This window comes from Helianthus annuus, chromosome 16, assembly GCF_002127325.2.
Source record: "Helianthus annuus cultivar XRQ/B chromosome 16, HanXRQr2.0-SUNRISE, whole genome shotgun sequence".
Taxonomy (NCBI): Eukaryota; Viridiplantae; Streptophyta; class Magnoliopsida; order Asterales; family Asteraceae; genus Helianthus; species Helianthus annuus.
Genome location: NC_035448.2, coordinates 183,253,661 through 183,325,749, shown reverse-complemented (window position 1 = coordinate 183,325,749; position 72,089 = coordinate 183,253,661). Strand labels below are relative to the sequence as shown.

At 36.2% G+C, this 72,089-nt stretch overlaps 5 protein-coding genes across 10 annotated transcripts; 2 read left to right on the top strand and 3 right to left on the bottom strand.

Moving 5' to 3' along the window:
- Positions 1 to 16,581: 16,581 nt before the first annotated feature.
- Positions 16,582 to 21,064, bottom strand: LOC110918523 (probable protein arginine N-methyltransferase 6). 2 transcript variants are annotated; one of them, XM_022162818.2, is made up of 13 exons: positions 20,780 to 21,058; positions 19,591 to 19,656; positions 19,454 to 19,522; positions 19,311 to 19,346; positions 19,159 to 19,224; positions 19,009 to 19,077; positions 18,855 to 18,932; positions 18,702 to 18,780; positions 18,501 to 18,595; positions 18,347 to 18,431; positions 17,452 to 17,606; positions 17,115 to 17,233; positions 16,616 to 16,859 (listed from the first exon to the last, which is right to left on the bottom strand). In XM_022162818.2, the coding sequence occupies exons 1-13, from the start codon at positions 21,011 to 21,013 to the stop codon at positions 16,817 to 16,819; spliced, it is 1,194 nt and encodes a 397-aa protein (XP_022018510.1). In that variant the 5' UTR covers positions 21,014 to 21,058; the 3' UTR covers positions 16,616 to 16,816. The 2 variants fall into 2 exon arrangements, 1 of the variants encoding a protein (XP_022018510.1); XR_004883164.1 differs by lacking the exon at positions 17,452 to 17,606 and having other exon boundaries at positions 16,582 to 16,859; positions 20,780 to 21,064.
- A 2,032-nt stretch (positions 21,065 to 23,096) lies between these two features.
- LOC110918522 lies at positions 23,097 to 25,726 on the bottom strand. Its single transcript, XM_022162816.2, has 3 exons — positions 25,471 to 25,726; positions 24,252 to 25,090; positions 23,097 to 24,158 (listed from the first exon to the last, which is right to left on the bottom strand). The coding sequence occupies exons 2-3, from the start codon at positions 25,062 to 25,064 to the stop codon at positions 23,277 to 23,279; spliced, it is 1,695 nt and encodes a 564-aa protein (XP_022018508.1). The 5' UTR covers positions 25,065 to 25,090; positions 25,471 to 25,726; the 3' UTR covers positions 23,097 to 23,276.
- Positions 25,727 to 27,167: 1,441 nt separating this feature from the next.
- On the bottom strand, positions 27,168 to 31,800 carry LOC110918524 (plant cysteine oxidase 4). Of its 5 annotated transcripts, none has more exons than XM_022162822.2 (8): positions 31,632 to 31,800; positions 30,652 to 30,784; positions 30,473 to 30,542; positions 30,208 to 30,357; positions 29,037 to 29,191; positions 28,809 to 28,956; positions 27,556 to 27,777; positions 27,168 to 27,462 (listed from the first exon to the last, which is right to left on the bottom strand). In XM_022162822.2, exons 4-8 carry the CDS (start codon positions 30,305 to 30,307, stop codon positions 27,353 to 27,355), a joined length of 735 nt encoding a protein of 244 aa, XP_022018514.1. In that variant the 5' UTR covers positions 30,308 to 30,357; positions 30,473 to 30,542; positions 30,652 to 30,784; positions 31,632 to 31,800; the 3' UTR covers positions 27,168 to 27,352. The 5 variants fall into 5 exon arrangements, with proteins under 5 accessions (XP_022018514.1, XP_022018515.1, XP_022018513.1 ...); XM_022162823.2 differs by having other exon boundaries at positions 30,208 to 30,340; XM_022162821.2 differs by lacking the exon at positions 30,652 to 30,784 and having other exon boundaries at positions 30,208 to 30,340; positions 31,632 to 31,795.
- Positions 31,801 to 59,037: 27,237 nt separating this feature from the next.
- LOC110918518 (eukaryotic translation initiation factor 4E-1) lies at positions 59,038 to 63,146 on the top strand. The gene is made up of 5 exons (XM_022162814.2): positions 59,038 to 59,477; positions 61,177 to 61,342; positions 61,435 to 61,560; positions 62,791 to 62,856; positions 62,951 to 63,146. The coding sequence occupies exons 1-5, from the start codon at positions 59,200 to 59,202 to the stop codon at positions 62,999 to 63,001; spliced, it is 687 nt and encodes a 228-aa protein (XP_022018506.1). The 5' UTR covers positions 59,038 to 59,199; the 3' UTR covers positions 63,002 to 63,146.
- A 1,007-nt stretch (positions 63,147 to 64,153) lies between these two features.
- Positions 64,154 to 65,922, top strand: LOC110916611. Its single transcript, XM_022161316.2, has 3 exons — positions 64,154 to 64,984; positions 65,083 to 65,171; positions 65,814 to 65,922. Exons 1-3 carry the CDS (start codon positions 64,184 to 64,186, stop codon positions 65,818 to 65,820), a joined length of 897 nt encoding a protein of 298 aa, XP_022017008.2. The 5' UTR covers positions 64,154 to 64,183; the 3' UTR covers positions 65,821 to 65,922.
- The last annotated feature ends 6,167 nt before the right edge of the window (positions 65,923 to 72,089 follow it).

The following is a 72,089-nucleotide window of genomic DNA, read 5'->3' as shown; positions in this document are numbered from 1 at the left end:
ACTTTTAACCCAAAGGTTTGTACCTTTTGTAATTTTAACCCCACATAATTTGTTTTTTTTATTTTAACCTAAAACTTTTCACTATTTGCAATTTAACCTCACAAACTTTTTACTTTCAACTTTTGTCCCCTATACTTTTAATCTTTCATAAATTTCTATTTTACGTTTCGTTCTAAATTGTTCGGGTTTATACGGCGCAACGAATGTGTGTGATTCAACGTTTTTATATTTCGTTCAAAATTTTGCGAGTTAACATGGTGCAACGTACATGTGTGGTTCAACGTTTTTACGTCTATTTTTTCCTGTTTGATAGGTTTGTCGCAACGCGCAGGTCCCAGGTCGAGTCAATGTTGGTGTTCGTTGGCAGTGGTGTGACATTGGTACTTTTTAGCATGGTTTTACGCCAGTGGCGAATCCAAGAAATTTTTCCAGGAGGTTCATTTTGGTAGAATCTCACTAATTTTCCCAAATCATACAAGGTTTCCACTATATTTTACTATTTTTTTCCAAACCGAGAGGGTTCCTGGAGGAACCCCCACTTGATCCGCCACTGTTTTACGCCCGCCACAAAGCGCGGATGCTTAATTCTAGTTTGTGATTATAATATAAGGAAGGCATATTTCACATGAAGTTGTTTCAAATGGTCAAATTAGTCGTGAAAGTATGTTTCCTCTATTTGGGCTAAAATGGCAAACTCTACATAATGTTCCAAAACACCTTTCATGGTCTTAACAAACACTACTTACAAACAAAGCCAAGACTTTTTTTTCTAGATGATTGGTTCAAAACAACGTCAATATTCCAAAATAATTATACTCGGTGCTTTGAACATATACATAAACTACAACTAATATTTTGAGTAAACATGACACCTACATATTTTGTTAGATAAAGATACTCCTTATAGAAGTATGGGTCGATTAATGCAATGAGTTGCATGTCAACCTTTAAAACTTTTTTTCACATTTATAAATGGCAACATTTCCAAATACTAGACTCTTGTAGAACCCTCCCAAAAGTTCAATTATTTTAGTTAGAAAGGAGAAAAAAGTGTGTGGGATCAACTTGCAACATTCATTCAAATTCATTGTATATTTTTGTAAGTGGTAATCCATATCTTTCTAGAAATAAGAACTTAGAGACACTAGCTAAAGTGAAATTATGTATTGGTGAAGTATAATATATTAATATTATGGAGAGAAACTCATAAATTATGTTTTATACCTATTTCGATACAATACGATGAAGAACAACTTGCGGTTGTCGACCGGTTAGTAGATGTAAAGTTGGATTTGTTAACAACCATAAACCATATTATATGTTTGATGGTGTATATCCAAATGGATGGGGGGTATGGTGCTTGGCTCCACACCATATAGCCTAACTGCTTAAGTTATGTCTTCAACTATGTCTTTGACTAATTTGAATAGTTGTCTAGGTTGATCAGCTAATTGGAGAGCCACCTTTTACTTAGAGTTTGCATTACATACTAAAATATATCTTATGCAAGTCAAAGGTGACGAAGCACAATCGGTAACGTTGACAAAGGTACTACGACTAACCTAGAATGTCATGAAGACACGATTAAAGTCTTTTACAAGTGATCCCTAAAAAACATGCAAGCCACATATCTTGTCCTAACGTATGTATTATGACTTGTTTGTCGTCATTGATTCTATTTCGCCAATCAATTGGCCTAACAATATTACATGAACACAAAAAGAGTAAATCTTGAACAAAATTATCAATGTTTATAAAGTTTTAGATAACAACTATGGGAATCTTACACTATCAACCACTAAAGTTATATGAGATATAAAGTTGCAGCCGGTTAATATGCATAATCATTTTGAAAAGGGGGGACAAATTCAAGATCTCGTAAATGACAATATTTGGTTGGAAGCCAAAAGAGTCAAGTAGGTGCAAGTGAACAATCAAAAGTCAAGTTGTTGATGTAGGTATATATATGGTGATATAAACATGATCTAACTCAAGGTGGATGAATCATATTGTTGTATGAAAATTTGGTCTATTTGTTGGTAGTTGGATTAAGTGTCAAACATTCAGGTGACTGAAACATTTATTTTGTATAATAGAGGTTAAGTTTTGCTTTAACATTTAGCTCTATTTAATGTTAATGTTACATGTGATGGAGCAATTGGATCGATCACCTCACAAACTTTATACACACGAAAAGAAAAACGACGAGTCTTGTTTAACTAAAATCAAAACCACACACTAAAAACTTAACAGTTAATCTTACGCAACATACGGTCATGTTTATGATGTTATGCTTATATTGTTTTTTGAACTTGAAATTATAGGGTAAAATTTATGTTGTCATGTTTATTTATACAACTGGTCAATGTTTTTTGGTGTTTTTGTTGGACAATCAACAACCAAGATGAACAAAGTTCCTGCCAAATAAAATAAATTGGAAAATGATCTCAGAATTGAAATATGTACGGTCTCCATTAATATTTAGATGATAAGTTTGTAGCATTTATACTTAATAATATATTTGAATTATGTGAAATGCTAACTAAAAAAGTAACATGTTCTATTTTAAAAGTCTAAAGAATGTTATGTACTTCTCCTAGACATGAACATGAGGTATTGACGTTACGAGTAGCTTGATATTTATCAATAGGGGTAACTTAATATTTTCTAACTTTAAAGTTTAAAATTTTTCAAACTCTAAAGCGTAGTTCTAGATATAGGTTTTTGTTGACGTTAGGCCGAACCACGACTATCCGAAAGGAAATGTGAACTAGATTACCAAACCGAAGGACTACTTCGGAGGACGAATGTGTCGGAAGGATAGAGAAAGATCATTGTTTGGCAGATAGACAAACATACCGAATGCCGAACCGCTTGGGCAAGAAGATGAAAGTACAAAATCTAACAACCTGACACCAATACGAGTTTGTTATGCATTTAATGCTACCTAACTGACAAATTGGCAGAGCAAACAGTAGATAGTGTCGGGAAGATACCATACATATTTAACGAACACCAGAAGATCTCACATTCTCCAAAGATAGTTATAAAACCTTTAGAAGGGAAGCGGCAAGCAGAAGACAGAAGTCACACATTAGGATCTGGATGGAGGTCCAGGTATTGATGATTGTCGTAAGGGTCAATAAAAAACCTAATTAAACTACGTAGATAGCGTAAGTAGGGTATCGTATCCACGGGGAATTTGTGGTTAGCGTTAAAGAAATTAATTAAAACTAAATTATCTAAATTGGGGGTTTGTTTGTAGATTTAAAAGAAAACAGAATTTGTCACGAAAAGTGTTATCAATATTAGAAGAAGTAACCTCCACCCGGAATCCCGAATACCCGTTTTAATATAAAAATCCGCCTGATTCAAAACACCACATAGACATGGCCTTGGGATTAATGGTTTTGAATAATTGTTAAGGATAGTTTTTAATATTCACCATTCAACTTAACAACCCGTTTAATTGTATCAACTACCCACCAAATTACCAACCCGCTAACAACGCAAGTATGTTGCCAATACGCTTGATAAAACGACAAATAATTCAAACACAATCAACGTTTATCAATAAACCAACACAAGTAGTCAAGATATACTAGTTACAAGAATCAGAAAAAAACGAATAATTAAGTCAAACCGCGTAAATGTTCATCCGGACAGAAGTCACCGAAAGATTTAGCCGCTCATAGTAGTCTTCACAGCATCGGTTGTCATCCCGCGTTGATCAAACATCCTTGAACAGCTTTGAGATGTGAAAAATGATGAAAAAAATTAATGTTCAATGTTGTCCTCTAGTCGATGTGATCGACGGCTGCAAATTGGATTTTGTGAGTTCCTCTTGAATCATAAATCACAATATATCCTCCCAGAAAAAATATCCCTTTAGTGGCTTGTTAGCTAAACCACTTGGGCCAACGTTGATGCCAAACCCAATGATGCCACTTTGAATTTATTTTAATCCAACCATAGCCTGTATCTCTATCAAATAATTCAAGGCTCCTGTACTTAGAAAAAAATGGAACCATTTAACAATTGAATTAGTAGTTTTATCAATATAGGGATGGATCATAAGAAAACTAGTTTAAATGAGAAAATAAAAAAACTAACTAAAAAAGCCCAAAAAACATACCAATTTTTTTTTTTAATTTCTATAAAAAAATCGCAGGTTTTTATACCTGGAAAAAAAATTTCAAAAAAAAAAAAAAAATAAATTTTTTTTTGTTGTATTGCACATGTGCACTATTACGGATATAGTGCACATGTGTAGTACACATATAATCACATATATTGCACATGTGCAATACAACAATTTTTTTTTTTTTTGAAATTTTTTTATCTATAAAAACTAGCGATTTTTTGTTAAAAAAATTGGTATGTTTTTTTTAGCTTTTTTCAGGTTTTTTTAGTTAATTTTTTCTAGTTTTCTCATTTATATGCAGTTTTCTCATGATCCCTCCCTATCAATATATTAATTACAATAACAATCTATATATATTAATAAATTAGATGATTTGGGCCATGTGTCTTTGAATGGTGGAACCATTTTGCTTATGTGGCATCCTATGGTTGAGGAGATGGTGATTTTGGGTGGGAAGACACAATATTAGATGGTTTGAGAATTGGACACGGGATCTGAATTATAATCGGGTCAAAGTTATTGGATCTTATATATCATCTTTTCCAAACAACAATTGTTCACAACCTCACTTTTTTCAAACCCTAGATCCATTTTTCTCTAATTTGGTTCTTCCTTCTTCACTGATCGAGCATAGGTATGTTAATTTTCTTTTCTGTCTTTGATTTTTCTTTGTTATTTTAAACACAATCTATCTCTTTCTTAAACCCTAGATATCATCTATCAATCATCGCCGCATTTTCTTCTTAAATCACCATATACCAGGTTCGTTCTTGCAAATGAGGTCTTATTTTTTCGCCATTAAATTTTCTTTTGATGTTATTTGTAATACAATCGATACAAACTTGGCTGAATCATTTGAATCGTCCATCAATTTGAGCAGATTCATGTTGTATCATTCATATTTTCCTTTAATTAGGGCTTTTTTCTATCATTAGAGTTTTTATTGATATTTAACTTACCTGATCCATACAATTTTTTTATGTTTGAATTGTCCAGCGATTTGTCGGAAAATTCGAAATTCTAACGATTCAGTAACCAGGTTTGCGATTTTGTGTAGTATTTTGGTTTTTTATAATATTCATTTTATGTATGTTCTTCAGATCTTCTACGTTACAAATAGACTGTTGACCAGCATGTAAAAATATTTTGAAAATTTTATAAAATTAGGGCACATCACTAGAATATGGCATGAAAAAGAAGTTATGTCAATGAATATTTCTAAACGAATGTAGCTTACTATTCTTGGGTTGGTTTTTCTAAAGAGATAGAAGTTGAGTTTTGTTTATTTATCTTGGTTTTTTTTTTCTGTTCATGCTCTTTCTATTTTTTGGGACTGATTTTGTTGTTCAACTTTTCAAGTTGCCATTGCTTAATGCTCATCTTACAAAGATCTGGCCTTTTGTTAACGAGGTTAGTTGATTGTATTCAATGGTTATTTGATGCTTTAGTTGAGTGGTGTATGTCTGTATTTTAGGTTTTTGATATTTATTATTGTAAATGTTAGTAGATATATTTATTTATTGTAAATGATATGTCCACATAATTTGCAGGTATGTAATCTATAGTAGATATTTATTTATTGTAAATGTTTAATGTCAATTTTTGATGAATTTTCTTTTTTTTTATATGTAGATCGAACATGTTATAGGTGTATTTAATCAATAATCTATAAAAAGATCTAAGGTAAAACTACATGATTAAGGTTAAATATTGTTTCTTAATGTTGTTCGATCTTCAATTTATTCAAGAAAAGTTATGTTTTTGATGTTGAAAACTGTTTTGGCAGTTGCTAATGTTTGTTGTTCTTCTTATTTTTTTGTAGATCATTAGACATATAGTCAAGGTATGTAAACAATATTAGATTGTTTGTTTTTCATCATGATTCATATGAAATGATGTTTTGTTAAAAATTTATTTACTGTTTTTGAAATTCGGACTCGGAACGTTCGTCTACCAAAACAGGTTAGTTAAATGTTGTTGGTATTGTTTGTTTTTTGATATGTATATTCTTTCTTATTTCTTATTAAATTTTGTGTCACTATTTTTTTTTAAATTAGTAATATATGTTCTAAATGATTTTTCGTTTGTATTTTCCCATGGTGAATCCTCAATCTTTTTTGAAATTCGGACTCGGAATGTTCGTCTACCAAAACAGGTTAGTTAAATGTTGTTGGTATTGTTTGTATTTTGATATGTATACTCTTTCTTATTTCTTATTGAATTTTCTGTTTAGGCATAATTTTGAAACTTTATGTCATTATCTTTTGAAGTTCATATTGTTAGTTTTGTCAATTATGAGTTTTTCTATTTAGGTTTAAAGATACCTTTAATTTCTTTCTAAAGATGTTTTTGTTTCCATAACTACATTACTGTTTTAAAGGTTGATTTTTCTATTCTCAATTATAACTCGGTTTCTGTAATTAGAAATTGTTTCTATAAATAAGTTACCGTTATATATATATATATATTTTAAATCCCTTTGTTCCTTTGTAGTTATGGATCCTAAAAACAACGCTCCAATCGTTTTTAAAGTTGATTGATGAGTATGATCCTATATTTTTGGTATGTTTCTTTGGTTTTCATTTTATCAATAGACAATAAGTTATTTAAGCTTATATGTTTTTTGTATCGATTCATAGGAAATACCGTATGATTTTGCAAGCTTATTGTGGGGAGGAAAAGTTTCATATGGTCAATGTCTTGAACTTATTGATGATGACTTATGCAATTGCAGGAGTCTGAATCTTCTTCGAACACAAGAGGTAAGTTATTTTGTTTATTTTTTTTTTGGCAAATCTAACTATGATATTTTTTGAAATTTGAAAATCTTTGTTTTTTTACTAATAAATTTTGTATTGTATTAAGATGTATTAATGATTCTTTTGTTTTAGTTTTTTATTTCTGTTTTTCTTTTTTCATGATTAACTAATAAATTTTATATTGTGTTAATTTTGAATCCATTAAAGATTATATAAAATTTTAGAGTGTGATATGTTTTTTACGGAATATTGATTGTGTTTCTAAAAATAAATAGGTTTTAAATTTTTTTGAAACCGTTCATTTTTAATTATTTGTTTTAGAAGTTTCTCCTGATATTATAAGTTTGTTTCTATAAATAGTTTACCGTTTTAATTTCTAAAAAAGCCTTCATATTTAATTTACAGATATGGATCAGAGTAGCAACTGTCTTTCATTTTTAAAGCTTATTGAGGAAAATGACCCATTATTTTTGGTATGTTTGTTAAATTTAATTACTATTCGTATTAGATTGTTAAACATTTTTTCCCTCATAAGTAGTTCAAAGATGATTGGGATAAAAAAACTGAAGCGAAAGGGAAAGCAAGTGTTCTTTTGTGATGAAAATCAAAGTTCAAAGGTTTGTGTTCATTTACTAAATTATAGGAGTTTGTAATTAACTGAATTGTTTTACCTTTATTTTTTCATTTTCAAAGGTTAATGTTTTATGTTTCTTAGGATGATCCGAAGGGGAAATCAAATGTTGTTGTTGATGAAAATCTAACTTTAAAGATTTTTGTTCACTTACTTAATTATAGTTTTATGAATTTAAGTGAATTACTTTACATTTTTTATTTATATTTTTACCTTTTTTCAGGTCAAAAGCAAGTTTGAGATGGATCTGGACAAATTTTTGATACCGAAGAATAAATCTCATGTATACCTAGTTACTTAAGTATTATATAATGCAATTCCATTAAATAAGTAGATCATTCCACTTATTCTGCAGGTATATAATCAAGATTTGATTGTTATGTATTTTAAATCTTTAATCACAGTATTTTTTGATCATTTATATGTATTTTTTTTGTGTTGTTGATGATTATTTAAGTTTGTCCGAATATAATGTTTATGAATGGATCTATTCTTTGATGTGGAGGAGGTAGGGGTTTGGGTACACTACAAGTTGTAAGGGGGTCTACGGTGAGGCCAAGTTTAGACACGGACAATCTTATAAAGTTGTTTCACGGTTTTGGATTCGTTGAAACTCGAGCTTAATCGATTGGAAATTGAAGTCACAGGTGATTAATGCAAAATGATTTGTTGGATTAATTGAATCTTTTTTTGTTTTTAATGTTGACATTGTTTGTTCTTCTGCAGATTATGATCGAGAACCGAGCGAATCACAATCTTAGATAGATTTTAAATTAAATGTCTACATAAGAAAAAAAAATGATTGAAAACTATAACTTTAATGTCATTGTGGGTTTTTACTGGTTAATGACCTTCGAAGTTGCTCAACTGCTCATTTAATTAGTTGATGGTTGCATAGGTGTTCACGTGTTGAATACATTATTTTATTTATATACTTCATAATTCATATTATATATGGAAGGGATTATATAGAATTTAGATCTTAACTTATATAGCCACCAATTATCTTACCTCCACCAACAGATTTTCATATATTTTCCATTGAGTAATGTATATTAATGTTTCATGGATTATTTTTTTTTTTAGCGAACTAAGCCATCTGGGTTGGATTTGTAGTTTACTTTTTTCTATGTTTATATATTAGTGTTAGTTGGTTTTGTTTTTTGTTGTAGCTGATGTAGGTGTCATTGTATCATAATATAAGAATCCAAACATGTATTTTTTTTGTTGTAGCTGATATGGGTGGGCCAAGGTTGGGAATAGGTATGAGTTGGGTCAAAATAGTTTGATTTAGAGTGTAGAGTGACAGTGAGGTATTGTCTATACGTGTATTCAAATTAAAAAAAAAATAATCCGTTATACTAAAAAAAATATACATGATTAATATACATTCTTGCTTTTGTATATTTTTATGGCTCTTTACAACAAGAAAAAGTTTAAGAAACCGAATTAAAAGTTTTTGGTGGAGAAAATGGAAAGATGATACTTTATATGTTAAAAGTGTTATTTTTATACTTTTATTTGTTGTAAATTAAATTTTCCAACCCAAAAAATTTTCGAGTTATAACCTAGTTCACTAATACAATTAATTGATTCAAAGTTGTTTTATTGTTTTCTTTACACGTGCCTTTTCAACATCACTTCACAACTTTTCTTAACTTGATTTTTCAATAATTATGTTTCATTCATTTTATTTTGTTTGTTACTAGTGGGGAACCCGCGCGTTGCAGCGGAGATGTGTTGAGCAGAGAGTCAACAAAAACAACAGTTTTCATTTGCACCAGCTTACACTCAAAATTTGAACAAAAACTAATTAATATACGATGCCAAATGGCTACCCTAGATACAAACATTTCTACTCTAAAGAAGCCAACTATAAAGAGAACCCCAATAACAGATCAAAGAAGAGGTGCCATAGCCAATTGTTAAGAGATCTAGAAGAAGGGCCGACTTTCCTGATGTTACAAAGCCGATGCACCCAAGGAGTTGTGGCTAACCACCATCAGAAGCCAGGAAAGAATCTAGACCCCTCAATTAATGCAAGTTGAGCTCCAGCCTTGAACATCCTTAATTAAGCTGAATAATTTCTTTTTTTAAAATTGAGCCAAACCAAGCCGAGCCAAGCCAGATCGGTTTAAAACCAAGTCGAGCCCGAGCTTTAGATTTTCAGCTCGGTTTCAAATCCGAGCCCAGCCAAGCCAGCTCGGTTTATAATCGAGCCAAACCCAAGCTTGGCCTGGCTCGGCTCGGCTCATGAACAACCCTACACCAGAGATGCAGACAACTCACCCGCTACGAAAGGAAACACAAAATGAAGCAGAGTTATACGGTCGATAAATCAATGATCATCAAGTGAGAACCAATTATGGTGAGCCTAAACTACCCCAATATGAAACACACACCAAACTCACACAAATGCCCCACTTGACTGAATAACTTCTCCCAAGACGAAGAAGTAAATTGTAATTTCTGTGAATACTTCCGCATACAGAGTTCTCTCTTGAGTTAAAATGTAAATTAAATTACTTTACATGCTTTATCCAGGAGCCATATTCAACCTCCTAAATTTGTCTAAAAATTATATTATGATTGGAAAACTATCTTTTGGTTAGCACTTATCATATTTGACACATCAACTATTTTAAAAAAATAAACTTTAAACAAAAGTTGTTTCGGATCAACCCTACCCATGTGGATCAGTACCAAAAAATCTCATTCTGACTCATTATCTAACCTACCCATCATATGCATCCATTATACATAATCCTACGATTGAATTAAATGACACGCTAGGATCTGATATATATTAACTACAACTGCAAATTACCTGTCTGATTGGCAGCCCCAAAAAATCAGTCTTCTCTCTACCATGACTGAACCCGCAGCTGACAAATAATATTGCAGCAAACACCTAACAAAATAGTGAACGTCTTAGTTATGATTATGAAAAACAATATAGTTACAATAACAACTAAAAAATTTAAATAACATGATTTAGAGGTTGTAAGCACTATAATAGAATTACATATTCAGTATTACCTCTCCATTCGTTTAGTAATCTGAATCTAACAATGCCTAGGAAGAACATATAAAGAACCTATGATACGCTAAGACATTGATAAGATAAACCTGAAAGATGCTATTCTACTGTTATTTTCCTCTTACTTTCTACCTACCAAGAAAGCTAGACAACCCGAGAAAATTGCTTATAAACCATGCAAAATGTCCCAGCTCACCTACACATGAAAAAAAAAATCCATGTTTTCACGTAGTAAAATAACACAATCCTAAATAAAAATGCAAATATTCTTTCATTAACCCTACTTCAGCTACAAAACCAATATCTGTACAAGCACGATATGACCCATTAACTAATTGTATAAATACGCGACCTCCATGGATTTGGCAGAGCTGGTTCAGGTTCGATAATTTTCTTCCTCTTTTTGTCACCATGGCCCTAAATATAGGAAGATAACAAAGAAACAATTGATTAGAAGGGAAATTAAGATGCAAAATGGGTGAAATCGGTATCTTGATGAATCTTGATTTAGTAGTTCGCTTACTGATTATATTAGGTGTTTTTGAAGGATTTTGTAGTCAAGTATGTCTTACAGCACATCCTATCAGCATGTTCAAAAACTAATGTGGCTCAAGAGCACACACATTTGAGAGGTCTGCATAAGTCTCTCCATCCTGCACAAAATTAATACATCTACTAAACCCCATTAACATTTGTTATTTCATCTTCTATTTATGAAATAAGTAATAAACCACACTAACAAACCCTAAAGTAAGCTAAGGCACCATACAATCCAGTGTCACACTCCACAATTCACCTAAAGAACCTTACAGACGGCATAACACTATCATATACCATCCAATACACATAGGATTGAAACAATACCTTGCATACATATACCACATCAGAAGTAGAAACCGATCATTTGCTTCTGGTAAACAACCGACTAATCTAATCAAGACTGTTCAAACAAGAATCACAATCGGAATTTGAACCTGCAAACAAATTAAACAAAATACACAAACAAAAACCGTAATCATATCAGATTTCAGATTTTGTTGAATGCAATAACAACATCGATTAAATGGGGGAATTTAGAGAGAATCATCAAAAGCGGAACCCTATAAAGCAGCATGAAATCACCTGAATATCGTCGCTGGCAACTTTAGCTGCTGGATCACACATTAGGAATCATAATGTCAGTTAAGAAGAAAATAGATAAGCAATTGAGAAGGCATCAATAAGTAAATTTTAAGAAGAATTATGCCTGAAAATCCGAAATTGTTAAATTTCTCATTTTAAATTATATTTCTGGTTGGTTTTCACTTACGCGATAAGCATCCTGTGCGCCTTTAAACGCGACACCAAACTGTTTCTAACCCTCACTGCCAACCAAAGTTGATACATTTTTTATTTCAATTTTAGTAATTTAACTTTTTTATAAAGAAAAAGGAAATGTGGTTAAGAAATAATACCATCATGGTTCAAAATGGCTTTGCCACTGCCTGATGTTAAAATGTGGCCATTCCATGAAGTTGCAACTACATGATGACCTTCTAGTCTGTTTATAAGTTTGTTAGTTTGCGCGTCGAAAAGCTGAATATGTGATTGTGAAAGACCAACCGCGAGTGTTTTGCCATCGTGAGACCATGAAAGACTGGACGGAGGGTCATTTAAATTCTCGGTTCTAAGTAGACGATGTGTGTCTTCATTCACCGGGTTCCAAAGGTACAATTCTTGTCCCAAAGCAACTGCGAGAATGTTGTTCTTCCCCCAATCCATTACGTTTATGTAGAAATCGTCCTGAATGAAAGGTGCATCCAGTATTTTGGTTTCCTTCTGAACAAAATAACATAAAATCAGTACTAAAAAAAAGAAATTGAGAAAATTTTTCAAGAAAATCTTAAAAGCTACCTTGGGTAATTTTCTTTGTTGGCTAATGTGATTCTTGTTTTTGAAATTGTCTTCATCGCTACGCCTAATTTCATCAACATATCGAATCGATTTTCTACTTGATTTCGGGCTTCCTCTAAAAACAAGCATTCTAAATGGTCTTCCTTCACTATCCAGAGTCAAATTTCCCCCATTATTCTTCTGTATTCTGCCTGTTACAGATAAGATTCATCAGCAACATTAAAACCCTTTTCAAGAATTTCAAGATTTGCAACACCCTAATCCCAATCTAAAATACCCTTTTATCCAAATTGCATAACCTTAAAAAAACCAAAAATAAACAAAAACAAGATAAGATCTTTTGAAGAGATACAAAACCCATAAAGAATCAAGATTTGCAGAATCCTAATACCAAAAACCAGTGTTGTAAAAATTTTATTTACAGAAAAACTGTAACAAAACTTTCTTCATGTATAATATAATACTTACAAAACGAAAAATATAAACGATGGTTTCTAAAAGCGGTTTTTGCTTCACTTTCTCTCCATTTTGATTCTCCAATTCAGGACTAAAGCCTTCAACTGGCAATGAACCATCAGCATGGCATTTGGATGCAACAAACAGAATTGTCAACAATAGTTATACCAGGGGAACAAATTAACAAATAACAAACCCTAGACATATAATCATATGAAAAAAGGGAAACACAAGAGACACAAAAGAACCAAAATTCACATACCATGAACGATTTTAGGGCCTTGTAATCAAATCTACAAAAGCCAATAAACACTCCAAGAAAAAAAAAAACAAATCGAAGCACCTAGGGTTAGGGGTTACCTGTTTCTGAATCTTCGTAGGTGGATCTCAAACTCTAATCTTCGTTTTCACCTTGCGGTTACAAACAGCTGTGAAAGGGATGAAACTGATCGAGAGCTCAAGGGTTTCGAATGAACCTCTTCTACACTTGAAGGTTTTGACGATTGGGTTTCTGGAAACTAAACGTGGGAGGAGGATTTCTCCATTTTAACCCTGAGGTGTCTTAAAATTTTGGAGAACTTGCAATTTAAATGGCTTTAAGTATCTTGTACATGTTGCTTTAAAATTGATACATATGGCAAAATTACCATCTTGTACATCACTTCTTCTTTTTATAATAGTATAGATAAATTATTCAACTTAAAATCATTTTCTCAATAACCTATTTAATAGCAAAACTGATCAAAGTGGTACCTTTTGTAACAATAGTGATACATTTTTATTATAATTAAAATAAGTAAAGTGTTCCTAAAATGTACCGATTAAGTATACCGAAGGAGCAAAGGAAAGCCTACGGGTTGACAAGACTGCCTGTAGAACAAGTACACCCAAACATCAATCACCAGTGATGCCTATCTCTAGTAACACACAGGCATTTATGCCCAACTAATCCTATTTTGGTATAAATAGCGCATCTATCACCAGTGGTAAGGGCAATTAACACATATAACTGCAATACAAACATTTCTCTCTTAATATGGTGAACTTACTCTCATGCCGGAGTCGGGTCACAGGGATCTCTCCCTCCCTATGACGAGACTAACAGTTTCTTTTAGTGTGCAGAACCTCGAGACCCATCTTTCCAACACAGGAAGCGTATTGTGAAGGTAGAAGTTGTCCACCTGGAGCTGCGACTTCTACCGTTTCTATACTATATGGGTATTCACGAGGTTTTATTATTAAAAACATCTCACCAATGTATTCAAAGTTTAAAACATCTCACCAATGTATTCAAAGTTTAAAAAAATATATATAATGTATGATAAGTTATAGATAAACAAATTGTACTTCAAATAAATACCATAATAAAAGCGAAAAAGTAAATTTATTCACATCAAGAGATGTGTTTCATATAATCAGGCCCATATGTATATATATGTGTGTATATATATATATAGAGAGAGAGAGATAAAGGGTAAATAAAATAAGAACCACCTTAAGTTGTAAGAACCATGAGAACTAGCCCTTCCAAAACTTTGACCAATACTTTGACTTCTTAATCAAGTCTCACGATAATTTAAGCGGTCCGATATTGGAGGTGGTTCTATAAGTCATGGTTGTAAAACAAGGTTTCCAAGGCCGAGTACTCCCCGAGTAGTCGCTACAAGGTACGCTGCCGAGGCGACTTTCTCTAACTCCGCCTAATTACTCGGAATCGATCAAACGCGGTCAAACTTGGCAAAAATCAGATCTAGTAGGTCAATTCGGGCCGAGTTTGACTTTAAAAATAATAAAACGTAATTTATATGACTATCATATTAAATAATGGATATCATTTTCACGTATTTTGTTATAAATATTAGTAAATTTATGTTATTAGACACATATTTAATTTTCGATAACTAATTTCCTTATAATTTAACATGTCCGAGTACTCCCCGAGTACTCTCCGCCTATGCCGAGTACTCTCAACTCCCCGATCGACCGACTAGGGAGCGCCTAACGACTTTTGCAACATGTCTATAACTTAAGCAATGTGGGAGGAATTCAAAAAAAAAAGATAACACCATAGTGAATGTTCAACCACTAATTTTATTAATGTTCATAATGATTTATAATTTATATGATAACTAGACCAATTCTAAAATGTAATGTGTTACACTTAAAATCCAACAACATATAATTATCAAAATTAGTCAAATAAAATAAGTCAATAATGAGTTGACTGTTAATAAATAAAACAAGGGCAATTTTGGTATATTACATGGAGAAGGTAAGACCGTTCTTTGGTTTTGTGATGACTCAGTATTAAGTGTGATTGGTATAATAGGGCTTGTACACCTTATTATAGACCATGTCATGTTGGGCTCGTGGTGAAGGCCTTAGGACCGGTTTATTAACTATTTGGTTTACTTTTTGGTTATTTTTTTACTTTTACATAACATATAAATTTGATGAAAATTGAGTCAAATCCCATATTTTATATAAAATTTGTATAGGAATGTAGGAAAAACTAAATACATCTCAGCGGTGCATTCAAATTTTTATAAAACACTATCTATTAATCCATTAAAAGCTATAAGAGAAAAACAAGCTATACTTCAAATACAAACCAAAAGAAAAAAAAAGAGGTGTGCTATGGTGCAAACAATTGTATATAGAGGCCATATCACATATGTAACCCTATCATACACATAAAAAACATACACTACTCTTTCTGGTTTAAGTTTAAAAATGATAACAATAGTGTAATTCAGTCCATAGTGATTCAATCAAACATGATAACCATCTTAAGATCCTAGCATCCTTTCTCTCAAGTTTTTTCAATCGTCTTGTATTAAAACTAGGCATTCCGATATTTTTCACCATCAAGATTGGTGTTTTCTAGGTCCTGTGACTGGCGAGGAGAAAAACGAGAACGAGGGGAAGCAGAGAAGTTCTTGGGATGAATTTTATTGAAAAGAGCCGGGAAGCAGCATATCTTTGAAGATGTAGCGTGATGGTCATCGACTAAGGTTGTATGACTTTCATTGAAAGTTGTATAGTTGGTGTCTTTTTGATGGAGCTTAGTCAATAGGTAAGCTTGAGCAAAGGCTGAACCAGAACCAGCCATTGACACCAATTAAGGGAAGAAAGGCTGGTATGGTTAAGTTGAGGTGGTGTTGGGTATGAGTGTGGGATGAGTATTTATAGGAAAATTTACAGCCCATTTTATTATATTATGTTTTGTTGTTGATGTTGAGAAATTGTTTTTAATTGTTCTTTGATTTATCAGTTTAAACTAAAGAAATGTGTGATAAACAAATAATATAAAGTTTAAACTAAGCTAATTTGTGCCATCTGGATTTTCTTTATCTTGGGCTACAAGAAAATTGACTTATGTCATCATTAAAGAAACCCAATAGTTTAGAAGGTGGCTCGCATTCGGTTGCCTCTTTTGAATTTCTTTTGATATATATCTATAATCTATCTATACACACACAGGGTATTACAATTACTATTACTATTACTAATAAATCACATTTTGACAGGAAGCATTGTCATGTTAATTACAAAATTTTAAACAGATCCATGATTATTTCAAGTTTCAACCTAACCCTGTAGATATAATAATACTATAAACTCAATTCTAGAATTACGAAAAAACGATTCAATGCAGTTACTTTTTTCAACTTTTATATGCAAAAAAATTGTTATCCTAAAAAACAGAATGAATAGTAGAACATGACATTCAACATCCCAACAAGACAGGTGTTTTAAAAACACCAAAATCTTTAATCCACTGACTAAGCCTTACAAAATCTTACACTCTCTATATATCTAATATCTCTACTACAAACACAAACTATTCTTGCACAGTGAAAAGTCAAACAAACATATCAATTCACACATGGTCAACGCAACACGGATTTCTTTACGTAGATATGACCACCTGAGCTGCAAGAGAAAAGGTCAAACAACTATTAGTTATACATGTAAAGTAATGGGTCAAAGCTCAAGATTCAAAACGGGTCATTGTAGAACGGGTTGGAATTGGCTATAGATTGGAACCACTTCTTTGTCCAGTTATTATTATCTAATGCATTAATCACTTAACTATGAATATGAAAACAATATTGTTACAATAACAAATCACTATGTTATATAAGCAGAGAATGAGGTTCTAAAAAGTAGTTAGAATGAGTAACTTACGCATATTCAAGATGAATGTCCATAAACCGATTGTTCTCTTTACATTGAGTTAATGTAGCAGAACCATCAATAACCTGATCCTTCTCGACCTCTACTGGATCATCGAAGTACACCAACGTCTGTCAAAAATAAAATAGAAAAAATTAACAACCAAGTACCACAATTACAAGTGCCCATTTTGACCTATATACTAATGAACTGGCTGATTTATCTACTAGTTCTAACAGGTTCAGTGATTACTTTTTTTATAAATAGATAGTGTTTGGGTCAATGAGACCCGGCCCATTTAACCCATCACCAAGCCGCCAATTTTGACCCGTCACCCACAACAGTGTACCTGTTGCCAGTGTGTATAAGGATCCCCGGGTGCAGTGGAAAGAACAAGTGCATCATCTGGACGGGCTCGTTTCCTCGGATGACCACTAGAAGGGTTTGTTTTATCAGGTCCGTTAAACTCAACATCAAACCAAAATGCAAACCCATGCAAGGGAGCTGAACAAAAAAAAAAGAATTAATCGGATTACTGTAAACTAGTAAATTTCTCCTGCGCGTAAGTAATGCGAATTTATACCGTCTAACGAAAATGTATTATATTGGACCCGACTTGTTTCCAAACATCATTTACGTCAAAAAGTAGACCAACTAAAAATGTACATAAAATAATAACGAAAACATTTTATATTTGATTCGACTTATTTCCTAAAAAAATTAAATCGAAACCTAAAGAAATAGTGTTTTTTAAGTTAAAGGATGGTACCGCATTGCGGCGGCGTCGAAACGTAAAGTAACTCGAATTTATACCGTCTAATGAAAATGTATCAAATTTGACCTGACTTGCTTCCGAACAGCATTTACGTCAAAACGTAGACCAACTAAAAACATACATAAAAATATGCACGAAAACGTATTATATTTGACCCGACAAAATTTACGTGGAAAAATAAATCAACTTGAATTTATACCGACACGTACTTATATAAGAATAAACACTTAAAACTCAAGGGGGTCAAATGATGTTTCATAAAGTTATTAGAAAGTTAAGGGAGTGTAAGCGTAAAAACTGAAAATTAAAGGGTTAAAGTAAAAAAAAAGACAAAAACCAAAAAAATAATAAAAAAAGTTACTGTAGCGCCGATGTGACGGATGCTACAGTAATCCTAACTTGTGTTTTAGTAATATTTATAATTACCGAGATAAAAAAATACCTTAAAAGTGTTTGTAAGGGACTTTACCTTTCATCATAGATTGTAGTTTAAATCTTGTTGTGACTGATTCTAGTTCTTTGATTGTGATTGTATAGCAATCCACATTCTTTACCTGTTTCCAGCAAAAACAAAATTTCAAATATATACATTAAACATTAATAGTGATCTTTTAGAAACTAACCTCATGTGGCCACGTAAGAACATTCTCTCCGTTGATTGTCTCCACACATGGCTCTTCAAAGGCACACTGTTTTGCTAATGGCAATAATGGAGACACTGCAATAAACCAAAGTTTGATTCACACATACAGAATGCACTTAAAATTATTAAATTTACACATATACAAGGTGGATAAGTTTATTTCGGATTATTTTTTACTCACTGTCAACCCCGTAGACATTCCGCCAGAAATCAATACTTTCTGCATATCTGTCAGGATGTGTAACAGGGGCCATGTATAACTGCATGAAATATTATTACAATTATATTGTTTAAAAGTTAGAAATGCTGACAATAATGAATAAATTAGGTATACCACTGCATGTGAAGGAAGAATAAGACCGCCTGGTTTTAACCAGCGATCCCTGGCAAAAATAACACTCCCAAGCATGCTCTATAATACAACAGAAATACTAGACATTATTTATTGATATAAAACATAAGAAATAAATATAGAATAAAACTGGTACCTCATATAGAAGCATATAACCCATCCACTCAGAAACTATAACATCAACCATTCCATTAATCTGAACATCCTGCAAGAAGACAATATGATGTCATAATTATAATCACAACTGATGTACAAGATTTATATCGTGTTGTTTATGGGACTGTACCTCAACACGTCCGTTTAAAACAACAATTCTGTCCGAGAGGTTATTTGCCTTGACAACTCTTTCCGCCTGTTTCAAAAATTAAATATAAAACTAGATTTAGAACCATCATATGTTTTAATGGATTAATTATGATTAGAATATCATTAACATACCTGCATAGCTATCTCACTGGCATCCACTGCATAAACCTGGTAAAAATAAAACCAGTGCGATTATTAAAGAAATTACAAATAATTTAATCATTTTAAATATAATCATTCATCAAAACCATTGTTTATTTCTTAAATAAACTTACTCGTTTTGCTCCGGCTTGAGCACAAAATATTGAGAGGATTCCTGTGCCACAGCCAACATCTAGAACAACCTATGATACAAGTGAATAAAATAAATATTATGAAATTAAACATAAAAAACGCTCGAGTATTTTCTTACTTTGCCTTTAATATGACTCTGATGTTGTAAAATAGCATTTCTGTAAGTTTCTGTCCTCACTTGATCCTGCAGAACTAAACTAGTTAGAAATTTGGAATACAACATAAAGAATCATGAAGATGCATAGTTAAGAGTGAGACAAGAGTGGGATCACTCCGGCGGTTGGGAGGACCGTGCACTATCCCCCCCCCCCCCCCCCACATTGAAAAATTTGTTTATTGCTTGAAAAGTCATAACTGAATGTCATAACATGCTGAACTCTTCATACCTACATAGTTAATTCAAGCTGTGTCTATCAACTATATAAGCAAAATTACAATGTCATATAGATGATAGTAAACAAAGTCAGCGTTTATGTGGCAAGAAACAATATGTATGAACACAATTAGGCATACAGAACAGCAAAGAACATACAATAAACCACAAAAACAACATAAAGACATAAAGAATATCAACTGAATACCAAACATTTCTATGAACCCTAAACTACGAACTTTGGCTCCTAGCAATGTGAAGCAACCGGAAAGAAATGTATAACCAAATTCACAATATCACACAGATTAGGGGTACTGAACGGTAAAGAACATACAATAAACCATAATAATAACACAAAGACATACAGAAAATCAACCGAATACTAGAACACAATATGATCTAGATTAGAGTAAGCAAAATCAGCGTGTATATGAACACAATTAAAGAACATACAACAATGCAAAACAATAATCGAAAATATACGCGATAATTGTAACAGTACCTTGAGCATAAAGAAAATCAACAATGCAGGCTGATATATCAGAAACAAAACAATATGGAATGATTGTAGTAAACAAAATCAGCATTTATATGAACAAAATTATGGATACGGAACAGTAAAGAACGTACATTAAACCATAAGAATACCAGAACATTCTATGAATTGAAGCAACCGGAACAATATATGTACAATAAACTTTGCAATATATATCATATAGATATAGATTACAGTAAACAATCAGTAAATAACATATAATAAACCTAACAATAACACAAAGACATATATAGAAACAATATATGAACAAAATTAGGTATACAAAACAGTAAACAACATACAAATTACAATAAACCGTAATAATAACACAAATACATACAGAAAATCAACAATGCATAGCAATAATCGAAAGAATACGTGATAATTGTAGCAGTATACCTTTAGCATCTCTTCATGAACACCGACATGAGAATAATACTTGAAGTAAGCCCTATCGTAGTCCGTACAAGGAGGCGATTGAACTTCAGGCTGGCCGGCGGGAAGCCTACGTGGTGGCCGGATTGACCGAGGACGGCCCCGCCGTGGTTTGCCGCTGCCGAGGTAGTTGCGTTGCTTTTTAGTGGTAGTGTTACTGCTGCTACCTTCACCAGGTGTAGACGATTGTTCTTCCATTTTTCTTTCTTCTTCTGATCAAACGGTTTTCAATTCTGTGGTGACTGGTTATGGGCCCCACTGGATTATTTATATACCGTTTATTGTAAGTTGTAACTGAAATAAGTTGTTAGTTTGTTTGTTACACTCAACGGGATTGATATGATAACAAGCAACGGTATATATGTGGTTTATTTTCACTCTTATGTAATAAAAATTTGTTTGAAAAATATAAATAAATAAAAAATATTTATTATTTTCAGTCTTATGTAATTGAAAACTAGTTTGAAAAATACAAATAAATAAAATTAATTAAATAAATAATAAGATATGTTTTGACAAGTAATGATCCATGACTTCAGTTATTTTCTCATTAAGAGATATCTTGTTTGGGGATATATTAGAGTTGGATATTTACAATTTTCTCGATTTAAAAAATATTGTTAGAAATAATGTGTGTTTCTTCAAATTAGCTAATTACTATACTTACTAATTTTATGTAATATAAGCAGTGTTGCAGAAGTTGCTAGACGCTCACTAGTCGGCCGAGTGGGGAGTTGGGAGTACTCGAAGAGTACTCGGACATGTTAAATATAAAGAAATTAATTATTGGATATTTTGTATGTGTCAAAATAAGCGTAATTCATGTCAAAATTATCATTATGCATGTCAAAATTAGCATAATCCCAAGTAGTCGCCGAGTAGGCCGAGTAGTTGTTGAGTATTCCAAGGTTCCCATCAAGTATCTGACCGAGTATTCCGAGTCGTCGCCGTGTATGCCGAGTTTGACTGCCTCCGACTTATAAAGACTGACTTTTAGTAACTCTCCAAGGTAAGGTTCCGAGTACCGAGTAGTCGCCAAGTACTCGGCCTTGGAATCCGACTTTTACAACACTGAATATAAGTAGTTACTTTATCATAAGATACGTTTTCTCGAGTTGCAATTTCACTTCGTAAACAATAAAGAATATAAGTCTTTAACGTTTAATTTGATTATTTTATTAACAGTTTGTATTTCTTAACTCTTTTAAGAAAACTCAATACATATGTGTCTATAATTTTATTTTCTCAACATTTCGGTATAAATTTAATTGAAGACGGAGTTGTATTGAAATTTGATATCGTAAAGTATACCGGGTACCAATATCGTACCTGTGTCGTAATGACCCGAACTGATACCGGTCAAATCGAATTCCCATCGCATCGCATAAGGAATCCCACTAGTATAAGTTATAAAAGCAATAGAATTGATAAAACTGTTCACAACTACACATGTAGCATCGTATAAGGTATCCCACCTTAATAAGTTATAAAAGCAATGGAATTGGTAGAACTATTCACAACTTCACATGTAACAAATGTGCTAGCAAATTCACAATTTGTTTGGGTGATTGGGTTTTATTTTCATTTTAAGTGTATTTTTTACTAAATATAATAATCTGTTTAATTACTTTCCATCTTAATGATAATTGATTTCCACATTTTTGTTACTATTTTTGTTTTATTTAACTGTCTAAAATGAGTATAAAAAGTTATGCTGTTGATTTATGCAATTTGAGAAATATTATAACGTGGGTATTGCATAGAGGAGGTGACATGTTTGGTATTGTACAAGAAAAGATTGTTACATTTTATAATCAAGTAAAAAATGTAATATACAGGGGCGGACCCAGGGGTGTTTTAGGGGTTCCGAGGAACCCTCTCAGTTTGGAAAAAATAGAAAAAAAAATAGTGGAAATTTTGTATGATTTGGAAAAAAATCAAAAATTACTGAGAATTAGTGAAAATCTGCTAAAAGGAACCTTGTGCATCAAATTCCTGGATCCGCCACTGGTAATATAGATCTTAATTTAAGCATTTTATCATAGCTAATTATCATAGTTTTTTACCATTAGAATACACACTTTGAAAACCAATTTGATCAATTTAGCTCCACTAGAACCATTTAGGTCCCATAAATTTAAACCAAGTTTGGTTAGTTCAGTTATGACTAGGTTTGTTAACCATGGTCTTGATTTTAACAAATGCATGGTCGCTTCGAGTCACTTAGGTTCAGAAGGTCGAGGCGGGAGGTGAATCCACTAGCCTCGCGTACCTGGTTACATTTTTACAGTAATCACAACGGTTACAACTGCACTTAATAGACGAGCTAAACGAGTTAAGTGACAAGTCAAAACATATCAGCATGATTACAAAAGCCATTTGTTATAATCTTTTCTATTTTATTAACAAAAGGTTAACAAAATGGTATGACAAACCAATTCACATGCAGAACCACCCCACTTTAACTTTCTGGCATAGGATTCATTTGTTCCTGCGGACTATGTAACTGGTCGTTTTCATCCGTTTTTGGGTCATCAGCTACCGCACTGGGAGGCATGTATATAGGGATCCATAAAGTATGTGCCTTTTTTGCCGAAGGCAGCGTACGACACAGCCACGAGTCTGACGGTGATTTTGGCAGTGGCAGTGGAGCAAGGTGCTGAAAACCTTTCAGTTTCTGGTTACCTTTAGCATCACCAAACAATTCCAAATCAGCATCAGAAACTTTACACTTTTTTCCTTTCATATCATGTTTTGATTCATCAGCATGCATAGACTCCAACGGTTCATTGAAGCTGGATTGCGTTTTTGAACATGATGGAGCCGAATCTTCTTTTGGAGATTCAGCTATATGAACCGTATCAATATAAACCGTCTTCTCAATTATGGAATCTTGGTCGTCGAGTTCTGTAACTTCATTCGTCTTCTTCATATCAGCTAGTAATTCCCTAAAGCTTATACTCTTTTTCTTTGAGCTTGTATCGCTTTGTTCAGAAACGGTAGACTGAATCGACCCGCTAAGATCAAATGGAATTGCAGGTCCCCTAATGCTTATACCCTTTTTCCTTGCACTTGAATTGCTTTGTTCAGAAACGGTAGATTGAATCGACCCGCTAAGTTCAGCTGAAAATGCAGGTCCCCTAACGCTTATACCCTTTTTCTTTGAACTTGTATTGCTTTGCTCAGAAACAGTAGATTGAATCGACCCGCTAAGTTCAGCTGAAAACGCAGGTCCCTGCAGACGATTGTACAGCTTTGATCCTTCTAAGTTTGTGGATTCGGTGGATTCGATCTTCAAAGCATTATTCCGTGATCTATGCTTGTGTACACCACTCCTTGCAGGCTAAGATCAAAAGGTTAAAAACGGTTAATCAGTAATTATTAGTTAAATAACTGTTTATGTAAGAATAGATCCAAATAGTGAAATAGATAGTACCTCACCGTCAGTTTCTCTGAAAGAACTACTACACGAAGAGCCTGCGTGAATTCTATTTGTAGGAGAAATCGGTAATTTGGCCTTCATACACATCCCATGAACTGGATTTACAGAACGAAAACGTGGAACTAGTCCACAAAATTTAAACGATTTAGTATCATGTTCATGGTACTCATAATCACTATCGTAATCATCCTGGACCTTTTTATGATTATCATCCATTTTCACCGACTTCTTCACTTGTGGCTTCTCTTTAACAGCGATTTTCTTTAAAGTACGCTGAGGTGCATCTGAAGCCACTGCTCTTGCAGCAGGAAGAAAACGACCCAAAATGACATCCCTCATTCTCGGTTCAGCCCGAAGAAGCCCAGATGGTTTCACATCCGACCCGAGTCCAATCACACCACTTGCACTACAACTATTGAACGACATTTCCCCTGATGAAATCGTCTCAACTGCATCCACATACACTTCACCACTATCATTCTGAGAACCAGAAGTTTCTTTCTTTCTTGATTTTGAACATTCGGCTTTAAATATCTTTCTGGGTTTAAAAAACCTACTTGGAGGGCTTTCCGTGACTTGAATCTGTTTATTCTTTTCATTCTTGGGTCTTCCGGGACTATGTTCCCACCCGAAAGGAACACTTCTTGATGTTGATCCAGTTTTACAAGATTCTGTTGAAGGTTTGTTAACTGGAAGATAACTTTCGTTTTTTCTGTTTTCGTTCTTCTGTGATGATGTTAACGACGATGAGAATCGCCTCACGGACAAAAGTGGCCGGTTAATGTTCAAACCCTTGTTATCCATCATAATCAAAAACAGTTTGATTGAATTTTCTGCAATTAAAGTCATAATCAGAAACACTTTGATTGAATTTTAGCAGCAAAACCCTAAAACCTAAAATTTATGTGATCTTTCATGTTTGTAATCAATTGATGCGTTTAACAAACTTCAAAGCAATCAAGAACAACATGATGAATCCTTACAATCCGTTATAAACATGAAACACATGATATATTTTAACTTAGGGATTTAACAGCTAAACCCTAAACCCTAAAATTATGTGATCAATCTTCATGTTTCTAATCAATTGATACGTTTAACAAACTTCAAAGTAATCAAGAACAACTTTATGAATCCTTACATTCAGTTTCTACAACACTCTACCCCAATTTTTTCTCGAAAGAAATGAAAATAAGTGTAACCGATGAAATACCTTAAATGTGTGAAGATCTTGAGGCAAGAACGGGTGAATATGGTTGAATGAAGGTTTGATTATGGAAAAAAGTGAGAATAAACTGAATCGAACGTCTGTGTTGGTTGTTGTTATCGATTGGAGGCCTTAATATAGACAATCTGTCAGTGGAATCTGACCGCAATTTCTTCAGGTTGAAGATGAACAGATGATATTATTATGAGCATGGATACGTTCCCGCCTTTTTTTAACAAAGTGAGGGTGACAGGGTGTGCAGTTGTGACAACCTCCTTTTTATATTACAAAGTTCATGTGAATTTGTAAAAAAAAAAAAAAGTGTAAAAAAGTTGTGACAATCACGTTGCGTCATGTCGCCTCCACCTATGCAGACACTACTAGTTGTCTGGCGAGAGGAGACTGAGTAGATATTCTTCGACAGTGATAATTGTGCTAAAAGGCCATCAGCCCATAATCCTTCTCTCCTTCCTTCGGCTATAAATACCAGACTCTCCCATAGGGTTAAGCATTCGTTCTCTCTCACTCTTACAATTAACACACACTTGTCTTAGTTCTTTAAGCGATATTTATTCTCATGCCGAAGGGTGGTTACGAGGAGAACCCCATCTCCTCTTCGTAACGAGCTTACAGTGTTTATTGTTTTGCAGATCGCTCTCAAGACATCATCAATCATCGTTTAGAAGAGATTATAGATTAACCCCTTCTCTCTACTCTCATGGTTCTAGTCTTGCAAACCCGTGTTTCTTCACCAATCATTGTAAGTATTTGTGCTTGGGTTATTAAATAATTTGGTAATTAGTTAGTCTAAATCAAAAGCAATCTTTGAAATTTCTAAAACCACAAATGATTTTTAGGTGTGTCCAACATTCTCTCGAATAATATTTTTCTCCCAATATGACACCACTATCTGCATAGAAGCCATTGAAGTTTGGATACTAGTTCAACTACAACATAATACCATTGGCTCACCACTAACCTTGAAGCCATTAGGCTAGTTATTGAGTATGTATTTAATGTTTGTTACTTTTTATTCACTACTAACCTTCTAACCAAAAAAATGATATTTTTCACCAACATACTTTATTCAAATCCAACACATCTACTAGTTTTTGTTGCATTTATAAACTATCTATATTATAAAATAAGGGTATAGCATCATTTTATATCATACTTTTGTTAACCCTTACGCCCCGCTTGCGGTATGCGCATATAATGTATATATGTGTGGATGCTCAGTGGGCAAAAGTGAAAGTGCACTAATTTTAACGTTATTTTACTAATTTCGTGAAAATAATATTAAAAGAGGGGATGGTTAATCATGCATCATGTGGTGGCGTTGATAGCCGAAAGACAATGGAGTACATGCACTAATTGGCCTTTGTCTTAATTGCCGAGTAAGTGTTATGTGTCTTATGTCCAAGTTTTGATGCAAAACTACCATTGAGCCGGTAGTCTCACTGGAAGCAACATCTCTATTTCTACGGAGTAGAGGTAAGACTGTCTACATATTACCCTCCTCAGACCCTACCTTAGCTTTGCTATTGGTGGGATTTACTGAGTATGATGATGATTTTGGTTAAACCTTATCTCTACCATAATTTTAACAAATAATAAGTAAATAAGATCAAAATTTAAAACTCTCTATCCCAAATGCACAAAATCCCTCAAGTAATTAGTCAAAAAAGAGCATCACACACACCTACAGAAATATAACTTAAAGCCATTAAATGAGTATAACCAAAGATAAATAACTAGACACTATATCATGTTGTATATGCATGCCAAGTCTTGCATAACCAATAGAATTACATTATTGTCCTTCAGCATCTTTATAAACAAAGCTAGTTTCCACCTTAGATGCTGACCAATTTCGAATAAAACATTTTCAAGTCTTGATAACGCGGCCTTTGTACTGGCCCCTTCGAATCACAAAATCATCAGGAGGTTGAAATTCTTCCAACCATGCAACTTCTGACTCATCTACATCAATTGTACCTTCAAAAAAAACAAAAAGATGACTTTGACTTTTGAGGTCAAACATACCACTTTGACTTGTATTGTTTGGAAAGAAAATGAAGTTGGATTTACCGGGTAGAGTATCGACTACTCCAGTTGACCGCCGGAAATAGGTGCAGTGCCGCCCATCCTCCGACGAGTAAGGCGGTGACAAGATGTCAAAGATGGCACATGGAGTTCGGGCGTGAAAACAATGGATGTTACCGCCGGTGTTTGGATACAGAATTGTGGTCGCACATGGGCCCGTCATCACAGTATCTTTAACAAGTTTTGCAGGTCTTGCTGATGAAAAATCTATAAAAATAAAAGGGTATTTATTGATTATTATATAATAATTTACATCGAGATAGTTGGTAAACGGGCTACAAGCTGCGCCGCTACCCCTTTTTGAATAGCAAAACTAAGCCTTTTAAAAAATACGTTCATAGATCTCGGGGTCATAACATTACTATGCATGACCCTTTGAACTCGACTAAGTAGGTCCACAGCCTCTGGCGCCAGAAAATAAAATAATACTTATAAAATAAAACAAGCTTTAACAATCATTAAAACTACACTTTGGGTGAATTTTGACCCGTTTGATCCAGTTCCTTTTTAGCTGTTAATATAGTTACGCGTGTTTGACCCATTAAAGATGAAACATAACATGAACCCATCTGTTACCCATTCAGAAATAGAGGGTTTGAATTTGTCACCTCAAATAATTATTATCGAGTATTATGTTACGTAGGCAGAATATATGGGGCAGCCACTATGCTATTACGCTATTTTCAAGTGCATTACCGATTCATCAAAAAAAAAAAAAAAAAAAAAACTTATACATACTTGCATAATTAATCTGTTATATCATTTTTGTATAGCTTTAGTTAGATATAGTAGATCAAATTCAAGCAAAAGATTATGGGGAAGAACAATTCAACAAAAAAAAACATTAATCACCTCAGCCACTAAGCATATTATGTCATCTAATTATACTAAAATTGGAGAACCATGATTTAGCTAGAATGAGTATGCATACGTATAACTATGTTATTCGTTTTAACTCGAATGATTATGACCATTTTTTAAAACGACCCATTTTGATCCATTACGCCGCCGACCCGCCTGTTTTGCCAGGTATACTCATACCTCATATTGTCAGATTTGGGTCTTTGATTACGTTTCTGGACAAAGTTCCCATTTTTAATCATATTTAAAACACGAAATTTTATAAACTTCGAAAAACTGGAAAAAAAAAAAAAAAAAAAAAGCGTTTAGGGTCGACCCACCATATTTGCAACCTCTATCCACCACTTGTCATAAGTCATAGTCAAGAAAGATGATACCTTGTGACGTATCAGACGGTGAGGGTTCATCAAGCCAATCATATGCTTTTACATCCATTGATCCATACAGAAGCTTGCTAAAAACAGTCATTCCGGGATGATTATGAAGGGGAATGATGGAAGACGGTGGCATGCAAAATATCCCCATCTAGAATAAAAAGTATACATATTAATAATTCAGTCTTTTCGTAAGAAAAAAATGTGAATCTTTTTAGTTTTTAAACTTACAGTGAAGCTGTCGGACTCATGAATATGGATATATTTAATCGGTGGCAATGATCGATTGGGCCCATTGGGCCCGTTGAGTTCGCTTACGGGACCTGTCCAGTTACGTACTGTTTGTGCTTCCGGCTCCAGCCCAACATCTGCAGCTTTTATTTTATCTGGTCCAAATTCAAGAAAGAAAAACTTCAAGGTTAAATACAATACTTAGTATTTACACTTGTGCCGTATGTACGCGATTCTTAAAGGGTCCAAGGGTAAAATGGTCATTATTATGAAGTCAGAGCTATGTTTACTAAAACAGCATGTTAAACTGGTAGGTCTTTATATGAATATATGAATATATACAGATTTATTTGTAAATATGTATATGTGTGAACATATGTGTGCATATGTATAGTGTATAGATACGGACATATATATACAAATTACATAGAGGGGTGTTTATTTTATGTTGAGAGCTACAAGAACTGCATAATACAGTTGTAGCTTTTGCTTTAAGCGTGATACAGAAGATGGTTACATATAGGGCTGCAAATGAACCAAACGTTCAGCGAATAGTTCGCGAACCGTTTGGCGGGAAGTTCGTTTGTGTTCGTTCGTTTATTAAACAAACGAACACGAACAATAAAATATAGAGGCCGTTCGTTCATTTATGTTCGTGAACGTTCGGTAATGTGTTCGTTTATGTTTGATAGTTCATTAGTGTTTTTAGTTTTTATATTTTATTTAAGTGCTTCAAAACTCCGACAGATAAAATATTTCATAAGTGTCGGTGTATTATATATTTTGTTCATGAACGCTTGTTTGTGTTCGATTGTTTCATTTGTGTTCATTTGAAATCATCAACGTTCGTTTTCGTTCCTTGCCTAATAAAAACACAAACATTAAATCCCGTTCGGTAAGTGTTCATGAACAGTTTGTGAACATGTATATATCTTAACAAACGAACACAAACAAGGTCTGTGTCTGTATATTTGAAGATATCCCGCATAAATATTCTTAGGAATCCAAAATGACTTGAATAAAGTCAACAACATGTCATGGAAAATCGTCACACATGTTAATTTAAAAAAAAAAAAATTGTTATACCACAAAAATAATATTGAACGGTTAACTAACAGGTCGTGGGGTCACAGAGAAGGTACGAAACAGATAAATAGGCTTAAAACCTTACCTAAGAGAGAACGGATTTTTTCAAGAGCGTCGTCTGACACGGGTCCAGTTGGAGATAAAGATGCTTTACAAGCATTATAAAGCTTTTGTATTTGAGGCATGATTCAACAAAAGCTGAAATAATAATCCCGCTTCTGCAAAGATCTTGTTTCTTGAAAAAGGTTGAAAATGGTGCCAATTGTATAAATAACTTTAATACACAAAAGCCCCTTTGTAAATGATTTTTTGGAGCGAATCAGGATCACAATTGGTTAATTGACTCTTACAATGTTGACCAACTTCACCACAATATATCCACATCTCCATCATATGGTAATGCACCCCATCTTCTCACCGCTGCATATGCGAAACCAAATAAAAAAAATCGCAGCTTAAAAATCAAATCTTTAAACATACCTATACAAACGATGTAATATAAATGACCCACAAAAGAAAAAACGGCTACCGTTTTCATCGTTGTCCGTTACACACCGTCACATTATGTAACACAAATCAACGACAAAAGAATAACGTTTAAAAAGACCTAAACGAACCGGACCAGCATTCATCGAAAAACGATCATGTGCAACCTTAGACACCTATGCAAAACATTCCAGCATCAGCTTCATTTATACCATTTTCATTGTTCTCGGTAACACACAATACACCCTCGCATCAAGTATAATATAAATGACCCACAAAAGAAAAATGTTGAAAAAAAAACTAAACGAATAGAACCAGCATTCATCGAAAAACAATCATGTGCAACCTTAAATAGGGCTGTAAACGAACCGAACGAACACGAACAAGGCCATGTTCGTGTTCGTTCGTTAAGGAAACTAACATGTTCGCGAACTGTTCACGAACGCATACCGAACATAAGTTTATGTTCGTGTTCGTTCGTTAAGGAAATTCAATTGTTCCCGAACAGTTCGTGAACACTTGTCTCGAACGCAAACGAACATTTAACTTGAAAATAAAACCGAAAGAAGCACACAAATTTCAGTGCTTGCATAAAACTGAAACAAGCCCATCAATGTACATACAATAACCAAACAATTTAGTAAACCATCAAAACCTAATCACTTCTGCACTATAAAAAAAAAAAAAAAAAAAAAAAAAAAAAAAAAAACCCTCATCATTCAACACTCAACCACGAGTTACAGAATTCAACAAATTAAACTTCAAAATCAGCACATAACATAACAAAACCAATAAAACCCACAAACAAATTCAAAATCTTTACACTAAAATTTATTCGGAATTAAACCGAAACCCTAGAACAATCAAAACCCACCAAATTAAACAACCATAAACCCATAACTAATCAAGAATTGAACAATCAGAAGCCCAGAACTGATCAAGAATTGAACACCCAGAAGCGTGAATCAAACGCAGGCATCTTTACACGATGAAATTAAAGAAAAAAAATAATAAAAATCGAACCTTTTTATCCTGCAATTGAAAAGGGGGCTTGAAATTGAAAAGGGTTTGATGCGATTGAAGAAAGAAGAAAGGGTCTCCGGCGGAAATAGGTCCGTGACAATCTGACAATGTTGTCCTTGCTTACAGTTGAATTCACGAGAATGCCACGTTCCTGCCCACTGCATCAACAAGTGGCACTACTAATTATATACGCGAAATCGACAAGAAATTAATTTTTATTATTTTTTTTTTTAGTAAATTATGATTTTGACCCTTATGGTTATATCACTTTAACCCTTTTAGCACAATTATTTTTACCCCTAACGTTTTTTTTTTTCTAACATTTTTAGCCCCTAACGTCTTTTTTCTAACCTTTTTGGCCACTAACATTTATTGGATGGGGTTAGTGTTAGGGGCCAAAAGGGTTAGAAAAAAAGATGTTGAAGATTCAGATGTTAAAAAAAATTAGGCTAAAAGGATAAAAGTGATATATATAACCAAAGGGGCTAAAATCGTTTTTTTTTTTTAATTTCTTGATGAGTGAGTCGTAATTGAGAAGGAAAGGCTTAAAGGCCCGATTTGGGTTCATAAAGGTGGAGTCCTTTTAAGGCATGAACAATTTGATATCTAACTTAACCTACCACACTAAACCAAACTTAATTTTTTTCTTTTTTTTTATTTTTTTATTTGTGATGAAGTGGTAAGAGAGAGATTTGGTGTTCCAAGTGACACATGTTCGATTCCTGCTCCTAGCATTCAAGGCCGGCTCAAAATTTTCTAAATTTTTATAGGCCTAAAGCGGGTAGTAAAATTGGGGCCCTTTTTGTAAACCAAAAAAATTGCTATGGATCCTATTATACATATATCATCTTTGTAAACGCATAATTATAGATCATAAACCTAAATGTTAACAATCTCAAAGCCAAAATTACCAACGTATAATATATTTTCTTAGAATTTGAGGCCTTAGGAAAATGGAGGCCTAAAGCTCTTGCTTTATTTCACTCCCCCTTGAGTCGGCCCTGCTAGCATTTAGTTTCGACGGCACCTAGTGATGATGAGAACTAGGCGAGTAGGCGACAGTTCGATCCTTGAAACCGAGCAGATTTTACTTCACCGTACTGTCGTGCCTTCGGGCGAGTGTTCATTGGTTTCGGCCCTAGGTGAGAGTTTTCCCCGGTTCGGAGGCGAGTGTATCCCCATGTGGTGAACATCGCTACTATCCTATTTGGAGGATTCGTTGGTCATTCAAAAAAAATATATAAAATGCTAAAGTTGTGTGGTGTGGAGTGGCGTGACGTCATCCAGTTGAGTAACAACCTAACACCACCTTGGGGGCGTTAAAGGTGCTTCTGTGAATGCAGTGACGAGCGTGAAAGGGCTCTAATTAAGGGCCACATTTAACCATTTTGGAGCTTCGTTGGCTCCATCAAATTCCTTTCAAATGGAGGGGGCGCCAAAGGGCTTGGCTCCACACCATGTAGCCTAATAATGAGTGGTTTTCAGGTGTTAAATGTGTCATGTTTGTGGGTTGGTGGGTCTTACCCTTGAAAGTTGTTTCAGATACATGAACCGGAATACTATATGAATATTCATTGATTGATCCGATTTTGTTTTACGTGTTAATGGTTTAGAATTACAAGTTTACAACACATACAAATATTATAAAACAGTTGCATATGAATTGAAAAATCTTATGTCAATTTTTCTTTTAGTTTGTAAATTATGGCGTAAGATACTTAACCAGTTCGACTTATAATATAAAACAAATAAAAATACATGTATGCGGGTCAACTTGCAAACCTACTAATTGACCCAAAAATGACTCGAATTAGCAAAACATGATCACAAATTCAATCCAAAAATGTTTAATACAAACTCAAACACGAGAATTATGTGTTAGGTTCCTACCTTGTTTTCATGTTAGATGCATGTTTTGTTTTTGTATCATGTAACCAATTTATGCCTCTATGGCCTATGTTCACGATTCAGTTTACATCAACGAGGTCGCTTAAACTCGTCATGAGAATGTTTTTACATATGTTTTTTTTCTTTAATCATCGGTTAGTCAGCCTACACACACGTGTCTAGTGGTGGTTATGAAAACTATTTATAAATCATTGTTTGAGTAATAGTTTATAACTCTTTATTCATTAGTAGTACATTTGTTCATATAATTTAGGTGGGCCGTATAAATCTACTTTCTTGTACTTTTGGGTTCATTGAACTTGTTCATATTAGCTGGCTTGCATCAATCAATTGTTTTTAGAATGTAAAATGCCAAAAATATTCAGATTCTTTAATATTTTTCAGCTGACTTAAAGATTTCAGGTTGAGTGTATACTTCAGGCAATCCATGCTTGTGCCAAATTTATCATATGTGTTACAATTGCTTATCATGTGTGTGTCACGAATGCATAAAACTTACGCGTTAAAAAAGTTATAATGCGTGTTAATTATACCAATCATTATTATAATAAAAGAAAGAATTACACAAGTAATACATGTGATATACATGTTTTATGGATTTTATCACTAGGTTTGAGACTACACCTTTGATACTAGCAGGGAACTCGCGTGATGCATCAGAGTCAGAGTCGTGAATTTTGTAAGAGGTATGTTCCTTCAGTAATAATCAAATGAAAGTTTTAAAAAATTAAAACTCCACTACAAACGCATGCCACATTATCATTAAACTGCTTTTGATGCTTAGATTAAAGTTGTACTCTATCAAGTACAGGTCATGTCTGTAACATGTTGGATGCACCAATCCAAAAAAATTGAACATACGCGGAAACTAATCAAGTACAAGTCTTAAAAAATAACCCATTTGTCACGTTCACTCAAAAAATAACCCATTGTCCCGTTCAATTAAAATTGCCCACTTCACTCGTTTAGTAAAATAACGTTAAAATTAGTGCACTTTCACTTTCACTCGTTTAGTAAAAAATACCCAAATAGAGGAAAAGTAAAAAAAACAAAAAAATTACACATTGTGTGTTAACTAAATTTTGGTATGAACAAACGGGCAATAAGCTGCGCCGCAACCCTCTTTTGAATAGCAAATCCAATTCTGCTGAAAACAAACAAAACCATGGTTCCTCGACAGGGCCGGCTCAAGGGGGAGTGAAATAAAGCAAGAGCTTTAGGCCTCCATTTTCCTAGGGCCTCAAATTCTAAGAAAATATATTATATGCTGGTAATTTTAGCTTTGAGATTGTTAACATTGAGGTTTATAATCTATAATTATGCGTATACAAAGATGATATATGAATAATAGGATCCATAACATTTTTTTTCGATTACAAAAGGGCCCCAATTTTGCTATCCGCTTTAGGCCTAGAAAAATTTAGAAAATTTTGAGCCGGCCCTGTTCCTCGACGTCGAGATATTGTTGTGCACGACCTTCTGCACTCTGTCTAGAAAACCAACAACTTCAAGAGCAAGGAAATCAAAAGTATCAAAGGCAAAGATAATTAAGACATGTTGATTCTCAAAGCTTTTTCATGATTAGTAATTTTCCCTGATTTGCCTTCAATACACCCTGGCCAGCCATGAAACGGTTTTCCCTGAGCTCAACAATGGGTGATACTCTGGTAAGCTTTTCATTTTGATTATATTTTATATAATAAGTCATTTTACCGATAAAGATTATATAGATTTGTATTTTTTTATTTAACCCGTGCAACGCACAGGTTTATAAGATTTTTTTTCAATATAACAAATACAATGATCGCTCAAATACACATCACCAATATGATAAAGTAAATCGAAGTTCACATATTTCATTGTAGAAAAAGCATCTCTTAACGCTTGTTGTAACGATGAGTAAAACGAGAGTGAACTTCAATACACAATCATAAATGGAAGGTGTTTCTTTGTTTCAACTATTAATTGTACAATACTATATAGATTGTTCATGTTAGCAAATTTTGCTTCCCCTTTCAAGTTATAAATTTAGGTCGGGAGTTCTAAGTCCCTTTTATCATCTTCATCAAAATCATATGGATACTCTAAGCTAATCATGGTATATTTGTTATAGCGAACCCACCAAATTATTACATGGACTCAACTTACTCATACAAATAAGCAATTCAAATGTGACCTCGTTAAAACAGTTTACAAACTCTTATATTGCATATTAATTATTAAGCATCGTGTTAAAACAACCATAGTAATAATATGTTATGTTTGTTTTTGTCTTTGCTTCTTTGGGTTCATGTAATAATCATTTATGTTTACCATTTTAAGTTATATTTTTTTCTTTGTTTACAGCCTCATAAGAACATACTCATATTGTTTCAACCGCAAATGTTATAGTATACTCATAAACTACATAACTTTGAGGTTTTGGTTGAAATAGCTTATCCTCTAAACGATAGTAGACGTCTCAACAAAATTTTCAATTGAGTTTTAGTTTGAAATTTGACTTGTGAATGGGGGTAATAAAAAACGCCGCTCTCTCAACTTTTTATCAAGTTATTTTTTAGTGGTTAAATGTTATTTGGTGGGTGTTTGAATGATTAAAAGTTTAAATGCCTAAACCTATGGGTAGTGTTTGCCCACCGCTTTGAGCACAAGACTTAGGGTGATGGTTGTTAAGTTTTGAAGAAATACGGAACTAAGTTTAGTGATTAATTTGGTTTATTTTTTGATCATAAAGGTTAATCTTCTTAATGTTTCTTGAGTTGATGCCTTGGTCTTCCTGCAAAACACTAAGCACCCTGTTAAGCTCGTTAAGAGGAGGGAAATAGGGGGTTCTCCTCTTAACCACTCTCCGGCGTGAGAATAAGTATGCGTTTTGAGAAAATAAGTGTGTGATTAATAGTGAGAGAGCAGAGAACAAAATAGAATTAACCTGTACATGAAGGTCCCTATTTATAGCCGGAGTAGTGTAGAAGGAGATGGGCAGATCGCGTTGGGCCTGGAGTCGACAACAAGGTATATCCTTTTTGTCTCTTCTGTCATGGCCGCTAGCGTTTCTAGAAGGTTAATGGAGCTGGCACACCTTGAGTGGAGCCACGTGTCTTGGTTGTTGTCCTTGTTGTCTCACTGGCATCAGCAGGTGAGTGGAGATCATGGGGCAGATGTCGCCGCCCTTTGATTGGTGCCACGTAGGCGTCCTTGTGTACCTTCTTGTCTCTTGCACGATTGCTAATCGTGTAGCACGATAGAATACAGACTGTTAGACGCTGATTGGCCCATTTCTCTTCCACTCAGGGGCGGACCTAGTGTAGTCCGCGGCGTAGCCCGGGCTACGGCTCAACTTTTATCCGGTAGTGTAATCAAATTTTTTTTTTCGATTTTTATACTAAGGACACCCCTCAACAACAACTAGGACACCTCTAAAAAAAAATTTAGCCCAAAAAATACTGATTATATTGGCCCAAATAACCATGGAAGGAAAACAAAGAAAAAAGATGAAGTTGGTAAAGTTTCTTTGTTAGCGTTGAAGTGAAATAAAAAAAAAAGTTGCAGGTTTTGATACAAGAAAGGTTTCTTGAGGAGTACATCTTGGGAAGATAAGTCTGAAAGTTAAAAGTTAATTTAATTTACCTTTCAATTCCAAAAAATACATTTTAATTCTTTCTTTAAAGAAACAATCTAATATAACCTGTTAGGTGGGGTGGGGATGGACTATTAAGGAATTTGTGTTGTGTATAAATATTGAGAAGCAGTTTCATTATATTCAACAATTAGTATGCCTTGTAGCGAAATTCGGTTTACAATCTTCTTGCTCCAACGCACAGTCTTCATTTTTTGCGTAATCGATCGGCCCCTTACGTAAAAATTAAAAATAAATCTAGCCCGGTCTAAAACCTAAAAACTTATTGTCAATATTGATTCATAAAACATAGCTCAAATGTGAAATACTCAATATGGATTCATTAACCTAAATACTAATAACATTAAAAAAACTAGTTTATATAATTTAATTCTTTAAGGCCTAAGTGTCTTTTTTTGGCTGGACCAGGACACTTGATTTTCAAGATTGGCCCTGCCCCGTAATATAGGTAAAAAAAATTCTCTATTCTATAAATTATATAAACACACGGTAAAAAAATTGGGATACCCCTGAATATTTATTCTGGTTCCGCCACTGCTTCCACTCGTACCTTTCGTATTGTCCAGGATGGACCCGCGCTTCTGTCCTCGTGCGGCCTCTAGGCACATCAACATAGCCGGCGTAAGGTCCATGGAGTGAGGGTTTTCATCCCGTATACTAAGTGTAGAATCCGAGCTTTAACTTTGCTTGGGCCTCGCGCGCGACCTAGGTTTTACCTATTTAGTCGGCGCGGGGTCTAGTAAGTTTGTCAGATTGATGTGGTAAGAGTATGGTCTTACGCGCGACCTGATTGATCAACGCGGCTTTTTGAAACCATACCCCTTCAAGTTTGTAGTCATCTCTATTTGACAAATAAGTTTTCATAGATGTAAATGCATTTTTGCCTTTTTGGTAAAAGCATACTGATGTGTGTAAAATGCAACATATAAAACACATCAATTAAGGCATAAAACTAACCCTTTTTAAGTACTAATGTTGGAAAAAGAGTGTTTTTGTCTTCCTTTTGTATTTTCAGGATGAAATGAGCTCAAAATCACAAAAGAAGCAAAAAGACCACTAATTCTACCATAAATACAAGAAAAGGAACAAAAGTAGACTGCCCGGACCCTCAACGGCACCTCCAAAAGCAAAAAGGAAGAAACAGAGAACACGCCCCGTGTCCAGCGAACACGGGGGCGTGCCCAGGAAGCAGCAGAAAAGACAAACCAGTAGAAGCTTCCATTGCCCACCACGGGGCCGTGTCCAGCGAGCACGGGGGCGTGGTGAAAGTACAGCAGGCGCATTAATTGTAATTCGCAATTACAATTAATGAGGAGAGAGAGTGTCAGGCGGGCACGGGGCCGTGTCCAGCCTTCTGTTCAGCCTATAAATAGAGGAGCTTGGCTTCATTCTCTCTCATCCCTTGGCACACCACCTCTCTCACACCTCATCCACCACCCACCACCACCATAACACCATCATCCACCACCATCATCCATTGTCCATCGTAGAGTGTGTGAGTCGTCTCGGGATCCAAGATTGATCGTAAGAGTTCTTGACAATCAAGGCCATGTTTGCCTAAGTCTCTTACATCACTTGGTGAAGACAAGTGTTTAGTATAATACTTTTTATTTTTAATCTTTTGCACTTTTTATTTGGTTTTGTATTAATGACTTTAATAACTAGTTACTTATGTTGAAGGTGATCTTTCCTTATCGTTTGTCCGTGGTGTCTTGGCATTATTTTACTGTCTATATAAAATAAAAGATTTTCATCATTCATATCTCCACGGTCTATATGGAGGTATGTTGGCTACCTGGTCGGGGGTTAAGGGAACGGTTTGGTAAGGGTCTTGCCCTTGTTCAGCGTTTAGAGGTCCTGCTTGGGACCTGGGTCAAATTTAGTAGGATCTCCTTCAATGCCCATAGGTATTGGATGGCGGGGATCCAAACTCTTTGACCCCCTCATAAGTTAACTACTATTAATACTATAACCCGGCTATTTAGGACTGTATCCCTGCTGACTCAGACTACTTAGCCGAGGGTAACGTCACCGCCAAAAGCGGGGCCTACCATAATTTGCATTAATAACTTAATTCATTATCTTTCAATAATCCGACCCTTTAGGATTGTATCCTTGCTGACTCAAACTACTGGGTTGAGGGTAACGTCGCCTTCAAAAGAGGGGCCTACTACAATAACTAAGATAATCTCTTAAACAAGTGCAAAAGTGCGAAAATAATCAAAGGTTATACTAATACACGTGTCGGAACCAAGTGATTCATCTTGTCTATCTGTTTTTATTTTATTTTTATTTTCAGCATTTAGTTAGTTTTTAATTTTTCTTAGTTTAAAACATTTTTCTAACTTTTTGATTTGATTAGACGTTGAGGATAAACCGGTATTAAAAGCTCTTGTGTCCTTGGACGACCTCGGTATCTTACCAACACTATACTACGTCCACGATGGGTGCACTTGCCCATATGTGTGTTTAGTGTTAGTGAATATCGTGTTTTATAAATTTAAAACTTGGCTGGAAGTGTAAAAAGGGCTTAAATATACATCAAAAATATATACACACTGACACGCATCAAGTTTTTGGCGCCGCTGCCGGGGACACAAGGATTTTAAGAAAGCTTAAAATCGACGGCCTAATCAGTTTTTCAAAACCTTTTTAAAACGCGCGCATTTTTCTGCATTTTAGTTTAGTTTTGCATTTACAGTAGCCTGAACACGGGCCGTGCTCACTGAACACGCCCCCGTGCTGCATATTTTTAGAGTAGATACCCAGATACAGAGTCTGAACACGGGGCCGTGCTCGCTGAACACGCCCCCGTGCTCAACGTGACCAGCAACTTTAATTAAAACGCCCAGATACAGTCCCTGAACACGGGGCCGTGTCCACTCAACACGGGGCCGTGTCCAGCTTCTGTTTCCGTCTTATTTTTGTTTTCTGGTCCCGAGACTCAGTTGTGGTCTGTTGAGTGATTCTTATGGATCAATACTCAAGAGGTTACAACTACACCTATGATGAGGATGATTATAGGGGTAATTATTGCACTAGTTGTCGTAACACACGCTCGGTTCAATATAATACTTCATATCAACCATCCAATTCATACAACCATTATGAGGAGCCCAGGTACGAGCCATCAACTTCATACACATCCTATGAAGACCAAAGGTATGAACCTCCTCCCTCATACTCATATTTTGATGAACCAAGGTATGAGCCATCATACTCATACTTTGAAGATTCAACATATGAGCCACCACCTTCATACTCTTATTATGAGGAACCATGGCGTGAACAACCCACCTCATATGAGTACTATGAAGAACAAAGTTTCGACCCTTATCCATCATATACTTACAATGAAGAACAATGGTGTGAACCATCTACTTCATATGAGTACTATGAGGAGCCAAGGATCGAACAACCGGATTCAAGCTTTGAGGATCCAAATTCTTTCAATCTCACCGAAGTGACCAATAGGATATTAGAACACATTAAAACTATCGAACGTTGCATAAAAGAATCTCGCGCAAGGGAAGAGGAATCTCGCGCAAGAGAAGAGCTAAAAAATGATAATAACGTAGAGATAGTTGAAAGTGTAAAAATGGAAGAACAAGAAAGTGAAAAACCGACACATGAGTTAAACAACGAAAATGGTGAGTCCGATAATGTTAAAATTCAAGAAGAGTCTAATTTTGAAAAAATTAACCTCTTGTCACCTACTTTCGAAAACCATTGTTTAATAACCCCTCATGCTAAGTTTTTAAAAGAGTTAAACACTAGTGCTAAAATCAAAGACTTAGTAAGCGTTAAGTTAACTAATGATCAAACCTCGCTAATAAAAGAAGACCCTTTTGAAATTGACATTACACCGGTTCCATGTTTCTTTCAAAATTCATTTATTAGCAATATCACCATCGATAAAGATCTTTGTGTTAACATAATGCCTAACTACATTTTTGAAAAATTAAGTATTAGTGATTTTTCTCCACTTCAAATACCCATTTTTCTATCCAATCGGAAAGTAATAAAATCAATCGGTGTAGTTGAAGATGTTTTGGTTCAAACAAATCAAATGGTAATCCCAACCGACTTCGTCATCTTAGATGACGCCCCCTTAGTCTTGGGAAAACCTTTTGTACAAACTCATAGAGCTTTGAAAAACCGGAAATTCAACAATCTACCTCTTCAATTAGGGGCATTCAAAAGGGGCATAGATCTTGAGCGCTCAATGAAATATCCTTTTGGTAACAATGACCCCCTAATTGAAGATGAAGCTGAACCGCCCGATACAACCAACGAAGAGGACCACTTTGTCGAAGAAGAGATAGCCATAGAACAAACTTTTAAGGTTCTTGATCTAGATGAGCCACAAAATAAAGTGTCTTCTAAAGACCCACCCATTGAGCTCAAAGAACTTCCTAAAGGTTTGGAATATGCTTTTCTAGGCAAAGAAGGTAGTTTACCCGTAATTATTTCATCTAAATTAAGTAATATAGAAAAAGAGAAATTAGTTAACTTACTTAAAAAACACAAAAACGCGATCGCTTGGAAGCTTGTAGATATTAAAGGAATAAGCCCTTCCATGTGTACGCACAAAATTTTAATGAATGATGACTACAAGACGGTAATTCAACCACAACGAAGAGTGAACCCCAATGTTCAAGAAGTGGTTAAGAATGAAGTCATCAAACTACTCGACGCCGGACTAATCTACCCTATCTCCGATAGCCCGTGGGTAAGTCCCGTTCAAGTAGTCCCAAAGAAAGGAGGTATGACGGTAATAACTAACGAGAAAAATGAATTAATACCAACGAGAACCGTCACAGGATGGAGAGTCTGTATAGATTATAGGCGATTAAATGAAGCAACTAGGAAAGACCACTTTCCTTTACCCTTCATTGATCAAATGTTAGAAAGATTATCCGGTCATAAATTTTATTGTTTCTTAGATGGTTTTTCAGGTTACTTTCAAATACCGATAGCACCAGAAGACCAAGAGAAAACAACTTTCACATGTCCCTACGGAACTTTTGCATATCGACGCATGCCATTCGGTCTATGTAATGCGCCTGCAACATTCCAACGTTGTATGGTCGCCATTTTCCATGATATGATCGAAAAGACAATGGAAGTCTTCATGGATGACTTTTCCATCTTTGGAGACTCATATGACCAATGCCTTGATAATCTTGAACGAATGCTATCCCGATGTGAGGAAACTAACCTCGCCCTTAATTGGGAAAAATGCCATTTCATGGTAACAGAGGGAATAGTACTCGGTCACAAAATCTCAAGCGAAGGAATGGAAGTTGATCGAGCAAAAATAGAGACTATTTCTCGATTACCTCCTCCATCCTCCGTGCGAGCGATCAGAAGTTTCCTAGGACATGCCGGATTTTATAGAAGGTTTATCAAAGACTTTTCAAAAATTTCAAGGCCTCTAACAAAATTACTTGAAAAAGATGCACCCTTCATCTTTGACAAGGAATGCAATCAAGCATTTCTAACCCTCAAGGAAATGCTAGTCAATGCACCTATCATGATAGCGCCAGATTGGAAATTTCCTTTCGAAATCATGTGCGATGCAAGTGACTTCGCTGTTGGAGCAGTCTTGGGACAAAGAAAAGAAAAACATTTCCACCCAATCTATTATGCTAGTAAAACTCTTAATGATGCGCAAGAAAATTATACAACTACAGAAAAAGAATTACTAGCGGTGGTATTTGCTTTTGATAAATTTCGTTCTTATCTTGTTCTTTCTAAAACAATAGTCTATACAGACCATGCAGCCATCAGGTACCTTTTCAAGAAGCAAGACGCAAAACCCCGTTTGATAAGATGGATTCTACTCCTCCAAGAATTCGACATTGAAATCAAGGACAAAAGAGGGGCAGAAAACACTGCTGCAGATCATCTCTCACGCTTAGAAGACCCAGCTTTGGAGACAACCAGGGACGAGCAAATCAACGAAAAATTTCCCACGGAATCCTTGGAAATGATAGAGAGTAGACAAGAACCATGGTATGCCGACTACGCTAATTTCTTAGCTAGCGGTGTAGTCACCAAAGGATGGCCACATCATCAAAGAAAGAAATTCTTTGCTGATGTAAAGCATTACTTTTGGGAAGACCCCTATCTTTTCAAAATGTGTGCTGATCAGCTCATCCGAAGGTGTGTCTATGGTAATGAAGCACGAAGAATTCTCCATCATTGTCATGAAGGTCCATACGGAGGACATCATGGTGCCGCAAGTACCGCACGAAAGGTATTTGATTCAGGATTTTACTGGCCGACCATTTACAAGGATGCTCAAAACCTTGTAAAGACATGTGATGCATGCCAAAGATCAGGTAATATTTCTTCCAAAAACGAAATGCCTCAAAATGGCATTCTCGTCTGTGAAATCTTTGATGTGTGGGGACTCGATTTCATGGGACCTTTCCCACCTTCAAAGGGAAACAAATACATACTTGTGGCAGTAGATTACTTGTCTAAATGGGCAGAGGCCGAAGCTCTTCCAACAAACGATGGGAGAGTGGTGGTAAAATTTCTGAAAAAGCTGTTCTCTCGTTTCGGGACACCAAAGGCTTTGATAAGTGATAGAGGTACCCATTTTTGCAATCATCAACTCAAAAAAATATTAACAAGGTATGGGGTCTATCACCGGGTCTCAACAGCATATCATCCTCAAACAAATGGGCAAGCCGAAGTGACTAATCGAGGTTTAAAACGAATACTTGAAAAAACCGTAGGAATAAATAAAAAAGAATGGGCCGATAAATTAGACGACGCTTTATGGGCTTTTCGAACTGCTTATAAAACCACTATAGGCACAACCCCATATAAACTCGTCTATGGAAAAAGTTGCCACTTGCCAGTAGAAATCGCTCACAAAGCCTACTGGGCAATAAAAAACGTAAACTTAGATTTAGAAGTTGCCGGTAAAAATCGATTTTGTCAAATAAACGAATTAGACGAACTTAGGAATTATGCATATTCTAACTCCGAAATTTATAAAGAAAGAATGAAAAATTTGTATGATAAATATATTAAATCTAATGAATTTCGGGTTGAAGACCAAGTTCTATTGTTTAATTCACGACTTCGATTATTTCCTGGTAAGTTGAAATCTAGGTGGTCAGGACCTTTCTCCGTCACCCATGTTTTTCCACACGGTGCAGTAGAAATTAAAACTCGAAATGGGACACCATTTAAAGTCAATGGCCAACGGCTGAAACTCTACCGAGGATCCATTGAGGATGAGGAAGAGGAGATCTCACTTCAAACGGTTAACGAATAAACTCGTACCCGACGTGTTACAAGTAAGTGTACGTTTAAAAACCGGTAAATCATTTTTCGGAAATAAGGGGCATGCACACGAGCACATGAAAAAAAAATTTTTCAAAAACTTCGCCCGGCACGGGGCCGTGTCCGCTGGACACGGGGCCGTGTCGAGGCGACTGACGGGATAAAACCCTCTTTTCCTATCAGTTACACCATTCCACACGCCCCGTTTAGCCGAAAACTCTCTGGTTAGAGGCGATTTTCTGCGGATTTTCAACGTCACCACCAAATCTAACAACGTCAAGGTATGATTCTATCTTCATTAGTAGTTAGATTAGTTACTTGCATGTAGTTAAAACATCAAAAATTGGGGAAAAATCTAGGGTTCTTCATGTTCATCCGGATCGAACTCAAAATTTTTGATGAAATTTGTTAGTAGTAGTTTAGATTAGTGTAGTAGAAAGTAACTAGGCAAGTATTGTTGATAGATTTGTCCGATTTCCAAATAAAACCCCACACCCTTGTTCTTGAACCGAAAAACACGAAATTGAAAGGGTAAACGGTTTGTTATGAGAAAAATGACACTTAGGGTTTCATTTTCGGGGGAAACCGCTACTATTGGGCTAAAAATTTTCAGGTTTTCGAAACCGGGACGAAAAATGGAATTTTTGGGTTACAGACGCCTGGACACGGGGCCGTGTCCGCTGAACACGGGGCCGTGTCCAGCCCACTGTTTACAGTTTCACTCTTGCTTTCCTTGTTTCGTACTAACTTTTTATGTATTCTTTTCAGATGTCGAAATTCACAAGGTTTAGCGCAAATGAACTGGATGCTAGGGCACGGTACGAGGTTCTACAAACACGACCGGAAGAGTACCCAAGGCGGGCGTGTACAGATTTGCTAACCATGGTGAACCAACTTGACCGCTTCAACAACATTGTGAGGGGTCCACTGCACGTCGCATTGACTGCCTGACTTCGGTCGGTCCATCAATGTACGATGGAGTTCTATAGCACCTTCATTTTCAACTCGAGGCGCGAACCGTTTGATCATGACGCGGTCGAATTTCGATGTGGAGGGACCACGTTTAGAACCTCCATGGCACAGTTTGGAGCCATCATTGGGCTGTATAGTGAAGAGGAAGCGGGGAATGAAGAGAATACAGGGGGGTTACGAGACTTGGATGCAACCGAACGCCAAGCCGCATGGGCTCAAATAGGTGAAGGAATCTACAACCCAAGCAGCACCAAAAGCACCAAACTGAGGGACCCGTTATACCGCTACATCCACAGGCTCCTCACGTACTCGCTGAACCAACGCCATGACAGTAGTGGCGTTGTTGGGTTGAAAGATTTGGTTGTCCTTCACTGCATCCACAACCAGAAGCCCCTCGATGTTCCTTACTTCCTACTGAGAAACATGCACTTGAACCGCCTTGCTTCCGCTCCTACACCAATCTTCTTCGGGGGATGGGTGTACCGTCTTTTCAAGCACTTCACGAATATCCCAAGGTCCTTCGAAAGGAGTCCATGGTCGGGACGGGTCGATTATCATATTTGCCGGGCCATGAACTTGCTTTATGAAGCGGAGGACGGGACGGTGAGCTTTCAGAGGACGCAAGGCTACGCATGGAACCCGCAGGAGGCTCTAGTTCTTCATGCACCACCTCCACATTTTCAATACCCACCCCAAGGCGATGCGGGCCAATCCTCCTCTCAAGGAGGCGGTTTTCCTAACTTTCAAAGTTTACATGATCTTTTGTAGGAAAACCTCATGTGCTCAAGGAACACCTACAACCTCGCCAACAACACACACCACCGGGTTGGAGCTATCGAACGCAACATTAACGATATACAAGATGATATCGGTAGCATCCGGGAGTACATGGCGAGGCAAGGGGGTGGAGGTGATGGTAGTGATGAAGACATGGAGTAGGAGGCTTGGAGGAACAAGGGGCTGGCTGGTGATGAGCCCACAGGTTTGAATGCCCTTCTTATCTATCAAACAATTCATGGCCTGCGTGCCATTTGTCGAACAATTTACTTTCCCAAACTACTTTTTATCTTTATTTTGTTTATGTTTGGATAATGCTTGACAATGGTAATTTAGGATGGTTTGTGCTTGGTTGGTTGGTATTGAATGATTAAACAGGTGCAATGCAAGGGTTAGGGTGCTAAACATTAGCACTTGCAGCCCTAGGATGAAGAAACCGGGAGAAAACCTTATTTTTCAGGCTAACAGACTGTCCACACGGGGACGTGTCCAGCCGACACGCCCCCGTGTCCATCTCCCAGATCTGCTGTTTGGCTACTGACCTGCAATTTTTTGCCCGACACGTGGCCGTGTTCACCCGACACGCCCCCGTGTCCACCTTCTGTAAGTTTTCGTTACTGGCAGTTCACCACGGGGTAAAAGCATACTGATGTGTGTAAAATGCAACATATAAAACACATCAATTAAGGCATAAAACTAACCCTTTTTAAGTACTAATGTTGGAAAAAGAGTGTTTTTGTCTTCCTTTTGTATTTTCAGGATGAAATGAGCTCAAAATCACAAAAGAAGCAAAAAGACCACTAATTCTACCATAAATACAAGAAAAGGAACAAAAGTAGACTGCCCGGACCCTCAACGGCACCTCCAAAAGCAAAAAGGAAGAAACAGAGAACACGCCCCGTGTCCAGCGAACACGGGGGCGTGCCCAGGAAGCAGCAGAAAAGACAAACCAGTAGAAGCTTCCATTGCCCACCACGGGGCCGTGTCCAGCGAGCACGGGGGCGTGGTGAAAGTACAGCAGGCGCATTAATTGTAATTCGCAATTACAATTAATGAGGAGAGAGAGTGTCAGGCGGGCACGGGGCCGTGTCCAGCCTTCTGTTCAGCCTATAAATAGAGGAGCTTGGCTTCATTCTCTCTCATCCCTTGGCACACCACCTCTCTCACACCTCATCCACCACCCACCACCACCATAACACCATCATCCACCACCATCATCCATTGTCCATCGTAGAGTGTGTGAGTCGTCTCGGGATCCAAGATTGATCGTAAGAGTTCTTGACAATCAAGGCCATGTTTGCCTAAGTCTCTTACATCACTTGGTGAAGACAAGTGTTTAGTATAATACTTTTTATTTTTAATCTTTTGCACTTTTTATTTGGTTTTGTATTAATGACTTTAATAACTAGTTACTTATGTTGAAGGTGATCTTTCCTTATCGTTTGTCCGTGGTGTCTTGGCATTATTTTACTGTCTATATAAAATAAAAGATTTTCATCATTCATATCTCCACGGTCTATATGGAGGTATGTTGGCTACCTGGTCGGGGGTTAAGGGAACGGTTTGGTAAGGGTCTTGCCCTTGTTCAGCGTTTAGAGGTCCTGCTTGGGACCTGGGTCAAATTTAGTAGGATCTCCTTCAATGCCCATAGGTATTGGATGGCGGGGATCCAAACTCTTTGACCCCCTCATAAGTTAACTACTATTAATACTATAACCCGGCTATTTAGGACTGTATCCCTGCTGACTCAGACTACTTAGCCGAGGGTAACGTCACCGCCAAAAGCGGGGCCTACCATAATTTGCATTAATAACTTAATTCATTATCTTTCAATAATCCGACCCTTTAGGATTGTATCCTTGCTGACTCAAACTACTGGGTTGAGGGTAACGTCGCCTTCAAAAGAGGGGCCTACTACAATAACTAAGATAATCTCTTAAACAAGTGCAAAAGTGCGAAAATAATCAAAGGTTATACTAATACACGTGTCGGAACCAAGTGATTCATCTTGTCTATCTGTTTTTATTTTATTTTTATTTTCAGCATTTAGTTAGTTTTTAATTTTTCTTAGTTTAAAACATTTTTCTAACTTTTTGATTTGATTAGACGTTGAGGATAAACCGGTATTAAAAGCTCTTGTGTCCTTGGACGACCTCGGTATCTTACCAACACTATACTACGTCCACGATGGGTGCACTTGCCCATATGTGTGTTTAGTGTTAGTGAATATCGTGTTTTATAAATTTAAAACTTGGCTAGAAGTGTAAAAAGGGCTTAAATATACATTAAAAATATATACACACTGACACGCATCACATACATTAGTTTTTCATTCCTCACTAATGAAGGGATAATTCTAATTTGGTGGATTATTCATAAAATTAATACGAGTTAGAACAATTAAGTTAGTTGAACATAAATATAGTTTGATTTATTTATTTAAATAGTTTGAATTACCGGTTTAACATATAGGTTCATCTATTTGGTTTGTTTTATTATTAATTTAGAGTTTGAGTTTGGTTAGGATAAGTATGAGTTTAGTATAAGTAGATGGCTAATTATGATTGGTGTGCTTTTGTTTATTAATATATAAAATGAGTCAAAAGAGTTTTTTCAATCTCATTGTTTTTATGATTGATCAAAGGTCTGATTTTCCAACAATTGGCAAAAGAGTTTGGCGGTTTTGAGAGTCGCTTTCAAGAAGGGGGAGCACCCCTCGCGGGGTTGCTAAAGGGGTGGCGTCAAAAGTAAATACGACAGTTGACGGAAAGGAAGTTAGCCACAACTCTTAGGTATGTTATCGTTGTTTTCTGATATATTTGTATGGTAAGCATGTATTTGTTCAAAATAAATGGGTTTGGCAATCGATTACGTGGTGGTGTGTGAATGTGTCTCAAATTTAAGTCTACGTGAGATGGATAGTTTGCATGGGCTCTTAAATTATAAAGAGTATTCTAGGTGGTTGGTGGATTATATGCTGGTCCAGCTAATTAGATGGCAATTTGTCTTAAACTGGATTCAATAATTGATTTTTTTTAACTGCGTGTCTTTTATATGCATCAAGATAAGGGCATAAGCAAAATACGTGTTAGTTGGAAATTTTGTGAAAATAGTATTTTTCACAAATATAGGAAAATGATTTTTTCCTATTTTGAACTAGAAATAAATATAATAAATTAAGCGGGTTTTATATATTTATTTGTGGGTTTGTGTTCTACATTGGAAGGGCTTCGCAACGAACTAAACCACGTCCAAAACGGAGCTAAGATGAATGAGATATCAATGCTCAAAGTTTGGTGTTTGAAACTTGAATGCTGAAAAAATGGGAAAGTAGCACCTTGTCCCACATCGGATGAGAGATGAAACTAAAAGGGGTATTTAAGTGGAAACTCTCCATCCTTATTGTTTCATGAAAGCACCCACTAGTGTACTCGTGAAGGGTGGCACCCTAACTCGCACTCGCACTCGTCCATACGCGCGTGTGGTGTGGGCGATGAGGCGCAATGTGGCGCACTTTGCACGCTCTCATCGCCGCGAGCCGCTTGAGAGCCGCCTTTGTATTTTTGACCGCGTGCGCGTGGTGGAGCACAAGGGTTGCAAGGTCCAAGTGATAGTGTTAGGTGATGTGGCGCATGACGTGGCAGTCATGCGCATGCGCGCATGAGTACACATGGCATGGGGGCGCGAGGTTGCGCATGGTGCATGTGCACTGAGGTGACGTGCGCGACGCACCAAAGTGAGCCAAAACGGCGCGATTGTGTGGCGTGCTCGTAGAGGTTTACAGGTGACGTGGCACACGCGCGCACGTGTGCATGGGACTGAGGCGCACGCGCGCATGGCAGTGAGCCAAATGGACGCATCGCGCAAGAGGGTGCAAACCTGCGCGCGCGCGCGCAGAAGCTTCCAGCAGCAGTTAAAGCTGTGCAGTTACGATTCAGCATTCGAAACTGACGTAGTTAATGCGTTTGACTGAGAATTTAATGACGAATTAAAGTGCATTGAAGACGTTTAATGCAGTTTAATTCTCCGATTAAATTCGTTTTTCAGTTTCTTCAAGACCTGCTGTCACACCCCTATTTTCCACGTATCACCGGTGGGCCCGGTGGGGAGTATCGTGACGTAGTTGATATCATCATAGTCAAACAACACAAATTTAAAATGCACAGCGGAAGCAAAAAGATAGATTTATTTCAACCAAATAAATATTGTAATATTAAGTATCACAACAATTGAAATAGATCCACAGGTGGATCAAAAGAAAAGGAAACTTGTTCAACAGATTTATTGCATCCAAGCTTGCGAGACTCTAAGAGATGCTAAGGAGAGGCCAGCCTATTACGCGTAGTACCTGCACTTAACCTTTTTGGGAAAATACGTCAGTTTACACTGGTAAATACAATTTAACTGACTCATTTTGAAAAGGTTAAAAATTGATTTGAATGCATATGGCACAAAAAGATTTTTTTATAACTTGGGATAATTATTTGAATATAATACTTGTAAAGAATTACATGTTTGTTATGCGTTTAGTTTGCCCGGTTCGTGCCGGGTTAAAGATTAATAGACACACCACATGATATAGTCCCGTGGCGGGAAACCAGCGGTTATACCTTAATAAATGTAAATGTACTGACGGGTGTACGCCTACACCAGTGTGCTAAGGTCGTGGCCATTCGATGAATGATGCCAAGGATATCCGGGACATGGTCATTAAACTCCCAAAGGCGTAAAACAAACAAAACAAATTTTTAAACGGGTCATCTTGATAATACTTAACCACCAATCGATTAAGGTCAAATGCCCGACCAAGCGGTATTTTATATACCGTACCCCAAGCCCGTATAAGGGAAAATAAGTTAAAAGTATTTACCTGAACAAGTATAGTCACAATAAGCAAATACAAATATCTTTTACTGGATCTCCTATTCTGGAACGAAGGTTTATAATAACCTATTAGAATCCTAACGGGTCTTTAATTTAGCCTAAGCTTAGACCGGTTAGTTTTAAAGAAGGAATACGGTTCAAACGCATAATAAAGCGAAGACCGGTTTAGAATGTGGTTTTGACCCGTCAAGCTTGCATGCTTGTTTAATATGGGTAACTTAAACACATTCTGGATTTTGAGACAAAAACAATATGGTTTGACCCGTTTCGGCTAATATGTGTAAACTAGTTACATAAGCCGATCCGAACGCGAAAAGTGCGTAACGAGTAACCATACGAATCATATACAAGTTCCCTGAGTTAATATGCACTAAATATGTTGTGACATCAGTAAGATATCTTCTATTATGCCCAAAATGATTTAAAACTCAAACTATGCCTTATAAGGGCATTTTGGTCATTTTAAAGGGTATAAAAGAGTTTAATTTGTAATCTGAGTTACAGATCTGATTTATTTAGTAAATATACTTAATTTAAGGGTTATAACAGTAGGGTATCATATATATGTGAGTTTTATTAATTTTAACCATACTATGCACCGAAAGGGCATTTTGGTAATTTCACATAAGCCTAAAAGGTCAAAACTGGAAATCTGAGTTTAAAACCTTTGGTTACTGTTATAATATAAAAATTTACTGAATATATCAGTAGGTATCAAACTTTATATATATAAACTAGTTTTGATACAAACTTTGTCGTTAAAACTCTTAAAAGGCGATTTAGAGCCATTTCTGGGTTTTGTATAGAAAGCCGATATTTTTAAAATTTCAGAAGGCTCAAAATAAGTTATTTACTATATTAGACTAGTAGAAAAAGGTTTGAGGTCAAAAGGATTTATAAAACTCATTTTATAGCCCAAAAGGGCAAAACCGGCAATAACCGAATTAAGCTTAGAACTCTAAGTTATGCTCAGCCTAAAAATAAATAAAAATCTCCAAAAATCCCAAAATATTATTTTATATCAGTAGGTAAAAAGTTTTGTATAAAAATTTGGGTTTAGATAGGCTATATGCTAATTATGCCATTTATTTACTAAAAAGGCTTCTAATTACGCTAATGAGCATAACTCTAAATCTAGACCTCAAACTGATATCAAATTTTGGGTACAAGTTTATAAATCAGTAGAAAATGTTCCTACTCTTTTACTTTTTCAAAAATCACATTTTAAGGTGACAAGTGCATAATAGTCAACAGTTAGGCAATTAGCGGAAACATGCATATGATTCGGATATCTAATGAACCAAGTTGTATAATCACATAGGGTTATACTTACATATAAATAGGTCCAAAAGAAGCTCTAAGGCAATCCTAAACTTGGCTTAAGCGGTTCAGAACTGAAAGTCAAAGCATAAGTCAAACTATGCGACTTTCGGTTCCAAACCGAGCCTAAACTGAAAATTGTCGAGTTGAACATGTTTAGACATGTTCTTATATTAATTACCAAGTTATATTAATGATAAAACAGGTTACATGGATCCTACATTGCTAATTATGTATTAATTTGAAATAAAGCTTTATGTTGACTTTTTGTAATTAGCTTTGACCCGACAATTGACATAGTTATAGTGGGAATCTGAGAATACCCTTTTAAGGGTTTATTACCCACATAATTACCTACTTATAGGTACTTTTAATTCGAGATTTGACTGGATAATTATAGCTTAATCTCGAAGTCAAACCTTAATTACGACGGTTTGACTTTTAGCTAATTAAATAAGCTAAACTGAATTATAAAGGATTAAGGACACTTACAAGAGTCCTAAGTATGATTAGGGACCTAAGAGGAGGTGGTTGCTGATCAGAGAAGCTCCAGAGAAGTCTTGAGAAATTTTCCAAGTGAGCAAATGAAAATGCCACAACTTGTTCTTCTTATATAGTGAAGAAAATGCCATAAGATCATGCCATGCAACTCTACTAATGTTGTGAGATGATCCCAGGTGCCCCTATGATGCTATATACCAGCTACCAAGCCCCTGATTTCGAAAACCACACTACTAAGGTGGTGCAACAGGCTGAACAGGCAGCTGTCCAAAACCTGCTACCAGCGACAGGCTTACGGACCGTAAGCCAAATCCCTTGCGGTCCGTATGCTCCTCTTGCGGACCGTAAGCCTATACGGATACGGTCCGTAACCGACCCTGGTCTGATGCGCCTAGATACGATCCTTGCGGACCGTATGCTTAACTGGATGCGACCCGTAACCGATCCTTGCGGACCGTAAGCTTTAAGCCATACGGTTCGTAACCGATGACCAGAATCCAAAATTTTGCAAACTTTCAAGTTTTGACCATGCAACTTTGTAAACTCCGAATCTCATGCTATCCTTTTCAGTTGAGGGTCCCTTTGCTCAGCCTTTGCATGCTTTGCATGCACTTACACCACTTTGGCTCATTGTGCAAGTTTTTTGAAGTGTCGGAATATCAAGAATTCACCTTTGGATTCTTATGGAGGTTGGCCATGCCTTATTAAACTAAATTCAACTTCTTTTAAACAAGAATTAAATCAGGATTTTGTAGTAACATTTTAAAGAACCCAATTTCCATATAAAATGGAATTTATCTATTTAAGAACAACCGGCTAATATATCTGATGTTTATCATAACGATTTAAGGATCTTGGGATTTATAACTTGGGTCGCTCAGAGGTATTTTAATAACATGTCGCCCTTCATAAATCCTACCATAGATCTTTTATTTGATCCGGGTTCCTGACACGTTTGTCTTACATGACACGTGTCTTTATTTTATTGGGTATGATTTTACGAGGTGTTACACCTGCAGTATAAATAGGAGGTTCCTATTGCAGATTCCATACATCGAAACACAACAACTTACAATCTTCTCTGAATTTGCCAACGTCTCTCAAGCAATCAAGGTACACCTTCGGGTTGGAGTCAAGACCGGCAGTGCAACTGCTTGCGGCTGTTGTATCCTGGAAACAAATGTGTTCTCCTGGGAGACACGAAATTTGTTTTAAGGGACCCGTGTCTAACACGATCCCCAGCCAAGAACAGTTTTTTCTGTTCGAGTTTTCTGTCTTTGTGTTTCCCTTTTTCAGTTGTAATTGTACTTACTTTCAGTTGTAATTCTGTTATTGTTCTTGGATTTCAAATTAATAAATTATTTTATTTATTTTACACGAACGGATTCCAACACGTGTTTGGCATGTATTAATTGGGTGTTTGGGGAATGAAATCGGTGGTCAATGATAGCGAAAGAAAACAAATAGTAGGGGATCATTGAGTAGAACAAGAGGTTCAACCCAGGTTTGTTCATGTTTTATTGTTGTAGGAGACCCTTTGGCGATCGAGGGATGGATCAACAGGGGCTCATTGAGTAGAAGGGTCTCGCTTTGATTTTTTTTTGCAAAAAAAAAAATAATAAATAAATAACAACGGGTGTGTCACAGAAAAACACGAAAGAGCGGGGGGCTTAGGGATTCGTTTGGCGATAGAGGGATGGATCAACAGGGGTTGTTGTCTTTGTTGGTAGTTGATATTTGCATTGGCATATCAAGGAGTAGTTTGACATGGTGGTAAAACTACAATCAAAGAAGGGTTCAATCTGTTTTACATAAAGAAAAGAAAATGGTGGTTTAGGTCAGCCGGTATCATATGGAATACCGTTGGCTATGCGGTGGTGACCTGTGATCAGTTCAGTTCGGTTTCGTGGTGATGAACTTCATCACAATAGTAACTTTTAGTCCATGTATGATCAGACCCAGTCTTTCCCACGAAGGATTAGAACGAAATAACTAGTGTATGTTGTTCTTTTGGCAGAAGATATCCGATCGGATTAGCGGGTAGGCAGACAAAATAAGATTCGTAAAAGTAGGAGTCTTTAAATCTTGTCATGTTTAGATGGTGGTAAAACATGGGCGAGTGGACTACACGTGCCTACAAGAGGCGGAAATAGAGGTGTACAAATCCGTTTTTTTTGAAAACCGGTTACGGTTATTAACCGGACCTGTTTTTTTCGTTCAAAACAAAAACCAGTTTTTCTAATAACCGGTTTCGGTTACTAACCGGTTTTTCAAGTCCAAAACAGTAACCGGTGTCACCGGTTGGGACCCGTTTTTTTGAAAAAAAAAACGGTTTTTTTTACCAGTTTTAACCGGTTTTCTTAAAACCGGTTTTTCGGATCAATAATAGTAACCGGTCACCAAGCGGCGGTTCGGTTATAAAACCGGACCGGTTATAAAAAAACCGGTTAAAAAAAACCGGTTTCGGTTTTTTTTTCCGGTTTTGGTTCTAAAACCGGTTTTTTTGTACACCTCTAGGCGGAAAGCAACTAACCTGACACACGCTAATTCCCCAACAGTGGCAGTCGCCCGTCAACAGTAACAACAGTAACAGACATCCCTCACTGATGTCAGACGTCGCATCATCCTCAGGTAACCACATCCAAGCTGCACCATTTTGAAATTCAAAATACTTATCATACTCACCAATTTCTCTATCTTCGACACACACACGCCAATGTGCACCTTGTCGACATGCACATGCCAATGTGCAACCTTTTACCACGCACATACCAAAGTGCACCTTGCCGACATGCTCACGCCAGTGTGCAACCTTTCACCAGGCACATTCCAGTGTGCATTTCTTCGACACGCGCGCGCTAGTGTTCAACCTTTCACTATGAACACGCCAGTGTGCACCTCTCCAAAACATACCGACAGAGGTAAAGAGGCCAAAACACTCATCTAGTCCAGAGTTCCACCCGCTCTCTGCCGCACGAAGAAGGAAGACTGGACTGGGGGACTTGAAAGGGTGTGGTCCCGAATACCGCACAAACAGCAGCCAAGCGTTAGGGATGGAAATGAGCTGAGTATGGGTCAAATATGGCTAATCACATACCCATACCTGGTTGTAAAATCTTGTCACATACTCGACCATTACCTGTTTGGTATTTAGCGGGTGTTTACCCATCGGGTATCGGGTATACCCGCAGGTATCGGGTATACCCGTTAGAATTTCCATGTGTGTGTGTATATATATTATATATTTACTTTCCTTTAAAATTTTATGTTTTAAAAATCTATACAGTATATTAAACTATGATAAATAAAATACATATCATCACCATAAAACAATATTTGATATATTTAAAAAAGTAAATATATTATAATATTAATCTCAAATTTTGGTTTTGTATTTCATAGCATATAAATATAAATAATGCCATCAAAATATATATTTAAAATAAAAAGTATATTTTTCAAATAATAAGGCTACAAGAATAAAACATCACTAAACTATAGTTAAAGGAAAATAAATATAAAACAAAAATGTTTCGGGTATACATTTTGGGTAAATGAGTATATAATTTTGGGTATCATCTAATCCGATACCCGTCCCACACTCACGGAATATTTTTTTTACCATACCCATACCCGGCCCAATACTCGTCAGGTATTAGGTATACCCGTCCCAAAAGCTTCGGGATTCGGGTATATCCATCATGCTCGGGTATTTTTGTCATCCTCACCAAGCGCATGTGCGCGCAAGCCCATACCCATACTTGAACTCAAAACACTGAGCTGGTTCCAAGGTTCCTGTGCGGGTCACTTCCATGGCGCGCAACCACGCTAGCTAGCAAGAGACGACCAACACAGACCATAGTACACTTTACAGCATACTGCATCCAATTAGCATGTGTCAGACTCTGTGTTGAATGATCCCCACGTTAATCAATCGTGTAGGGGGCAAGAAGTATACCGAACAATGATGTGTATCCAATCGGTCCGCATCACTTTACTGCTCCATGATCTCCATTAACAACTTATGGTAAACGAGACAACAAGTACACTTGGAAAACGTGTAGCCAATCATAGCGTAGGGACATACTCCCACCTCTATGCACGCTACCTGTCGTATCAGAAGGGACCAAGTGGATATTCCCTTGAAAGTAACGTCTGGCCTACAAGCCCAATTCCTTCGCCAATGCTATGATTATAAATGCGAACCTCCACCAAAGGTTTGAACATCCGATCTCTCCCTCTCCCACTCTTAAAACACATTTATTTCCTCTCTTCCTTGAAATAACAACTATTTATTCTTACGTTGGAGCCTGGTTAAGAAAAGAACCTCCATTCTGCTTTTAACGAGTGACGATGTTCTGTTTTGCAGATTACTCACAGAGGTCCCTGTTGTATCGATCAGAAAAGAAATTTAGAAGATAACCCCCTGTCGAGACTACCTTATTGTTCTTTCAGCCGCATATTAGAACTGGTGTTTTTCATCAACTTAATATATATAAAAGCAAGGGTCTTTAGATGTGAGAACCACCTACCATTATTTTTAAAAGCATTATACTTTTGGATCTAAGATGAAATGAAAACCAAAAGTGTTAATAAATGTTTATTTATAGCACTCTCATTATTTCATACGACAATTTAGATATCAAATGATAAACCAATGCATTCATTTATCCAATGATGCAAACAACTCTATAGCAATTATTTAAAAACAAATAAGTGGTTTTACGTGTTATATCTATCTGATCAAAAATTCTTTTTCCGGCTTATTTTATTAGGAAATTAGCCTGTAACAATCTCACCTAGACCTTATTGGCCATTAATAATTCCACCTCAGAATATTCCTCTCACCAGTCCCACATTTCACTTATTTTTCCTACAATGGCCCCCCGTTAAAAAACTTAATGGAGTTAATCTTTTTCCAAATTACAAACAGATTTTTTAGGGCTTTTGATTAAAATGACGATACGAGTCCATTTATGTAAAACTTGCCTCGAAATGGTGCTCCAAATGATGAAAACGACGCTTCAATTCGAGTGTTTAAATTTCCAATTAACCAAAATCAAGTCACTTGTAGCACCATTTCGAGGTAAGTTTTACATCAATGAACTCGTATCATCGTTCTAATCAAAAGCCCTAAAAATCTGTTTGTAATTTGGAAAAAAAGCTTAACTCCGTTAAGTTTTTTTAACGGGGGGCCATTGTAAGAAAAATAGATGAAATGTGAGACTGGTGGGAGGAATATTCTGAGATGGGATTATTAATAGCCAATAAGGTCTAGATGAGATTATTACATGCCAATTCCCCTATTTTATTTCACCACTTGTGTTCTATTTATTTCAAAAGCCAATTATATCTTAACTCAAAATATCATTTTATTTTAATATTTCAAAACTAACTATTTATAATATGTTTTTAACTCGTATAATCTACATGTCAAATATTATGAGTGACTGAAGAATTAATAGTGACTCATGTGAGTTGAGTTGTGGCTGGATGTGTGAAATTCTGACATGACTCGGGTCTAACACAAAACTTGTGGGTTTAGGTTCAGTTAAAATGAGTTCGGGTCAGGTTCAGGTTGAACTCGCAAAGCCATTTAGCTAAACATGTCAGGTTAAGGTCAACCTGCTCGGACTGGCGGAAGTATCTTCTTTGTGGCTGCTACATCATCCTTTGTAGTTTGTTTAATTGCATCTTGTGACTGTTTCCATTCAACATCTTCTCTGTCTGAAGTGTAAGTGTATTTTATACTATAAGTATTATAACTTAAAAGAGAAATTTCTATAATTTAAATGTATTTGTGTTATATACATTTGTGTTTTTAGTAAATTTTAATTATAATATATTAATTAATTTAATAAAAAATGCGAAAAAAAAATATTCGGGTTGAACGGGTCTTGTTTGGGTCAATCTACAAATATACGGGTCGTGTTCGGATTCATATGTATAACACGATTTTTGGGTTCGGGTTCGGGTCCATCTAAAATTTTCAGGTTTGGGTCGGGTTAAACTCGTCAACCCGCAAACACGACTCCGTTTAACACCCAAGTTGTGACCATATCTATCCCCGTGGGCCGTGAGCACCCTCGATTCTTTTGGGCTCACCTTGGGTTAACCAAAGCACCCAATAAACCACAATCGGCTACCTGATTCTGATTTCTGTACTCTCCAATCTCCACCGGGCAGTTGCAGACTTGCAGATCAACAGAGTTTTAGATAGAGAGAAACAGAATTCTAGAGAGAGAAACAACATTCTTGAAAAAAATGGTGGAAGAAATAGTGAAACCAGAGGACCAGAAGATAATCAGAGGCGTTGGATCGGACGGAGAAGAAGATGAGCAGCCGGAAGACGGAGAAATCATCGACGGCGATACTTTGTCGTCATCGTCTTCTTCGAGGCCTGGTACGGCCGTAGTGCAGCATCCGCTGGAGCACTCATGGACGTTCTGGTTCGATAATCCCAGTGCTAAGTCTAAACAAGCCGCTTGGGGTAGTTCTATGCGCCCAATTTACACTTTCTCCACTGTTGAAGAGTTCTGGAGGTAGTTATTTTTGTTACGGTTGTTATGTGAGTGTTTGTTGACATGCTTATTCACGGTTGAAGTGTGTAATGTGCTTTGAAATTGAACCTGGAATCAGTTTAGACATGAAGAGTTCTTGAATTAGGGTTTCATTTTCTTGTCATTACTAATAATAATGGAGTTAGTGTTTGTTGACATGCTTGATCTTGTTTGATGTGTTTGTTATATCAGTTTTTATTTATTTATTTATTTGTAATTTGATTTGGGTTTTCTAATGTGTTTTATGTATCAAGAAAGTTTGAAGGGAATGATGATTTTAGTTAGTTTAGTTATTGAGTTAGGGTTTCATCACTTCATGATTTTGTTAGTTGAGGCATTTTTACTATTGGAAGTTGGTTTGAGATGTTGAATTTTATATAATTTTTATTCTGCTTTATATTTCTAGGCAAATTGGAAAATAATAATCCTATCTTTCTGAAATTGGTTGATAATAATCCCAAGTCAGTTATTAGCCAATAATAATCCGACCTCGTCCAATTTTTTTGTATAATAGACCGCCGTTAAAATAAGCTTAACGGAGTTAAGTTTTTTTCCGAACTACAAACCGATGTTTTAGGGCTTTTGATCAGAACGAGGATACGAGTCGATTGATGTAAAATTTACCTCGAAATTGTGTTCGGAATTGCTTGAATTTTGTTAATTGGAAGTTAAACACCCGAATTGAAGCACCGTTTTCGTGGGTTGGGGTAGTATTTTGAGGTAAGTTTTACATCAATCGACTCGTATCCTCGTTCTGATCAAAAACCCTAAAACATCGGTTTGTAATTCGAAAAAAAGTTAACTCCGTTAAGCTATTTTAACCGCGGACTATTTTACAAAAAAATTGGATGAGGTCGGATTATTATTCGCTAATAACTGAATTGGGATTATTATCGGCCAATTTCATAAAGATGAGATTATTATTTTCCAATTTGCCATATTTCTATAATAATTTTTGTGTAGTTGTGTTTTAAGGATAAATCTTGATGGAGTTTAGTAGGTTGGGTGTGAGATATATTTTTATCATACCGTGTCGTTTTTTTGTATATAACAAGTCTGGCTCTGAAGTTTTTGTGTAGGTAAAAGCCATCAGTAATTTAGAAATCTGAATCTTAGATTATATGGTTTAAGCAAATATTTGATTTGAAAGATTGGTTGCAAGTGTTTTCTAAACATTGCACAGTTACACATATGTTTTGTAGTCGTATGGGCTAATTCCTAATCTAGGTTTACGAAATAGTTTAAGAAAGAAGAGTATTGTACCGTACTTGTGCTGTTTCTAGTTACATTTTTTTGTTTCACCGTTTAGACCTTGGCCTTGAAAGTTATTTGGTATTTTGGTTATTTCTGTCTTTTCGGACCAAAGTTTTATTCGATTTTGATTTGTTTATTTGTTTTTGTCAAATTAAATGTTAAGATTCCAGCAGCAACTCATGTTTGGTGTTTTATACTGAATGTAAACTAGGGGTTATGAGATAATTAAGGAATTATATGTCAATACAGAGTCATATTTACTGGATCTATATAAATAGCCTTTATAATAATATAATATGAATATTCAAATACAAGCTATACATGAGTAGTTTCATTAAGTTCCTGTGAACACACTTTATGAAATCTGTTTTAGCATATTCGTATATATTCAAGCATGAAATTTGTTATAATGTTTCTTTAAACGCAGTCTTTACAACAATATACACCTACCAAGCAAGTTGGCTCAAGGTGCTGACTTCTATTGTTTCAAAAACAAAATCGAGCCTAAGTGGGAGGACCCCGTTTGCGCTAACGGTGGAAAGTGGACTATGACCTTTTCCAAGTCAAAGTCTGATATGTGTTGGCTGTATACGGTACTCTCTTAACGCTCTTTTCTATTAGCTGTTCTTATTTCAAGGGTCTTATAACTGCATTCTCTTTCTAAGCTTTTTTGTATCTACGCTAGTTGCTAGCAATGATTGGAGAACAGTTTGATCACGGCGATGATTTATGTGGAGCCGTTGTAAATGTCAGAGCGAGACAGGAGAAAATATCTCTATGGACCAAGAATGCTGCCAATGAGAGTGCTCAGGTACTGTTTTTTTCAAAACTGATTTTAGACTGCTAAGTTAATTGATGTTTGAAATGGTTCTCTTTTATGATTAACTGTATTTTAGGTTTCTTTGTATATTAATATTGTGCTAATTGCATAAAATGATAACCAGGTCTGGATTCTGTTTTGCATGATTGTTCTTTTGGCCAAGAAATTTTATCAAACATATAAATTTGTGATAAAAACCATACAACTTATAAAATTACAAAGAGTAAATTGCCATTTTAGTCCCCCAGGTTTGGCCCAAAATGCCACTTTAATCCAAATAGTCTTTTTGCCTTTGGGTCCCCAGTGTTTGCTTTTTTTGGTCATTTTTGTTCAACCCTCTAACACTGTTAAAAATGTCAGTTAACTCAGGGGGTATGTGTGTGTATTTATAAATGAGTAAATTACAAGAATCATCCTTTATGTATGTCACTTAATGCAAATTGTGTCCTTTATCTTCAATAATTACAGAAAATGTACTTGATGTTTGCAAACCCTTGCAAGTTATGTCCTTTAGCACTAACTCAGTTAATTTTTTGTGGTTAAATCTGACCAAATGGACCCCACATGAGGATATTTTGGTGATTTTACTCTCATGTGGGGTCCATTTGGTCTGATTTAACCACAAGAAAAATACCCTCATGTGGGGTCCATTTGGTCAGATTTAACCACAAAAATTAACTGGGTTAGGGCTAAAGGACATAACTTACAAGGGTTTGCAAACATCGAGTACGTTTTCTGTAATTATTAAAGATAAAGGACACAATTTGCATTAAGTGACATACATAAAGAACGATTTTTGTAATTTACTCATTTATAAAAAAATATGGTGGGGTGACGAATTACCCGAGTTTTTTGACGGAGTTAACGAAATGGATGAAAATGACCAAAACCGCAAACGTCGGGGACCCAGGGGAGAAAAATAACTATTTGGACTAAAGTGGTATTTTGGGCCAAACCTCAGGGACTAAAATGGCAATTTACTCAATTACAAAAAAGTTCTTTAAAAGCCTATAAAAACTCATGTTGGGATTTTTATTTTCATGGACTAAAATGGCAAGTTACCTGCTTTTATTGTTGAAGGTAATCATAATCAAGAATTTTAACTTGGTTACCTAAAACAATAAAAAAAAATGGACGTCGATTAAAATTTTATGCAATTAGCCCTCTAGTAAATTAGTAATTATTGTCATATGTTATTAATTCAATCGATTTTTTATGCAGACAAGCATTGGGAAGCAGTGGAAAGAGTTCCTTGATTACAGTGATGTCATAGGCTTCATATTTCATGTAAATTCTTCTTCACTTAACATTTTGTAATGAAATATAGTTGGACTTTTTAGTATTTTTAAGTTTTAACTCGTTTTTTTGCATTTTGTTGCAGGAAGATGCAAAGAAGCTTGACAGAGGCGCTAAAAACAAATACACTGTGTGAGGTGTGCCATGTTTTTGTAGTGCTTAAAATGCGACATTTAGATGGACCTCAAACTATTTTTTTCTTGTAATTTTGATAAAGCACTTCAATTCTCTACCCTTGGTTTTTCTTCCAAGAAATCAAAGTTATTAGTTAACTTTTGAAAGGAAACTGACCGTTTATGAGACGTGATATGCCAATATAACACGTTAGCACAAGGTGATTGTTTTCGCATTATTATTTGAGTAGCTAAGTCCCTAAAAATAAGTGTATGCCCTATGCAGCCAATGTAAACACGAATTATTTATCGAAGCCCCTAAATAGCATATGTTTCTTAAGATTAATTTCATAATTGCCCTTTTATAAAATCTATTTTAGTGAATGTATTTCAGTCATACCAAGTATTTAGAAAATTTTGAGTTATATTATGTTTCATTATTCAACCCGCGTAATACACGGACCTATATAACCTAGTATACATATATTTTATAAAAGTAATGTGTAGCAGACAACTTTTTAAACACATAATATCCCATAATTTAAATACATAGGACTACTGAAATAACGAATAAAACTATATAAAAACTTACAATATGAGCAATTGAGAGAAAATCAAGGGTCTCCTACCAAAAACTAACGTCACAAATTTGATTCAACTGAATCTCGAATCAGAATTGCAAAACCTTCAACTCTCCATGGTCTGCCACCTTTGCATTTTTTTTTAAATTTCTCCATCACACAATTACAACAAATTGCCACCATTCAATCATGCCACCAGGTCCCCAAAAGCGAAAACCCGTCAAGAAGAAGAAGAAGAAAAAGGCGAAAAGATCTATTTCTTCATCCGCATCCCACCTTCGTCTTGGTATTTTACACAATTCCCTCTCATTTTTACACAAATTTCTTTACGGGTTCTTATCGTGATCTTCTGTAATTTGCTACGTGGGCTACGTTTGTTTTTCTTATTATCATCTTCCGCCTTATAAAAGTGCTATATTCGATGAAATGTGTTATGCAGTTATGCTAGATTCTATTGTTTATCTTTATTCTTGTGTAGATATATCTTTATTTTTGTTTAGATATTTGTGAGATCAATTAATCATTTGTTATTGTGAACGATATATTTCGATGGATCAAACGATCATAGGAGAGAGTCATAGTGACCTGCATAACTATCCTCATTCGGGGGTCAAGGTGGACAGTATGGACGACAGTTCATCGGGATATGAATCTCTAACAACCGATATTACTCGTAAGGCTGCCGAACAGAAACAAGCTAAAATTCAAATGCCCATTTTAACAAAACAAACTAAAATGGAGCTCGATGAAGCAGCAATGACTGAACCCGCAAGTGTTGCTGACTACATTTCTAGACCAGTTGAGTCTTCACCCGAAAAGGGGACCCGCAAAGACGAAGACGTGGGTTTCAAGACTCCCCTTGCTGACAACTTATCTCGACCAGTTGGGTTTTCACCTGACAAGGGGACCCGCAAAGACGAAGACTTGGCTTTCAAGACTCCTGTTGCTGACAACTTATCTCGACCAGTTGGGTTTTCACCTGACAAGGGGACCCGCAAAGACGAAGACTTGGGTTTCAAGACTCCCGTTGCTGACTACTTATCTCAACCGTTCGAGTCTTCACCTGAAAAGGGGACCCGCAAAGTCGAAGACTCGGGTTTCAAGACTCCCCCTACCGGTGACCCAGTTACGCCTGTTGATCAATCTTTTGTTGAAGTGGCAGCTCAGTTAAATAATAATTCAAAGATTCAAGAAAAAGATGATTTGGTAGTGGCTGAAACGCCCTTAGAACAAACAGTTATTAACGAGACTGATCCAGCGAACAATCAATTGTCTAAAGAAATCGAGGTTCAAAAGTCGGGTTTAAAAACTCCAAAATCGGAAGAAAACTTATTACAAGATTCTATGAATGGTAAATGCCAATATTATAGGAGTAGCGATGATCGTGTAAATGAGCCCGTGACACCTGAACGCTATGAGAGACAGGTAAGCTTACTGACTCGTTTTTCTGTTCAATATACGGTCAATTTACACATTTGAAATTGTTAGTTGGCGTGTTTACATATATTTAAAATGATATGCAGCCTTTGCTAGCTTCGGCTCCTCCACCGCCCGAAAAAGCTTCATGGAAGAATTGTTGTGGAATATTTGAGTTGTTTTCAGGATCCACTAGGTACATTTACTAAATGACTATAGCTCTTATGTTTAGATAGTGTTGTGATATTTAACTTTATATTACCTGCACCTTTCACCTTCCCACAAACGCCAAGGCGTTCTTAAAATATATCTAGTTTCTTTTCGTCTTGCGCCCCCATAATAAGCATATAGGTTTTTAACTGCTCCTTGATACTCCAATTTCAAGATGACTATTTATTTAGCAAACACAAGTCAAACACGAAGAAAAATAAATAAATTTAAAACTCTCACTATAAATAGCGGATGTTCGAAAACTATAAATGTTATCATCAACAAGTTTTCCATCTGTAAAGTAAATGTGAAAATATATGATTTATTATAACAGCTGGTGAACCCTCAATATATACAACATGGAAGCAAGGGCGGACCTACCATTTGGCCAGGGTGGGCGGCTGCACCCCTTGAAAAAAAATTTAGTGTATATTTTAGGCAAAAACCCCGACCGCACCCCTTGAAAATATGGTTGAACACCTCATCCGCATCCCCGGCAAATAATTTCTGGGTCCGCCACTGCATGGAAGAGTTATTGTGGAATATTTGAGTTGTTTTCAGGATCCTATTTCAATCCATGATTTATCAAATTTTTCGCTTGATGTTCTTCTCGGTTTCTTGATTGCAGAAATTGATCATATCTATTAAGCCAGGGATTCTTCAGTCGTCATTTTTTTTTTATTTTGCAGTAGATAGTGTCGTGATCTTTAACGTTATAGCACGTGCACATTGTACCTTACATTTTGCAGTAAATAGTGTCTTGATCTTTAACTTTATAGTACCTGCACATTGTACCATACATTTTACAACGAAAGTTTACCTTCCAACGAAGGCGTCGAAAACTATAAATGGTGTCAACCTGTTCAGCCTTGGTCGGTTGAGTGTTGACAGTTAGCTAGCTCCATCCCTCAACGTATATATTTACTTGTTTTTGTTTTTTAATTTTTTTTATGTTAATGTTGTACTGTATTTAATAGTAAGAGTGGTCCGTAATTTGCGTTATCAAGGGTCGGATAACATTCTAGTTTGCCTATGGTCATAACTAACGGCTCGGATAGTTCATTTAGACATTAAACACAGAACAAAATAATAGCGCAACATAAATTATGTCCTCAAGGGCTGAACGACAGAACAAGTACTTCCATCCTATATATTAGCCATGTGACACGTCGTCTCAAGAGGATTATAATGATTAAAGAATTTGTTTTAGTGTGGACAATTATTCAAATGGTGGGAAAATTCTGGGTTGACATATGGGCTGGGAAAAAAATCTAAGGGACAGCTGAAGTGTGACAACCCTCAAATTTACATGTATTCCGTACAATTTATTATTGATAATTTAAGTGCTTGAAGACTGTGTGGAAGTACTTAACTGCTCTCTGATATCTGTGTTATACTTACATGTGCATGTTAACGTACTAGTAGTATACGGAAAAGTTACTAAAAAGTCCTGTGTGCTTTCCTGAGCATTGAAAAGTAAAAACGTTACAAAAATATATATGTAGGACGCTCTACGGATTAATTAAGCAGTTTAACGAAACAGTATCGAACCGAACAACCGGACTTTACCCGGAATATAAAAATATTGTCAAATACATTGTTTCTATTTTTCTGAGCTAGTTAGGGTCCCCGAACACCCTAATACACCTTATATTACATAACACACACTAATACTAACTAAACACCTTAGAACCTAACCAAATTAGTTACTTTACCATTGCATCCCAACCCCTTACCCCCCCCCCCTCCTTAGACGGTTACAAGATGTGGGGGACATCCCCACATTCTTTTTATTATTTTATAAAGATGTTGGTGGATAAAGGAGCATAATACATGATGGTTAAAACATGAACTTGGGTTATAAGAAGGCACTTAGGGTCTTAAGAGAATTCATTCCCAAAACATCAAACTTGCAACTCTCTCCTTCTTCTCTCCATCATCTACGGCAGCCATGACCTCCCACCATACAACCACCATCAAGTCTTGATCAAGCCATTCTACATACACTCAAAGGTGCTACGGGTCATACAACGAAGCTCGGTGCTCTCGGAAGTGGAAGGACCTTCTCCATTCGCTATTAACCATCACTTTTCTACACTCGAACTCCCCTAGCCTTGAGCTAGTGGTAAGAACTTAGATCCGATCGTTTTTCATGTTATTTAAGTGGTTAATAGTTGATTTAATGGCTGAAAATTGAAACACTAAAGAACCAAACATAAAGTCTTGGACAAAAGATGAATAAGTTGGATAAAGAAGATAAGTTATGTGTGAATGATGTTGTTATGATTCTTGCTAATTTCTTGCTGAGTTACTTGTTATTATTGATGTTTGATGTTGTTATAATCACTAAACATGCTAACGGAATCAATCGAACGCGTCTTAGAAGATTAAAGAAAGAAAACAGAATATGTCCAAGTTTTACAGCCAACTTCAGTTGGCTGTAAACAGGTCATAAACTTAACGAAAAACTGATATTTTGACTCTAAAATGTGATATTAGGAAATACGGTTCTAATGGCACCGGAATCATAATTTTTGGACTCCGTTTACTATTTTTAAAAGGTCATTTTGTAACAGCAGCTCAAGCTGCATTTTTGCTGCTGAAAATAGGTGTTATGTTTCTGGTCGTAACTGGAAAAATATGATGAATCAGCTCATGGAATTCATACAGTAGATGACAACTGATGTATATGTAATTACCCCACTGGAATTTCGTAAATCGGACACTCGATGAATTTTTAATAAATTGTTCCGTGGACTGTGGTCAGAAATGCATAAATCTGAGTTCAGTCCGGAATATGATTTTTTATAAAATATTGGTAGTGAACCGGACCCCGATATTTTTACACAATAAAATATGGAACGTTTAAGACATCCTGTAAAAATTTGGGAATTTTTGGAATAATTTAACTATTTTATTAACTTGTCCAAAAACAGCCGGTTTTGAATATAAATGCTGAATTGAGATAAGTTGTGACTTGCGTGTCTAAATGTCGAGTATGCTATCCGTGAATGATCTAACATGTTATATATGTTATGTGCATTATCGTATGTTTGATTTTGAGTGGGGAATGGATGGGGAACTTAGATGGGCATAAACCATTAAAACGATGCATGTTGTGTGATAGATACGTGTAGGAACTGTGTTCTATTTGAAAGCCACTAAATGACTAACTGGTAATTATATTAGGACGTGATTGACCGACCTCGACTGTTAGCTATATTTGAGAATCTAACCGAGCAAACCAAGGTGAGTTCACACACTTTCTAAGGCATGGGATTCCCGGTGGTTTGGGAATGGGTTAAAGAATTAAAACGGAATCTACATATCCTACTTAGGTAGGATATGTACGGCCATCCTCCTCGGGTAGGATGCCAGTATTAATCCTGCGTATTCTCTTTGGGAGAACTACGTACGTTCGTCCTCCTTGTGTAGGACAACAACCTTAAACTTACTAGACAAAACTCTATCATAAGTCCCTCATTTTATATCGACTTAATCGCCGAGGCCAATGGCGAGCGGGTCATTAGTTAATAGCGCTATTAGGTTTAACAAACCTCACACCGTGCCAGTCGGACGGGCGTGTACTAATGGACTATGGCAAACCATCAGTGATGATAGACACTGATGTAGGGCATAACTTACTTGCGTAGTAGTCGATATCATACGGTCTAGTAGTTCACATGGGGAAGCCCCCACTAATCATGGACATGGTATGGGTAATAAAGAATGAACTGGTTAAATTTTCTTTCAACTACGGGGTAACCCCCACGGCAATTACGCCAACGAAAGACAAACCACGTTTTCGGAAACAACTTAAAACTAAACAACCAAACGTGAACTCACTCAACTTTGTTGTTGACTCGTTGTTACATGCCTTACAGGTCGCTAAATGATTGGAGCTTGCACGAGGAAGGAGTCGTTGTGGTGTACGGACTGTTATGTTCCGTGCTTAATATTTGAATCCTTATGAACTTATAAAACTTGCGTTTGAACTTTAACTTATAAACTATGGACTTATGTTTTGGACTTTACGTTTATGCTTCCGCTGTTTAATTTAAAACTCGGTTAACTAGCTTTTGGTCACCAATCGTATTGTGGTTGGCTTTATTTACTTAAATACGTTGTTCAGTATGATTGGTGGCTCGATCCTGGTCACGTCACGCCTCCAAGCGGTGGTACTCCGCATGGTGGATTTTGGGGGTGTGACATGAAGAAATACCAAACCAATCTGGTGATTAGTTTGTGGTTTGTGCCTCGACAAATAAGGTTAATCTTCTTGTCTCGTCCAAGCTGCCGTGATGATGATCATGCAAAACACTAAACATACCGTTAAGCTCGTTACGAGGAGGGGAATACGGGGGTTCTCCTCGTAACCACACTCCGGCGTGAGAATAAGCATATGTTTTGAGGATAAAAGTGTGTGATTAAAGTGAGAGAGCAAGGAAGCGATGCTTAAACCTTGAGGTGAGATTTGCTATTTATAGCCAGAGTGGTTTGGGAAGGAGATGGGCTGATGGGTCTTGGGCCTGTAGTCGACAACAAGGAATATCCATTATGTCCCCACTGCCACGACTGTTGGTGCTTCTAGGCGAGAGGGTAGCTAGCGCACGCTGAATGGATCCACGTGTCCTGACTGTTGTCCTTGTTGTCCGGTCTGTCATCAGCGGTTAGGTGGAGATCGTGGAGCAGTGGTCGGCGCACGCTGATTGGTGCTACGTATGCGTCCTTGTGTACCTTTTTGTCTCCTGTGCGATTGTTAATCGTGTAGCATGATCGGATACAACCTGTTGGACGCTCATTGGTCCATTGCTATGCCACTTGTACCTTTGGTACTTGTCCTAGGTTTACCTGCGCTTTCTTCCTCTGCGCGACCATCGGGGATATCCCGTGTAGCCGGCGCAAGATCCAGAAAGTAAAGGTTTTCATCCAAGGAGCTAAGTGTCAAATCTGGTCCTGTGTTGGCCTTGACCTCACGCGCAGCCTAGGTTACACCTGATTAGCCGGCGCACGGTTGGGAAAGCTACCAAATCATTCTAAAAAGAGTATGGTCCCGCGCGCGACCTGATTGGTCGGCGCAGGATTTGGGACCATACCCCTTCAGGTTCCCTGCTGTTTTTGGTTTGGCAAAAAATAAAAACATACAGGTCTATGAATGTGCTACAAAAATTGGAGAAAGGTATGGCTGGGTTGGGTGTGGGTTCGTGGGCTAAAGAATGCTCAAGAATGGGCTCAATACCTGGAGCTGTTGGGAGTCCTAAACGATTACAACATAATTGAGAAGGAAGATTCATGGAGATGGAAACCGAAAGAAAACGAATTACTTTCAGTCTCGATTCTTGGGAGTGAAATACACAGAAGAGAAGCAATAGAAGGCGATATAGAATAATAAATGCTCTCCGCCACAACTTGTCTGGTTCAGTTTTGAAGCGCCATTCCCACTTAAACAATGGGTTAAGTCACAAAATATGTTTGGATGAATTACCATATTTTTTAGACTTCCATAAATGCGAATTTCACTAATTTGATTTTCCTTGAATAGACTCTATTAATCAACCCTAGAATATAAAACTCGAAATATACGTTTTTATATTAAGTAACTAACATCCAAATTTTGTCTTGGATATTTCTATAATAAATAAAAAAAATTATATTCTTGCAATATTATATGTGTACACTCTTTGACGGTGAGGGTGGATGAAAGTGTTAGCCTCCCACTTTTGACATTTCACTTCCAAATATTTCGTATTCTTCATTTTAATCCGTGGATTTGGTACGTGGTTGACCACCATATACCTTTAGATCTTCATATATAATGTCGACGAGGACCCCACTCGGGCTTCTCGTCTAGGCTCACACCTCTGAAATGGTGACTGGGTATGAGCCCATTTAGATTTTCCCTACATGTTTAAGAGGTCCGAGTGGGCCTAATTCTGAGAAGTCCATTCTTAAGCTAGCCCATTAGGGTTATGGCCCAAAAATAATATTATAAAAGGAAAGTTTCCTCTTCCTACAAGAGGCTGGTGATTTATCCCTTCATTTGGGGGCTCCTTCTTCCCTCTTCATCTCTCCCTTCTTACAACTTAAATTGGTGCTCTACATTACAGCCTGTAATTATCTTTACCATACATGATACTGACTTGAGCGTTGGAGTGCCCTCCGGCAAAACACCGGGCCCTCTAACTAGATTTTCATGTGGCTGTAGCCCAAAGACTCGATACCCCGCAAGAGGAACCGTCACTGTGACGACGAGAGGAGGAATCTGAACCAGATCTTGCCGAGTTCAAGGTTAGTGACGAACTGCCGTTTTGATCATGGATTCGACATTAGCACCATCTGTGGGACCGAGTACAAGCATGTTTCGATCTCTTCATATATACAGCTGGATCTATGTTTTTCATGTGTTCAACATGATACCAGATCTACGCTATTTGACTCCGGTCACCAGGTTCCAAATCCCTAACTATCTCTATCATATGTAGCTACACATGTTCAAAGATCTAGAAGTTTTACTTTTGATGGAGGTTTAAATAACATAATAAAGAAAACATTGAACAGGGAATCTTGTAAGAATCACGTGAACAAACACATTAATTACTTCTGATGGAGGTTTAAATAACATATACTATACATGAAGGTATGTTCATTTTTTAATAACATAACAATTCAAGAAGGTATTAGTTCGTTTAAGCGAACTTCCAGCAGAAGATATTGATTCACTTCAGCGGATTTCGGAAGGTATTAGTATCATACGACGGACTTAACAAGAAATTGGTTCTAATCAGTGGACTTCTGGAAGGTGGTTATATCAAACAGCGGACTTCTGAAGGTGGTGATCCAAAACAGCGATCTTCTGTATGTTGTGCAGGAATATGTCATATGTTGCAGCTTTTTGCAGAATTTC

Coding starts and splice junctions, on each gene's coding strand:
- LOC110918518 (XM_022162814.2), top strand. CDS start 59,200: ATGGTGGAAGAAATAGTGAAACCAGAGGACCAGAAGATAATCAGAGGC. Junction 59,478..61,176: donor ACTGTTGAAGAGTTCTGGAG/GTAGTTATTTTT, acceptor CTTTAAACGCAG/TCTTTACAACAATATACACC. Junction 61,343..61,434: donor ATATGTGTTGGCTGTATACG/GTACTCTCTTAA, acceptor TATCTACGCTAG/TTGCTAGCAATGATTGGAGA.
- LOC110918522 (XM_022162816.2), bottom strand. CDS start 25,064: ATGATGGATAACAAGGGTTTGAACATTAACCGGCCACTTTTGTCCGTG. Junction 24,159..24,251: donor TCAGAGAAACTGACGGTGAG/GTACTATCTATT, acceptor TTTTGATCTTAG/CCTGCAAGGAGTGGTGTACA.
- LOC110918523 (XM_022162818.2), bottom strand. CDS start 21,013: ATGGAAGAACAATCGTCTACACCTGGTGAAGGTAGCAGCAGTAACACT. Junction 18,596..18,701: donor GAATGTCTACGGGGTTGACA/GTGAGTAAAAAA, acceptor GGTTTATTGCAG/TGTCTCCATTATTGCCATTA. Junction 16,860..17,114: donor GACATTCATCTTGAATATGC/GTAAGTTACTCA, acceptor TTTCTCTTGCAG/CTCAGGTGGTCATATCTACG.
- LOC110918524 (XM_022162822.2), bottom strand. CDS start 30,307: ATGCCTCAAATACAAAAGCTTTATAATGCTTGTAAAGCATCTTTATCT. Junction 28,957..29,036: donor ATGAGTCCGACAGCTTCACT/GTAAGTTTAAAA, acceptor TTTTTATTCTAG/ATGGGGATATTTTGCATGCC. Junction 27,463..27,555: donor AGTAGTCGATACTCTACCCG/GTAAATCCAACT, acceptor TTTTTTTTGAAG/GTACAATTGATGTAGATGAG.
- LOC110916611 (XM_022161316.2), top strand. CDS start 64,184: ATGGACGACAGTTCATCGGGATATGAATCTCTAACAACCGATATTACT. Junction 64,985..65,082: donor CTGAACGCTATGAGAGACAG/GTAAGCTTACTG, acceptor AATGATATGCAG/CCTTTGCTAGCTTCGGCTCC.